This window comes from Brienomyrus brachyistius, chromosome 7, assembly GCF_023856365.1.
Source record: "Brienomyrus brachyistius isolate T26 chromosome 7, BBRACH_0.4, whole genome shotgun sequence".
NCBI lineage: Eukaryota > Metazoa > Chordata > Actinopteri > Osteoglossiformes > Mormyridae > Brienomyrus > Brienomyrus brachyistius.
This window is the reverse complement of record NC_064539.1, coordinates 828,412-900,500: the sequence shown is the minus strand read 5'-3', so window position 1 is coordinate 900,500 and position 72,089 is coordinate 828,412. Positions and strand designations below refer to the sequence as shown.

General features: G+C 41.3%; 3 protein-coding genes across 13 annotated transcripts in view; 1 reads left to right on the top strand and 2 right to left on the bottom strand.

Moving 5' to 3' along the window:
• The window catches only part of chd1 (chromodomain helicase DNA binding protein 1), a 26,767-nt gene extending 8,537 nt beyond the window's left edge, over positions 1-18,230 (bottom strand). The window contains exons 1-16 of one of the 2 annotated variants that reach the window (XM_049018793.1): positions 17,780-18,230; positions 15,498-16,307; positions 10,444-10,592; positions 8,443-8,647; positions 8,061-8,174; positions 7,628-7,692; positions 7,292-7,438; positions 6,520-6,782; positions 5,747-5,972; positions 4,269-4,369; positions 3,959-4,137; positions 3,560-3,684; positions 3,218-3,434; positions 2,835-2,924; positions 360-550; positions 1-131 (exon numbers count right to left, since the gene is read on the bottom strand). The exon at positions 1-131 is cut by the window's left edge and continues 58 nt beyond it. In XM_049018793.1, coding sequence (XP_048874750.1) covers positions 1-131; positions 360-550; positions 2,835-2,924; positions 3,218-3,434; positions 3,560-3,684; positions 3,959-4,137; positions 4,269-4,369; positions 5,747-5,972; positions 6,520-6,782; positions 7,292-7,438; positions 7,628-7,692; positions 8,061-8,174; positions 8,443-8,647; positions 10,444-10,496 — 2,107 coding nt within the window. In that variant the 5' untranslated portion in view covers positions 10,497-10,592; positions 15,498-16,307; positions 17,780-18,230. The remainder of the gene's footprint in view (positions 132-359; positions 551-2,834; positions 2,925-3,217; positions 3,435-3,559; positions 3,685-3,958; positions 4,138-4,268; positions 4,370-5,746; positions 5,973-6,519; positions 6,783-7,291; positions 7,439-7,627; positions 7,693-8,060; positions 8,175-8,442; positions 8,648-10,443; positions 10,593-15,497; positions 16,308-17,779) is intronic. The other variant, XM_049018792.1, reaches the window with a different exon arrangement.
• A 14,383-nt stretch (positions 18,231-32,613) lies between these two features.
• st8sia4 (ST8 alpha-N-acetyl-neuraminide alpha-2,8-sialyltransferase 4) lies at positions 32,614-50,848 on the bottom strand. 7 transcript variants are annotated; one of them, XM_049020047.1, is made up of 6 exons: positions 50,599-50,699; positions 46,456-46,631; positions 40,986-41,111; positions 39,603-39,860; positions 39,003-39,296; positions 32,614-34,419 (listed from the first exon to the last, which is right to left on the bottom strand). In XM_049020047.1, the coding sequence occupies exons 2-6, from the start codon at positions 46,476-46,478 to the stop codon at positions 34,137-34,139; spliced, it is 984 nt and encodes a 327-aa protein (XP_048876004.1). In that variant the 5' UTR covers positions 46,479-46,631; positions 50,599-50,699; the 3' UTR covers positions 32,614-34,136. The 7 variants fall into 7 exon arrangements, with proteins under 7 accessions (XP_048876004.1, XP_048876003.1, XP_048876002.1 ...); XM_049020046.1 differs by lacking the exon at positions 50,599-50,699 and adding an exon at positions 47,985-48,454; XM_049020045.1 differs by lacking the exon at positions 46,456-46,631 and having other exon boundaries at positions 50,599-50,848.
• A 19,313-nt stretch (positions 50,849-70,161) lies between these two features.
• Positions 70,162-72,089, top strand: part of pam (peptidylglycine alpha-amidating monooxygenase) — a 56,199-nt gene continuing 54,271 nt past the window's right edge. For 2 of the 4 annotated variants that reach the window (XM_049019374.1, XM_049019371.1), the window contains exon 1: positions 70,162-70,415. The gene's annotated coding sequence lies outside the window, so the exon portion shown is untranslated. Of the gene's footprint in view, positions 70,416-70,890; positions 70,931-72,089 lie in introns of all 4 variants that reach the window. The other 2 variants (XM_049019372.1, XM_049019375.1) reach the window with 2 other exon arrangements.

The window sequence follows — 72,089 nt, the reverse complement described above, 5'->3', positions numbered from 1 at the left end:
CTGGGAGGGACTTTTCCACATCCTTTTTGACCCTGCGCAACAGGAAGGGCTCCAGTTCCTTGTGGAGACTGGTGTAGCCAGAGTCTCTGCCTTTCCCATGGTCTTCTTCAAATAGCTCCCAAGAATGGAACCTAAGGAATGACATGAAAATCACCAAGCTGTTCCAGGTCATTTATTTGGTGGATTATTATATTGCCAGCAAAAAATTCTGGACGTTATGGAAGAAAGACCCTGTTCACTTGAAACTGGCATGCACTGATGGGTACGGCATTCAAGCTTCTTTCAAAAGAAAACCACGGAAAACCCACGATGGCGTGAGATTAAGCCAGCAGACGGACACGTGGGGAGGCGTGACCTACTTTTCCGGCATGATGAAGTGAAGCAGCGACCAGAGCTCTTTGAGCGAGTTTTGCAGGGGGGTCCCAGTGATCAGAAGCCTGTGGTTGGACTTGAATTCTATCATGGTCTTGTACAACAGTGAGTCGTCGTTCTTCAGCCGGTGAGCTTCGTCCACCCCGATGAAAGCCCAGCTCACGTTACCCAGAAACGACTGCGAGAATCGGGACACCCCATCAGCCAAACAGTAACAATCATGCTCCTTGCAGCCACCCTATTTCAATAAGCATCAATATACCTACAGCCGGTATGTTAGAAGGGTGATCATTACTGAACTGGCATGGGTGACAACACTAGCAGCAGCATGGCTTAAGTCTCTGTGCAAATGTGAACCATGAGCCCATAAGCAGCAGATGAGCTCCAGGGCCCAGAGGCCGTGCTGCTCCTCACAAAACTGCTTTAATGGCCCATCTGAATAGTGCGAACATGATACCTGGTTTTTCGGGTTTGTCGTGTGCTAATTTTAATTCATCCTGCAAAACACAATGTGCTCTTTTTGTGTACCTGCTAATGATGGTGACACTTTACATACTATCGGTATATGAATAGAAATTCTTAAGTTTCCCATGTGTCACCTTATCCTTCTATGTGACCCGCATGTGTGTGTGCGCCTAAGAGTGGAGCCTGGGGTCAGAGGGCAGGGTCAGTCACAGGATATGAACTGACAACAACATGGACACAGACTAAAGGCCGGGACGTACTTCTCTGCATGCAGCCTGCGTGTCTGTACATCCACACGCATTACTGACATGGAACTGCTTATATTTCTGTGGACAAGCCCCCACAATGTGCACATTTTAATCAGTAGTGGGAAAAAGTACCCAACTTTCACATTGAAGTAAAAGTTCAGGCACCATACCAAGATGTTACTCTAGTGTTTTACTGGATGACTTACTTACTAAAGTAAAAAATATTTGGTACTTGCACAATAAGGAACAGTCACATATTTTCTGTTTATTCAGAAAAAAAGTGGTGAAACCTGCCGAGCTTGCTGGTGCAGATTAGCAGAATGATGTTCTAATTCTGTGGAAAACGAAAGGTCGATCTACAGACCAGATTTAATAATAAATTATAAACATTTCACAGGCTGGTACCCTTAGACTTCTTATAAGTGGTGACCTAAGGGCAATTTTCCAACGCACAGGTACAACTGGTATGGTTGTCGAATGACATCACAACATGAGTCTGGGCATTTTGTATTGAATTCAAAAAATGGCTGTAGTATATAATTGGGTTGGACAATTCCTTACCTTCAGTTACATACGGACAATATAGTGCAGGAAGTTTAAGTTTCGCTAAAATGTTCTTACTGTTATAGGGAACAAAAACCGGGCAGACTTCGCAATTTTAATGATTATGCCTTTTCAAGATTATCCAGTGTTTAAAAATCTGTTCAAAGTTCACTTCCACTGCTTTTGCACGAGCACTGCATACATTCTCTGAGACAATCATTTTCATTCTTGCCATTTAACTCACTCCTAAAACGAGTGTGCGAGAAATCATATTGCGATATTTGGAAATTTTCCAATAATGTGCGGCCCTAGTACATTCTAATCATCTTGTATTTGTTCTTTCAACCAGATTGCAATTAAAGCCTTGGTCTCTTCATTTGTCCATGCATCCATTTTTTTTAAATCGTTTTCTGAGTTTGTAACTCTTTTCCCCCCCAAGACTTTGGCTGTATTATGCTTAAAGGCAGGCTATTTGCATAACCATTTGACAAGGAAAGCGCCACCAAGTCCCACCCAAAAATACCAAAAAAGTACCCAAGTTGGTTTGGTGCTGTACTTTAGTTACTGGAACTCGATTGGAAGTCAATGGAAAAGAGAAAGTACTGAAAGTATTGTATGAAAAGTACGGTGCCTGGGGTGATTAAAAAGCGCCATAAAACCCTCGTCTGGTACTATGGAAAATAGCCAATGACTCAATGCAATCATCAGCATTATTTCAGTAGCGGCTTTAGTGCTGCTTATTTTGAATGGTGTCAAAGTTTAAATATCGGATGGCAATATTAGCATGTTTGCCAATATATCTCTACATATTGTTTGTTCCATCTTCATAAAGACAATATGTAATGCAAAATAATGAAAAATATATTGCTGAAAGAATCGTGACAGCATGTGAACACGCACGAAACCTTGGCACTTGTAAGTGTTTGATCACAGATGCGTAAGTCCGCATGCAAAGTACGAACCGGCCTTAACTCTAGCACTACCACCATTTCTATTTGTTTGAACCTTTAACTTTGTGCAGAACTAAACATTTTACTCTCATACATACACACACACTTATTTAACATTCATAGACAAAGCACAGAATTTTGTAAATGTTCATAAGCGTATCTCTCCTGGATGAATCAGTAAATAAAATGGACAACGCCTATTAATCCAGTATGGGGAGACACTGCATAACAAACAAAAGCTGCATAGCACTCATACCTTATCTTTGAGCAAAATCTCATAAGTTGTCAATAAGATGTTGAGCTTCAGCCGCTTGTTCTGTGGGTGCATCCACTCGTGTGTCCGGATCTGTGGACGATCCAGTTGGACTCAGTTTAAAACCAGACACGCACACACTAGGATAACGGGTGACTCTGCATGACACTGGTGTGAATAGAGTGCACTGCAGTACATGTTACAGCAAACATCACGTCACTGCTTAAGAATAAGGCCTCCTGACGTCTGATATAAGCAGCATTCCAAGAACAGGAAGGGCATAATCTCAACTGTAAGCAGAACCATTGCCTAAATCGCCTGTCAGATGTGTCAGCAACACACATGGAAGACAAAGAAGTTCCAAACCGGTCTCAGGAGATACATACCATGCTCCTGCTGCTAATATCGCCCAGATAGACCACCACATTCATCTGGGGGGCCCACAACTGGATCTCCCGCTGCCAGGAGGTGAGAGTGGAGAGAGGCACCACCAGCAGGAATGGCCCGTAAAGCTGGTGGTCATTGAACAGGTAGTTCAGGAAGCAGATGGTCTGGATGGTTTTGCCAAGGCCCATCTCATCTGCAAGGATGCAGCTGTTTCCCCTGATTTAAAGGGAAGCACAGAACAGAGTAAGTGAGGCGCCGGCGTGAGAGATGCAAGATCGATTTAATGACTGAGAAAGCGTGAGAAGTTCTAATCGAGGTCATGTTAAAACCACACTACATACTTGCACCAAGAGTGAGCCATCCAATTCAAGCTGTCCAGCTGGTAGTCCCGAAGTTCCAGTCCATCCCCACCAATATAAGCTGGTTGCTTCTTCATGGGCTGAAACCTGGGTCTCACCTTTAAAACCTACAGGAAAAAGTAAGGATGAACTGAATGCCATCGATACAAGAATATCATCTGCCAGCCTACATGTGAAGAAGTTACTTCTGACTCTGACTTCCAACTTGGAATTAGACATGGCATTAAGGGCTCAGGTGCTAGACCAACAAAGTGCTTAAACAATTGTTCCAGTAAGACTTACATAGTTTCATGAATGGATAACTATTTGCTTTGGATAAAATCAGTTAAGCCACAAAAGTAGACACATAAAAGCAGAATTCTTGTAAGTAGAGTTAGCCACCTTGCAGTCCTTGAACGGAATAGTCTTGGACTGGTTCCGGCTCATGTAGTCGTCAATGCACTTCTGGAACTTTCTGGATATGAGTGCCCCATCTTCCCAGCTGCACTCGGAATAGGAGAGACCCTGCCACTTGCACAGGTAGTCGGGATACCCCGCCGCAGACTTCTGATTTGAGTGCGCTGACCAACCAAGACGCAAGAACACAAACAAACAAGACGGACAATTTGAGATTTTTTTTTAATATATATATATATATATATATATATATATCTGAAGGAAAAAAACACTACCACCAAGTTAAAATACAAACCTATTATCCTTTCCACAATTTGATACTGAGAGTGTAGATCGTCCATTAGTTCCTTTTGGCAGTTGTAGTACTCAACATCTTCAGGTGATGCCGTTTTTAACCTGAAAAATAAGCAGGTCAGATATGACTCAAACTGACCAGGGCAGATTGAAATGCATGAAATTTGATGATTTAACAATTGAGAAAGCAAATCACTGAGCTACCTGCAAACTTCAGTCATCAGATATCTGCACTTCATGTAATCAGATGTCCATGGTAGACTTTCATAATTCACACAATTTCTGGCTTAAGCTGTGGATATCACTGTGTCCCTCTGTCACATACACTGTACCTCATGAATACAACTCATATGCCCTGTGGACCTGCACTGTACCAAACTACAAATATCACTTGGCTACATGGGTCATTATGGCGTATGTATACAGGCCAATTTATAAAAACAATGAATGGCCGTATTAAAACTTTCCAGAAGTGTGACAGCTCATTAACCACATGCATTAATAAAAGTTCTACCTAGACCCCATTACATACAATACACTCTAAGTATGCTTTTAGGGGGTATTACACAAACTGCTGGAAAAGGAGCCAAAGGCGCACTTGCTCTTTTTAGCCTCATTTTCCAAAAATGAGTATTATACTTTTCTAGGATTTTCCAATGCTTTACTCAAAACAAGAAAAGCCTTCAAAAGGTTCCATTGGGCTGTACCAGCCAATCACATATCAACAAGTACAGTGCTGTTTATGTCCATGCAGTTACTTACTGGCTAACACTTCACCCCCCTCAGCTTTATAGTTCCTGGCGCACACAGACTGCCGTTTGGCAGCCAAAGACGATAAGGCTTTTTCTACAAGTTAAGGAGTTCCAAAACCATTCGACCACTGCCATCAGATGACTGTAGCACAACAGTTAAGGCAATTGACAACCATCAAGAAATTTGCAGTTCAATGATTAAACTTCAGAGAAAACTGGCCGGATACTTTGCCATTTACCAAACCGACAAGATGCCAGACCAGCTTAGTTCACAAGCCCCCGTGTCTCACAAACACAGACACAACTGAGAAACTGATTCACCTAAACCAAATATTTTTTCACTGAGAGAGAAGAACACAGTACCTGATAAAATCCAGCAGAACACAAGGTGCATATGTTAAGTGAAAACAAACAGCCAGGGCAGAAACTGAACAGACTTGTTCACCCCTGGAAATATGCGTTATGCTCTGGTTACACTGTGGCTTCATATCTGTCAGTGTACTGATGAATTCAACATTTTGATACACCAAATGTGGAATGATAATCTAATTATGACAAGCCTGAAGGTTACCATGGCCTGTATTATTTTCACACTGACACAGCACCTGTGCATTAACGCCTACATCGATGCAGCAGGTTGGTACGGAGTGCTTATGCTGGCCCTAACAATATTACCCAAACATACAATATGAATCAGATAAACCCCAGAAGGAGAAGCTACACTCACCATTTCTTCCTTTCCTGCTCCTTCTTTTTAAAGTTGTCCAGCTTCTTCATCCCCTTGACATTCTGCTGCTTGAGGGTCTCCTCTGTTTCCCAGGTGTTGTGTATGTGAGACCACCCTTTCCACTTGATCAGGTACTGCTGGTCACCCACTTCTTTGTTGGGCATGAAGTTAGCATTGGGATCCCCATCCATCTCCACAGCATACACTGTCGTGGTGCCCCCAGTTGCTTTTGAAGACATACCAGTGTCATGGGCAAATCTACCAGCAAAGGCTCTAACACGCAGTTCTAAGTATAAGACATCAAACGATCCAGTAGCGATATATGACAAAACAGATATTGTTACTATCCGATGAAAACTACCACTTCCTAACGATTGTAACTGTTTACTATACATGGTATACACCCAGTATCCTGTCTACTGACAGTGTTTCACATCGAATTGACCAATGGAAAGATGTTTTATGAAGTAATTTAACCAGGATTTATGTTTGTACTAATAACAGTCATTCGAATAGATTATTTAGCTCATTTAAAGCCTAGCTAAATAACACCATTAATTGTGAATATAATGCAAACTTAGTTTGTATCTTGTTGACACTGACATTTGCCTTGCTAACAACAATCCACGCAAGTCCATTTTAAGCATTAAGCCGTTCCCTGACCACCGTGCAAAAACAAGTCACTATTTGAGGTGCTAAGAGAGTTCCAGAATGTTTTACATTTATTTTGTGAAGTGGTTTCTGAGAAAAAGCTTTTAGATACACGGTCCTACCTCCTTTCCTGCCTATTCTCATGTCCATCACTTTTTCTAGAGTTTCAAACTCATCCTCTTCAGGCTGAGGAACATCTTCCCCATAGACCTCCACCAGGTCATCAGAGTCAGTCTTCATTTCCTCGTCTTCCTTGTAACTCACGTTAACCGTTGCTTGACGACGGGGTCCTGATGACTTTTTGTCATATTCATCCTCGTCTGAAGAGGAATCCGACTGCTTTTTCCTCTGTACTTTGCCTTTTTTGCCATTTCTGGCATTAGCCCTAAAGGAGAAGGAACACACGATGCAGGAGCTAAGTGGTTTCAAAGCACCTGAGACACCCAGCCATTGGCGGGCTCTCTAAAATTCCAAAACTCTAAAATAAAAGGTTAATTGTTCGACTGTTCGTATTGTTCTGCTACTGGCTTATTCTGTCTCCATCGTGTCAGGCAACATAATGGTCTTCGTTTAATCCATACTGAAGTGAACATTCTCAAAACATTGATAATTGTTTATTTCTCTGAACACAATTACAGAAGTGTAACCACAAAAACACAGCTGATCTTATAACTACACAAGCTTGTCCAAAGCCCGCAACTACACATTAGAATTCCATATGGTGAAAAAGAAACATTGCAGATGTTAGTCTTCCCACAAGTGAGTATTTTTAGCGTGCCAAATTGGATTTGATTTTTCATAACAGTTTCGCTACTTCTCCAAAGAACTTCCACTCAGCAAATTTACTACTGACTTCATGTAGATTCAATATCTAAATACTAATGAGAAATGTACCGGTTAGGAGGCTTCCTGCTCTTGACTTTGTGACTTGGCTCATAGTCTGAAACCGTCTCGTCTGTGTTCTCCGCATCCTCTGAAGAGTCAGAGTCGGAATCACTTCCAGAATCCGACCCAGATCCAGAATCAGATCCAGACCCCGATCTGAAAAGAGAAAACAGAGAAGCTTTCAACACTGATGACAAGTGTTGGAAGTAATGGCTCTCAAAGGGCTACAAATGCTTTTAGGATAAAATGCTGTGACCGTAAAATACACCAGGGCAACACACAGCACTGAAGATTATGTAAAACTGGTGTCGTCTTACGCACTACTGGTTCACAGAATAAACTCACTCTTTATGCTTTCGTTTCCTTTTAGTCTGACTTGATGAATCAGAATCATCGCTGCTCGACGAATCCTTCAAGCATAAGAATAAAAAAATGTAACCAGACAGGAAATTGACAGTCAATTTTCTAGATTAAAATCCATTAAAAAAAACTAGCAACTGTAACACCTATTATGTGTTGTACAGAAATATTCAATAAGTCACTAACACCACTCCAAAATAAATTAATAGGCTCATGTTATTGCTGATGTGATAATTCAGCCCAGAGTAATTAGGGTACTTAAAAGCTATTAAGCATTTGTTAATACCAGAATCACATCCAGGTGTATCAGCGACACATGACATCTTTGAATAATAGTTTTGCTGGTGTAAACCACTTCGTAAATAGCTATAAAGGATAACAACTGAAAAATGTTTGGAATAGGCTGGTCCACCAGTACCTCATCAGAGTCACTGTTCGATGAGCTTTGCTGCTGTGCTTGCTGCTGCTGGAGCTGTTTCCTGAGCATGGCTGATTGCTGCACAGCCAAAATACTTGGGTTCGACTTCCAGAACTTCAGCAGGTTGGAGGAAAGGACAACGACCCAAACATGGGTGAATTGTGATTATGGTTGGATTTGCAAGCAAGTTAATCCTAACAGAACACTTAAGAATTAATTCACCATCTTTCTGGAAACAAAAAACATGATATTGAAAATTGTTGTGACTGAGATGAGTTAGCTCAATATGGTATTGGTTAAGATTTAATTGCATAGAGATTGAACTGTTTATAAAAATACTTCTTCCTGAAGTTAGTTCAAGTGACATTATATCATTCCTTACCTCTGCCCCATCGATCTTGACAGTTTTGTTTTCCTGTTGGTTCTTCTCTTTCGACTTCTCAGAGTCTGAATCTGATTGGCTGCCAGAGTCAGAACCACTTCCTGAGTCGCTGCTCCCTGATTGGCTGCTGCTGTTGCTGCTGCTGCTACTGGAGCTCGAGTCTGACCCAGACCCCGATCCAGATCCAGACTCATCATCAGAATTACTGTAGGTACAAATCCCCCATAAATGTTTGTCAATTTGTTTTCCCCAAGCAAGTGCATTTCATGCAACAAAAAATCACATAGATCTATACCAATTTAAATACTTTGTTTTATGAAGCAGCAAACCCATTTTTAATAAAATATTTTCCTCTGAAGCAAAATCTTCAAGAACGGTTTGGCTTAAGACGACACATTAGCAGACATAGCACCATGTGTGTGGCTCATATCTGCTACTGTCGAAGCTGAACATAGATTTTGTAACTGAATACTACCAGAGACATCATAGATGCATTTATAAATAATTATAACGCTACATGCTACACATTTTAGGAAACTGTCCCCCACTGTCAACCTCATGTGCCCCCCAGGTTATGGCAGCTTCCTCCAACAGTAGGCAGACATGCGGGGAGGCTAGACTGTTATTAAATTGCCTACAGTGTGTGTGCTGTCCTATAAAGGACTGGTACCCATCTAAGATATCCCCTGTCTTAAGCCCTATGCTGCCTGAGACAGGCTGCAGGGCAGCCCATCACCCTGTCCATGATAAGCGACTGGAAGACGCTACATTTAAAGCTTGACGGCCATTCACAATGTGTCATACACTGCTTATGCAGTAGTATTGTTTTGTCAGATGCAGCAGTAACCAGTCAGGTTTGTTTAAAGGACAGTACTGAGCGTACCAGTGTTTGTGTCTGTTAGGCACTGTACCGTTAACAGTAATGTAACTGAGCTAACATGATCTACTGCTTTAATTAACAAAGCTCAACTAGTACACACTTCCTGCCTTATAGTGCTTATCAGAGCATATTCTACTTGAAAATACATTTTATAATATTAACACACAAAAACTACTGCTCAAACGCTTTTGTATGATTTAATTACAATCAAAAATGTAAACAAAGGTAATATTTTAATTGCTATATTAGGCGGGTATCAGATGAAAAATTATTAAAAAACATCCTGGCCATGCAAAAAAGCTAAATATAGGGGATTAGCATCTGAAAACTAACTTGCCATTGTTTAAATACAACCAACAAGCCTAATCACAAGTGGCAAATTTAAGACTAAGAATTATATCCTTTAATCGCTTTGATAGAAGACTTATCTAAAAACTACCATAGGGTCTTCTGGACAGCTTCCATGTCCAGCTCTCCATAGCACTGGGAACAGTGCTCTGCGGTCTGCGAGCTCTCCAGGGACCCGGGGGTTATAGTTATCCACCGTCAGTGGCGTTAATTAGCAGCTACACCGCTATAGACATTCTTGTTTCTCTTACCCTTGCTAGAAACAGTTACCATATTTTTCCTGCCATACAGCAAGTAATATTAACTGTGACAGAACTTATGTATGAATACAGTGCCTCCAAGGGTGAAAAATTCACAGAAGTCTTCTGTAATCCAGTCTTCATCTTGTAGTAACATGTATGTACATTCTCACACCAAAGAATTGAAAAATGTGTTTCTCACATGCAAAAGAATACACAATAAAACCACGCTATAAATTTTGAACAGTCACTTTGTAAAGACAAAGCAATAAAATAGCACAATAACTGAATCTGTTGGTATAAAGCGGTATAAGAAATAACCTCAATGGCTTTTGACAGTGGAATGGTTTCAATTAGATTCAACTATTCAAAATCAAAGACTGACATTGATGTTAGATGTTCTTTGTTCAGAAAACCATCAAATTAAACTAAACCATACCAGCACTAATAACAAACATTTCTACCACAGATTAAATTTAGAAACGGTTAACTCCCCAAGCATGGTCAACAGTTCAAAGGTATTTTTAAAATTACCTTGATTGTGCACTGCTGTTGCTCACACTTTCGTCTTCACTGTGTCCATCCATCTCAGTCTCTGAAACGAGGTCTCAGTATGATTGATCCAAGTCAGTTTACGTGCTCGTGATGCTGTGCACAAATGCCCTTTATTCAGTGTAGTTCACCTGCAAAACACAAACCATCTTGCTGAATTCAACACATTGGGCAACTGCATCTTAAGCCTGAGAAGACTGACATTTTTAAACTAAACTGGAAAAAAGATTCAAGTGTATTGTTTTGTAAACACATTTTCAATGAAATGTCATAACTGACAACTGATTCTTAATGAACTCTGGTCAGTAATTAAGGATTGCACATCACAAAACTGTTGATTAATCTTTTCAACCAGCAGAGAAATCAAAATCAACAGTTGAAGAGCTTCAGAGAAAAGACATTTATGCCAATTAAACACTACAGAACGCTTATGTTTGCACGTCTGAATCTGCAATCCACCATAAGGAAGCATGTTGACTCATTTCACTTCAATTTGCTTAATTTCTCTGCTGTATCTGTCACTGCAACCTGCCACAGTATAAATTACACCATTGAGATAGGGGGCCTACAGGAAAACAGTGTCAAACAAGTCAATAAAAATGCCTATCAAAGCTATTTAACTATTCATTCTATTATGTAACCCCTAACACCAATATGAGTAAAGTACAATATATTTAATAAATATTTTCTACATGAATGCTAACAGTGTAGGGCCTTTTTGAGAGGCAACCTTTGCCCCCACTCTCTAAAAAATGGAGGCATATAGAACATTTTGGGGGCACTTTTTAAAAATAGTAATTAATGCATAACGTTTGCTTTTAAATGTGAAATGAGCCCAGATTAAAAAGCATATAATTACCACCTTATGCCAACATGAGTAAATAAAAAGCATACTATTGCTGTTCCAAAGAGAAGTGTGCAGTCATCTGCATGTGTAGAGAATACCATCTGTACGAGAGAGAAAGCAGGGGGCAGTTCTAACTATTTAGGTCCTATGTATCTCTTAGAAGCCTTTCTATAATGTATTAGCTTATACATAAAGTGAAAACTTCATCACAGTCTTTTTTTAAGCATCCTTTTTAGAAATTGAGTGTCTATTAAAAATATTTGGGAAAATGAAAGGCCGTGTTTCACAACTGTAAATGCAAAATGGCGACTAACAAAATAAAACAAATACTGCAAATTACAACATTTAACCTGTGAGCCATTTTAAAACTAAATGAAACAAGTACTTTTTATTCTTCGCCTTCATGTAATACATCCGGTTTGATTTTGGCTGTGAATTCTGTGCAATGTCACGAGCGAAGCTCTCATGTTGTTTACAACCAGGAAGGAACAATATTGGTTTTAACGGACAATAAAAGGCATATCAATATAAAGAGCATTGTCATCCTGAACCTCATTTTGAAAATATATCGAAATACCATGAACATTCAATATACAGTCCAGCTCTAGGTGACTGGAAAAGTTGTTGACAGGTAGCTGGTAAAGCCATGGTAAGCAAACTATCCAAAGTCACACCCCTAGCAGAGATCGACTGCTTTTGGATAAACGTCTTTCTTAAAAAAATAAAATTGGCTTCTGCCAGATGATATAGCAGCATCATATTCTTTTTCCAAAATCATGGAGGCAATTTTAGCCCCTCAATCACAGTTTTTAGGGGTATTCTAAGATTAATGGGGGCAAAAATGCCCCAAAAAATGTTGGATGCTGAGTGCTAAGTGCTAAACCAAACTACAAGGTTCCCTAACTTTTAGCAGGCAAGTCAAAATGCTAAAATATGAGCATCCCCGCGTGTCATTTCATTTAGTGAAGTGTTGCCAAATCATACTTAGACAGTAGAAATGTCTCCCTTTATTGATGTTTTTAGACTCTACTGGACAACCAACACACCTGCTACGATCAGCCACGCCAGATATGACCATTTAAAAAAACCAGCCATGGCTCAATCCAGTCTACAGATGTTACGAGAGTGTTGCAAAAACAGAAAACAGCTAGATGTGTCTCATGGGTATGTCAATTATCTTTCAGGATTACTCAGATACTTTGACTCAACTTGAAATGTCTAACTAACTGGTAATTCACTGCGAGTGAAGTTTAGAAAGCTGTAATATGAGGAAAATAAATCCCGGTTACTATGCCCAGGGCAGCACCAAATAAACTTTTGGAGTCTCTGTGGTTCAACAGACACATTCGCTTCACATTCTGCATGTTCAGCATAGTAACTGAGAACTGCTTTGTGTTGTAATTCAGAGCAGGTGGGACCCCTGCAACCCCTAGCATATTAACACATTTTCATTAAAGAATCGTACAACAGGACCTGATTTCATTGATGCACATTTCAAGCTTCCTTCTAAGAGGGTGTAAAGAGGAAAAACACTGTAAAAACTGGGAAATATTATGCTCTCCCAGCAACAACAATACTCCAAAAATGTATAAAGTTTAAAATACCAAACAACTAGCTGGCTTTTGTTTTAACCAAAAGCTTCTTTTTTAAAAAATGCAACTTCCTATCTCATAACATATGAAAGCTGGATCTTTAAAAATGAGTTTATAAACTGCATCTGCAGATATTGCCTCGTTTGCTAATCAAATGAACATTACTGTGTCATGTTTCTGGAATTAGGCACTACAACCACCTGGCAGCTCCATCACACAAAATCATAAAAGCTGAAACGAGATCAGAGAACGCATTAAACAGGTATGAAAGGCAAACATATACGTAGAATAGTTTGTCGTGAGACACAAGAAAAGTTCTGGCAAAGAGGCTCTCCCTGTAGGGGTTACCATCCTTGTGATGCCCATTGACCACCGAGCAGGGGGGTGGGGGTTGAACAGTAGAATTAACTTTTGAGTTAAAGTTCTAAAATATCACAAAAATTGTCATTCATTTGAATCCCAGATACAAAATCTTTTACCGTAGAGGGGACAGGTGGCAACTCAATCCTCAGTGTTCCAGAACCTGGTGGAATACTGGCCAAGGACTGGGGGTTGGCAACTCCGAACTTAAAGAACTAGGTCCAGCATCAAGTGGAAAGTGTTCACAGAGGTTAGCTTAGAAAGTAATCTCTTTCAGTGTGGATATGTAGCAAAGTCAAACCTATCTGCTGCAATGGAGGGTCTGGAAAGTGCCCTGAGAAAAACAACAAACGTATAACGAAAATAATATAGGAACCTTCTAACTGCCACCAGTTATCCACCTACTGTGAACGCCTGTAGGTCAGCAAATTTCAAACAGGAAACACACCAACACTTAATGCCATTCCTATTATTGAGATAGGAAGTAAATTTCAAGCAAGACAGGCTTTGTTCTCTATTCACTAAATGGCATGTGGACTACAGCCAGTAGTTTTATACAATTCCCAGTGTGTGTTTCATCATTATCCACAAAATTTTTTAGCTTTACATAGCATAACAGACAGAGGATTAAAATCCGAAAAAGCTACTGAGACACTGCTGGATATTAGGTATAAGAAAGCCGCTTTAACAAGTGGCACAGATTGGCAGGAGATACCCAGGAAAGTGTCAGTTAGTGGTACTAAATTATATCACAAATTCTTCAGACCTCTAACAAATGGATTAAAACAAATTCCTCACTGGAATTCCACAGTAAAAACTCCTGAATTCTCATCAGAGAACATAATACAAAGCTCTTTTGGATCCAAACAAAACAATCAGAGGATATGATATTTGGATATTCTTTTTTTTAAAAAAATTGTACATGCATAAGGCAGGGCATAATGCTACATAATTTTAAACTTAATGTCCCACTTAAAATTCTCATCTGAGCTGGACTATCTTCATATGTCCCATCAAACTTCATGCATTCAAATCTGTGTGTCATCTTTCAGCAAAAACAAATTAACTGACAATGCCTAATTTACGTAGGTTGTGACTGCACAATTGCAACTGATCTAGCATTTAATGCAATGACAATATCTAGCCCCTGTTTTACACGAAACAGTTCACTGAAAGGCTTTTTGAAAATTCAGTTAAATCATCCTGGTGACAACGACAAAAAATTAAAGTAGGGGTGTTGACTCAAAGTTACCCAATATTTACTGTCCTAGTTGTCAAATTGTATTTGTTCAATTCCAGAGCACTGACCGAAACAGTTAATTACAAAAGTAGCTATTCAAAAGAATGGGAAAAAAATTGAACCAATATATTCACTGACAGCTCAGCACCCTGTGCCAACCATGAATGCATAATACCCACTACACAACAAAACAGTTAACCAGATTCTCAAGGACCAGTCAGATAAACAGGCATTGACAATGGTAAAATAAACGTAAATTGCTAAATGTAATTCATCTGAAAAGAAGAGAGTTAAAGTTTACAACTTCATGAGACTACATTAAAATATTCTCCAGGATGGATGCATTTTGGTCCCTTCCAATAAAAAAAATGGTACCGCTACATATGTACCATTCAAAGGAAGTAACATTTGATGTAACAAAGCTGATGTCCAGGGCAAAACTGCTCAAATATCAAAACCAGGGCATTTTAATGTGTGGTACCAAAGAGTGACTCCAAGCATATCTTTAATGCTGAACAGTGCTAGAAACAATTTTACATGAGGTTTATTGTCCAAGACAGGAAAATAAGAAGTGAGATATATACAATACTAATCTCACAAACTGTCAAATAAAAAGGGGCTGAAATAATACCTTTATGGTGTAGTTCAGAAAAAAACAATGCAAAAACCTATACACCCATCCATGTTAACAATTATAGGGTCACAGGGGGGCATGAAGCCCCCAAGGAGCACAGGGCACAAGGCTGGGGTACACTCTGGCTGGAATGGCAGACCATCGCAGGATGCACACACAGTAGCAGGCACACACTCACTCGCAGGCACACACTCACTCGCAGGCACACACTCACTCGCAGGCACACACTCACTCGCAGGCACACACTCACTCGCAGGCACACACTCACTCGCAGGCACACACAAAATAGACTAGAGTTCCCCAATTCCAGTCCTGGAGGGCCAGTACATAAGACACCTTGCAGATTTCTCTACTCAGACATACCTGCCAAACCTGGCAATTCATTAATCGGTAATTGATTAAGGTGCATTTCAGCAGGCAAATCTTCTAACTGTGTTGGATTCTGGCCCTCCAGGACCAAAATTGGGGAACCCTGCAATAGACAACTGAGAGATACCAGTTTACCCAACTGTAGCATTTAAGGTATTTGTACATTACATAACATTAAGATATGTAATATGCGTGTACTTGAAGATTTATTTTGCACAACTTGGAAGGCCCTGCTCAATTTAAATCTTCCAATGATTTTTCAGTCACTGAGTTAGAGGATGTTTTGGAAATGGCAGGAGAGCAATAAAACGAACAAAACAGGTCAACATTTTCATTGCATCAACCAGATTCCTGGAGTGCCATATTGATGAACAACAAGCTATAAGCAGATGTTTAAGAACATGTGAAAGAAATGGCAGTGGGACCTGGACCCAGTTTTTAACCACACACACACACACACACACACACACACTTAAGTTGGGGAACAGATTTAAATTATTCAGTTTCTTTTCCACCTAAATCTACTTCTATATATTGACAAAATCTACACTTCTGCCAAATCACATCACCCCTTTTCCACTTTCCCAGAAGAATCACCTTTTCTACATCCCTTTCTGACATTATTATAACAACTAATAAACCCTGAGTGGTGGAATGCAATTACAAGCAACTAGAAAGGCGTTTCATGTGGGTGAATAACACTTCCTTTTTTATTAAAAGAATGACGTGCACATAATTGTCAAAAACCGTCTTGTTAGAGCTCTGCTGTCTTCATTTGAAGAAATCTGCCTCATCCAGGTAATACTGAGGATAAAACAGCAAATCACATGTAAGACGGCAGATAATCTTGTATGATTCTTGTGTGTATACACACACAGAGAAAAAAAATCTCTAACAAGGAAACAAAAAAATTGATTTTGACGGTCCACTAAGGTACACTTTTAGTCGAATATCATGATTATGTCTCCGTTGTTAGATTGCTGTAAATTTATAGCACATGTTGAATTATTCATTTTCCCCAAAGGCACCAATCCGTCATTGCCCAAACGAAGTGTGCAGTTAGATAATTTAATTAGCGTTAACTCTCTCGATCCTTACAAAAATGTCCGTGTCATAAACAGACTGTTTAAAACCCGTAGTAGATTAATAACATTTCCCTTTGAATGTTCCCATCCACGGTGGCAGTGGGAGCTCACATTCAGTCCGGTGCGCCGGGCTGACAGATGCGTACTGAATTTACACTTCTCCGCATATTTGTTTTCCGGATGAGATTCCCGGGAACTTTCGGTCCGGCGAAGTGTTTTGTCAACAAGGCCAAATATCTTAGACATACTCGGATAATGCCAACGCTTCGAGCCAAAACTCCATTCTGCGTGGATGCTTTTTGGAATTAATGTCATACAAACTCAGTCTAACTCACATCCTGAAATACGTGCCAGTTACCGTCGCTACCTAGAGCGCCGCGACCCATTATGGACCGCAAAGGCCCGGTGCAGGGCCTGCGCGTCGTGCACGAGTTCCGGCCGAGCTTTCCTGGACAGCTATACCCAGCGGGAGCGCCTCCGCGGGGCACTCGGGCAACCCGCTCCATCCTTTTCATCCGAGCTACGCAGCGAGCAGGGCGCACGACCGCGGGGCTACCGCAAGCCTTTCCCAAATCACCACCGATTAACATAACAAAAGGTTCATTTTTCCAATGCGTACATGTAGTGTAGTCCCCGCAGCCGCACGAGTAGAGAGATGAGATATAACTCACTTTAATCTGGTTAACAATTTTGATTTAGCCGGCCAAACTGCCCCATTAGCTCCCAACACGGAATACGCTAGCTAGCTAACTAGCTAGCTACAACACGGCGAGCCCAACGTTCCCAATCTCTCTCTGTTTCCCGTCTGGAAACGTGCGGGTAGATGACCCAGTCGGATAGTTAGCTCGCCGGCTACACCAAGACCATCAAACCGGCCGGCGATCTATTTTTAACGCAAAAGTCGCGACTACGAATAATGGTCTCGCCAGCCTCTTCGGATCTCATTCTTCCCGTGACCTCAGAGACATCCACGCGCACCTCAGTTCCCGCACTCTCCGCGAGCGGCAGGCTAATTTAGCTTAGCGCGGGATCAAAACAGGCGGCGGGCTAGCAGCCACAGCGCACGGCGGCGACCGCCCGCTTCTAAAATCCAACAATCACCGAGAACGCACCAGATCCGTTAAACTCGACCCCAATGACTGGACTTTGGAAAATAAAATAAAGTAATCGGCAGCGTCCTTTTACTGATACCTGGCTCAAGTGAGGTTCCAGTCTGGCTCCCGTCTCCGTCTGACTTCTGAGGTCCTTTTTTGTAGCTAGCTAGCTTGCTAACAATTTTTTCTTTGCTAGCAGCTAGCTAGCTAGCTAGCTCCCGTGCTGAGCTACGCCAAACAATCCGACTTGGCTGCTGGGAAGGTTTCCTTGGGTTCTCCTTTCAAATTAATAAAATTATTTTTACTTCTCGTTTCTCCTTCTGTTTTTTTTATGGAGACACAGTGCTCGTTTTATTAAAATAATGCCGACTGTAGACAGTTCAGCTGCGAATCCTGCTACTGCCGGCCTCCGCCATGACGCCGTCGAGCTCTCACACTCCAGCGGTCTCGCGTGTGGAAACCCCGGGCAGTGACGTCACCGGGACGAGCGCTTTCTCACTCGAAATTACACAAACAGACTAGTAAGCGGAGAGGCGGGGGACGTAGGGGTGCTGGGGGCGTTTGGGAACGCGAAATGTCATTGCCTCATAACTACTGCCTCAGTAGTTACACCGACAAATGATGTTTGCAATGGAACTATATATATATAGTTTAAATCTGTTTCACATACAGATTTAAACCTGATTCATTACTTCCTATCATGAATACATATAAAATCGCTGTCAGTACAGAATTATCTAATCAAAGAAAAAAATCATAAAGTGAAGCCAACTGATTAAATATGCGTAAATATATAAGCCAGGCAACATTATGTAACATGAGGGTGTAAATCAGTAAATAAACAATCTATGTTCTTCCTTCACACGAAAGGAAATTACTAATTTTGTACAATTAGGAAGAGCAAAACCACAAATAGATGTAAACACGGAATGATGTTATTTGCTCATCCGAGTGGTTAATCTAGCGCCCATATTTCTGATTCTTTTCCCTTGGTGTTTTTTGGGGTTTCTAGAGTTCCTACAGAAGAATCGTCATACACATAATCAAACATGTTAACAAGAACTTACTTATTAGATGGTTCTTGATTTATCTTGACCCTATACTAATTTGAATAGTGTCATCCATCCATCCATTTATCTATCCATTTTCTGTAACTGCTAGTCTTGTTCTTAGTCGAGGGGGTCCGGAGCCTATCCCAGAGGCTACAGGCACCAGGCACTGTTGATCTATCAAAAACATATTTAGAAGGGGCCTCAAAGTGCCCATGTTATTATGTCATGAGACTGCAGAATTATTTTGGTTGGATACAAATGTGACATTCACTCACTAGGTTTTCTCGTTATCCATTTTTTCTTTGTTCTTTCCATTTTTAAAACTAACCCAATATCACTGGATTTTGTGTCCAGGTAGGAAGATCCCGTTCACTTCCTTCACTTCCTCAGATAACTCATCTTCATCATTACTTAGTACTATTATCTACTTCCTGTCACCTCCATTATAATGTTCACCCCATTAATTTTTTTTCATACGTCTGATCTGTTTTCTGACATTTTATAATAATAAACCTACACGCAGATATTGAAAAGCTATAAATTAGATGCATAATTAGAATCTGTGCCATCCTCTAAAAATTCATTTAACATCTATTTATATTTAAACAAAGATTACAAGAACAACAAACCATACTCTCTTGGGGCCTCACACCTTCATTGTTATTCACATAACAGGTCACATGATATGACCTAGATTTCCTAGACCCAAAGCCCCTGCAATTTGATCCCTTTTAATTATGTCTGAATGTTTTGTTGTCTTAGGAGAATGTTAAGAAAATTAAAAAAAAAGATGAATAGGTACATGTTACTAATGTGTGTATAATTATATAATATGTTTATATTTTTTAGTCACCATGTATGCGTGTAAAATTTTATACACATACACCACAGATAAATATAATGAATACATATATTGTGTCATTGCAATTATATTTGTGAATTTTATTTGTAGATCTGATCACTATGGTGGGCAAGCAACATATTGAAATATGCTGTGAAATTTGGAACAGTGTGCATATACAGTTGTGGCCAAAAGTTTTGAGAACAACACATGTATTGGTTTTCCCAAAGTTTGCTGCTTCGGTGTTTGTAGATTTTTTTGTCTGATATTTCTGTGGTATACTGAAGCATAATAGCAAGCATTTAAGTGTCAAAGGCTTTTATTGACAATTACATTAAGTTTATGCAAAGAGTCAATATTTGCACTGTAGGCCCTTCTTTTTCAAGACCTCTGCAATACGCCCTGGCATGTGGTCAATCAACTTCTGGGCCAAATCCTGACTGATGACAGCACATACTTGCATAATCAATGCTATCAATGCTTGGAGTTTGTCAGAATTTGTGGGTTTTGTTTGTCCACCCGCCTCTTAAGGATTGACCACAAGTTCTCACTGGGATTAAGATCTAGGGAGTTTTCTGATCATGGTCCCAAAATGTCGATGTTTTGTTCTCCGAGCCACTTAGTTACCACTTTGTCTTATGCCACGGTGCTCCATCATGCTGGAAAAGGCATTGTTCGTCATCAAAAACTGTTCTTGGATGGTTCAGATAAGTTGGTCTTGGAGGATGTTTTGGTACCATTCTTTATTCATAGCTGAAGCAACCCTATACATGAATGCTCTCAGGATGCTTTACTGCTATCATGACACAGGACTGAAGGTTGTGCTCACCTTTTCTTCCCTGGACAATCTTTTTTTCTAGATGCCCCAAACAATCCATCCATCCATCCATCCATCCATCCATCCATCCATCCATCCATCATCTTCCGCTTAATCCGGGGTCGGGTCGTGGGGGCAGCAGTCTCAGCAGGGAAGCCCAGACTTCCCTCTCCCCGGCCACTTCATCCAGCTCCTCTGGGGGGATCCCGAGGCGTTCCCAGGCCAGCCGGGAGACATAGTCTCTCCAGCGTGTCCTGGGTCTTCCGCCGGGTCTCCTCCCAGTGGGACATGCCCGGAACACCTCCCCAGGGAGGCGTCCCGGAGGCATCCTAATCAGATGCCCGAGCCACCTCATCTGGCTCCTCTCAATGCGGAGGAGCAGCGGCTCTACTCTGAGTCCCTCCCGAATGACTGAGCTCCTCACCCTATCTCTAAGGGAGAGCCCAGCCACCCTGCGGAGGAAACTCATTTCGGCCGCTTGCACCCGCGATCTCATTCTTTCGGTCACTACCCATAGCTCATGACCATAGGTGAGGGTAGGAACGTAGATCGACTGGTAAATCGAGAGCTTTGCCTTTTGGCTCAGCTGTCTCTTCACCGTGACAGACCGATGCAGCGCCCGCATGACTGCTGACGCCGCACCGATCTGCCTGTCGACCTCCCGTTCCATCGTTCCCCCACTCGTGAACAAGATCCTGAGATACTTAAACTCCTCCACTTGGGGGAGGACCCCACCCCCAACCCAGAGAGAGCATTCTACCCTTTTCCGGCTGAGAACCATGGTCTCGGATTTGGAGGTGCTGATTCTCATCCCACTTCACACTCGGCTGCAAACTGCTCCAGTGAGAGCTGAAGGTCCCGGTCCGATGAGGCCAACAGAACCACATCATCTGCAAAAAGCAGAGACCTAATCCTGAGGTCACCGAACCGGACACCCTCAACACCCTGGCTGCGTATAGAAATTCTGTCCATTAAAGCTATGAACAGAATCGGTGACAAAGGGCAGCCCTGACGGAGTCCAACCCTCACCGGAAACAAGTCCGACTTATTACCGCCCATGCAGACCAGGCTCTGGCACCGGTCATACAGGGACCGAACCACCCTTAAAAGGAAGCCCGGTACCCCATACTCCCGGAGCACTCCCCACAGGACTCCCCGAGGGACACGGTCGAATGCCTTCTCCAAGTCCACAAAACACATGTAGACTGGTCGGGCAAACTCCCATGAACCCTCCAAAACCCTGCTGAGAGTATAGAGCTGGTCCACTGTTCCACGGCGAGGGCGAAAACCACACTGCTCCTCCTGAATCCGAGGTTCGACAATCCGGCGGACCCTCCTCTCTAGGACCCCCGAATAGACCTTACCAGGGAGGCTGAGGAGTGTGATCCCCCTGTAGTTGGAGCACACCCTCCGGTCCCCCTTCTTAAAGAGGGGGACCACCACCCCAGTCTGCCAGTCCAGAGGCACTGCCCCCGATGTCCATGTGATGCCGCAGATGCGTGTCAGCCAGGACAGCCTCGCAGCATCCAGAGCCTTGAGGATCTCCGGGCGAATCTCATCCACCCCCGGGGCCCGGCCACTGAAGAGCTTTTTGACCATCTCAGTGACCTCCACCCCAGAAATAGGCGAGTCCACCCCCAGGTCCCCACACTCTGCTTCCATATCGGAAGGCGTGTCAGTGGGATTGAGGAGGTCTTCGAAGTATTCCTTCCACCGACCCAAAACGTCCCGAGTTGAGGTCAGCAGTGCACCATCCCCACCATAAATAGTGTTGATGCTGCATCACTTTCCCGCCCGGAGCCGCCAGATGGTGGACCAGAATCTCCTCGAAGCCGTCCGGAAGTCGTTCTCCATGGTCTCGCCAAACTTCTCCCACACCCAAGTTTTTGCCTCAGCAACCGCCAAAGCTGCATCCCGCTTGGCCTGCCGGTAGCTGTCAGCTGCGTCTGGAGTCCCACAGGCCAAAAAGGCCCGATAGGACTCCTTCTTCAGCTTGACGGCATCCCTTACCACCGGTGTCCACCAGCGGGTTCGGGGATTGACGCAGCGACAAGCACCGACCACCTTATGGCCGCAGCTTCGGTCAGCTGCCTCCACAATGGAGGCACGGAACATGGCTCATTCGGACTCAATGTCCCCTGCCTCCCCCGGGATATGGGAGAAGTTCTGCCGGAGGTAGGAGTTGAAACTCTCCCTGACAGGGGATTCCGCCAGACGTTCCCAGCAGACCCTCACTATACACTTGGGCCTGCCAGGCCTGGCTGGCTTCCTCCCCCACCAGCGGAGCCAACCCACCACCAGGTAGTGATCGGTTGACAGCTCCGCCCCTCTCTTCATCCGAGTGTCCAAGACATGCGGCCGCAAGTCCGACGACACGACTACAAAGTCGATCATTGAACTGCGGCCTAGGGTGTCCTGGTGCCAATCTGTGACGAGCACAGAAGTCCAACAACAAAACACCGCTCGGGTTCAGATCGGGGGGGGCCGTTCCTCCCAATCACGCCCCTCCAGGTCTCACTGTCATTGCCCACGTGAGCATTGAAGTCCCCCAGCAGAACAAGAGAGTCCCCAGGAGGAGCGCTCTCCAACACCCCTTCCAAGGACTCCAAAAAGGGTGGGTATTCTGAACTGCCGTTTGCCGCATAAGCGCAAACAACAGTCAGAACCCGTCCCCCCACCCGAAGGTGAAGGGAGGCTACCCTCTCGTCTACTGCGGTAAACCCCAATGTACAGGCACCCAGCCTGGGGGCAATAAGTATGCCCACTCCCGCTCGGCGCCTCTCCCCGTGGGCAACTCCAGAGTGGAAAAGGGTCCAACCCCCCTCAAGGAGACTGGTTCCAGAGCCCAAGCTGTGCGTCGAGGTGAGTCCGACTATATCTAGCCGGAACTTCACAACCTCGCACACCAGCTCAGGTTCCTTCCCCATCAGAGAGGTGACATTTCATGTCCCTAGAGCAAGCTTCTGTAGCCGAGGATTGGACCGCCAAGGTCCCTGCCTTTGGCCGCCGCCCAGATCACATCGCACCCGACCCCTATGGCCCCTCTCATGGGTGGTGAGCCCATTGGAGGGGGGACCCATGTGCCTTGTTCAGGTTGTGCCCGACCAGGCCCCATGGATGTAGGCCTGGCCACCAGGCGCTCGCCATCGAGCCCCACCCAATCAAACAATCAGAAAGGGAATTCATCAGAAAATGACTTTACCCCAGTCTTTAATGGTCCAATCCCTGTAGCTTTTGCAGAATATCAGTCTGTCCCTTATGTTTTTCATGGAGAGAAGTGGCTTCTTTGCTGCCCTTCTTGACACCAGGCCATCCTTCAAAAGCCATCACCTTACTATGTGTGTAGATGCACTCACACAAACATGCTTGCTGCCATTCCTGAGCAATCTGGGGGTGCCCCGATCCCGCAGCTAAATCAATTTTAGGAGAGAGTCCTGGCACTTGCTGGACTTTCTTGGGTGTGATGAAGCCTTCTTTATATCTCTCTTTGAAGTTCTTGATGATTCGATAAATAGTTGATTTAGGGACAATCTTACTAGCAGCAATATCTTTGCCTGTGAAGCTTTGATGATTGCACGTGTTTCCTTGCAGGTAACCATGGTTAACAGAGGAAGAACAATGATATCAAGCACCACCATCCTTTTAAGGCATCCAGTCTGCTATTCTAACTTAATCAGCATGACAGTGTGATCTCCAGCTTTGTCCTCATCAACAGTCTTACCTGTGTTTGAATTGTGCCCTCACTTTGTTTATCTCATGCCATTTCCATGGTGCATGGATTTCCGCCACAGTAGAAAAATATCCGGACCTCACTGTAGTGGATAAACAGTTAGAAGACGGCTTGATGGGAATACAACTAGTATATACACTCACCTGCCACTTTATTAGGTACACCTTGCTAGTACCAGGTTGGACCCCCTTTTGCCTTCAGAACTGCCTTAATCCTTCGTGGCATAGATTCAACAAGGTACTGGAAACATTCCTCAGAGATATTGGTCCATATTGACATGATAGCATCACGCAGTTACTGCAGATTTGTCGGCTGCACATCCATGATGCGAATCTCCCGTTCCACAACATGCTCTATTGGATTGAGATCTGGTGACTGTGGAGGCCATTTGAGTACAGTGAACTCATTGTCATGTTCAAGAAACCAGTCTGAGATGATTCGAGCTTTATGACAAGGTGCATTATCCTGCTGGAAGTAGCCATCAGAAGATGAGTACACTGTGGTTATAAAGGGATGGACATGGTCAGCAACAATACTCAGGTAGGCTGTAGTGTTGCAACAATGATCAATTAGTACTAAGGGGCCCAAAGTGTGCCAAGAAAATGTCCCCCACACCATTACACCACCACCACCAGCCTGAACCGTTGATACAAGGCAGGGTGGATCCATGCTTTCATGTTGCTGACGCCAAATTCTGACCCTACCATCCGAATGTCGCAGCAGAAATCGAGACTCATCAGACCAGGCAACATTTTTCCAATCTTCTATTGTCCAATTTCGGTGAGCCTGTGCGAATTGTAGCCTCAGTTTCCTGTTCTTTGCTGACAGGAGTGGCACCCGGTGTGGTCTTCTGCTGCTGTAGCCCATCTGCCTCAAGGTTCGACGTGTTGTGCGTTCGGAGATGCTCTTCTGCATACCTTGGTTGTAATGAGTGGTTATTTGAGTTACTGTTGCCTTTCTATCAGCTCGAACCACTCTGGCCATTCTCCTCTGACCTCTGGCATCAACAAGGCATTTTCGCCCACAGAACTGCCACTCACTGGATGTTTTCCCTTTTTCGGACCATTCTCTGTAAACCCTAGAGATGGTTGTGCGTGACAATCCCAGAAGATCAGCTGTTTCTGCATTACTCAGACCAGCCCGTCTGGCACCAACAACCATGCCATGTTTAAAGTCACTTAAATCACCTTTCTTCCCATTCTGAAGCTCGGTTTGAACTGCAGCGGTTTGTCTTGACCATGTCAACATGCCTAAATGCATTGAGTTGCCACCATGTGATTGGCTGATCAGTAATTTGCGTAAACGAGCAGTTGGACAGGTGTGCCTAATAAAGTGGCCGGTGAGTGTATATTTCCGTTATACTAGCATTATTAACTTTATTGCCCTCTGGTGGCCATTTACCAAAAATGTTGCTCCACACTTACAAAATACCCTAGATGGAAACACAAGCTCATATATTAGAATTTAATAAAATTTTTTGTTCGTTAACGTAAAATCTCTATATTACTTTTTAACAATTTTACCATATTATTCAGTAAATGTATCTCACATTTTCCATGGTTTGCATAAGCAGTACATGTGCCCTATATATTTTGCTTCATATGAACATGCATCCTAGATTTACGGCAATAGTACAGGTAAAGTATACAGGTAAACTATATTCATAGTATCAAAATGTACTCAGTGTTGTTTCATTACATTAGACATATTACATATTAATGCATAAAACAGCTACAGTGCTAATCAGATTTAAAAAGTACGTGAGTGTAAGGCAATGTAAGGTGGAAGGAAGGGGATATTTAATTTGTTTGGGTTTTTTTAGATTTGTTTGCATTTATATGTTACAGTATTTTGTGTGCTGTGTTTGTGGTTATTTTGTGGCATTTTTGAAAATGATGATTAATGACACGTGTGATTAATTAATTAATTTATTCGTTAAAGTATATTGGGAGACAGGTGAGACACGACGAGAGAGCCTGACGGAGTGATCGGGATCCATGAAAGACGATCGGTAGCGGGACCCGATGTGGTTTAATTGCACAGTGACGCTGTGTTTTAAAGGAATGCTCGTATTCTCTGTTGTGGGTATAAGTGGCGACCGGTCTGACATTTATTGTTTTATTTTCTTCGCGGGTTTTTTATTTTTATTTTTATTTTTTTGTGCCTGACGAGCGGCGTGCATCGAGTAATCGTGCAATTTAACGTTCTGTGGTTTGGAATCTTGGTACCTGCCTATAGTAAGGGGTATTTAGCTAGTCCCCTTACATCAGCATTAAGGAAAATGCTATGCCTAGTCTGTGATTTGCTCCTGTGCAGTATCTGCAGTCTGTGGGTGATCATTTAAACCATGCAAAAGGTGCCACATTTCCACTTGCAGCAGGACAGTGACCATAGCCAGTATCATATCATACAGTGTGACCCAAAGGGGCAAATCTCAGGATTGCTATGGGCCACTTTGCCTACAGAGCTCCCAGCAGGTATGTAGGTAGGAGAACGGCAACATCTGCCATTGTTAAAGGGGAGTAACGGTAATGATGGCAAATTTTGGACAGGAGGAGTCCATCTGTGGCATTTGACTGGGCTGCTACTGTTTGCAAATAGCCTGCTTCAGAATCCATCAGTATTGTCCCTGTAGTTGTGTAGTAAAGCCGCCCCCCCCCCCCCCCCAACCATGGAACCTTGCTGAGGGGTCATTCCACAGAAGTTTGATGGAGGGATTTAAGAGAACAGCATTAACTGGTATGTAATAGCCTTTGCTCATGAAGCACCACAGTTATGGAATAAACTTCCTATTAACGTTCAGAGCTCAAACAATCTCTGCTTTTAAGTCTTTTAAAGCTTAAGACTTGCATCTTTAGTCAGTCTTTTGGATACTAAAATCCCTCTTAAGGTAAATGTGAGATCTGGGGGTTCATGGTCATTGAGACTAAAGGTGGTGGTGGTGGTGGTGGGGGGTTGGTGCTGTTGTCCTGCCACTCTCGTTATCACTTAAGTTTGATGGTGGTTTGGCTTGATGCCGAGATCCCTGGAAACCCTCATGCCTGTGCTTCCTTCCAGGTCTCTCTCTTAGCCAGGCTGCCATAGTTATTTTAGCACTGCCGGCGGTTAGGTGTAGGGCATTAACTCTCTTCTTTCTTCTCTCTTCTGAACTGATCCCGAGATGACATTTGAACCCTCACCTAGACTCTATGGAGACCATCATCTGGAACCAGCTGGGACTTTTTCAGACTGTATGGACTTGAACTGAATTCCAGTTTAATACTGAACTATCCATTACCATCCGCTTATCTGGGGTTCAGGTCGTGAGGGCAGCAACTTCAGATGAGATACCCAGACCTCCCTTTCCCCAGCTACCTCTACCAGTTTTTCAGGAGGGATGCCCAAGCGTTCCCATGCCAATCGAGAGATGTAATCCCTCCAGCGTGTCCTGGGTCTGCCCTGGGTCCTCCTCCCCTGTAGGACATTCACGGAAAACCTCTCTGGGTAGCCGCCCAGGAATTTCCAGACCACCTCTACTGGTTCCTTTCAATGTGGAAAAGCAGCGGTTCTACTCTGAGACTCTCCTGGATATCCGAACTTCTCATCCTATCTCTAAGGGAGAGCCCAGACACCCTGCGGAGAAACCTCTTTTCGGCAGCCTGAATCCACGGTCTCATTAAGCAAGATGGCGCTGGAATGACGGCGGCCTTTCCAAGTAGCTCTGCAACACCGCACCTTTCATGTCGGCGATGTGCTTTTGGAAACCGAATTTCCCAGAGGAATCCACCCGAGGGATTAATAAAGTTTTATCTATCTATCTATCTCTATCTATATTCTTTCGGTCATTACCCATAGTTCATGACCATAGGTGAGGGTAGGAACGAAGATGGACCAATGAACTGAACTAACTTTAGCTAAATGTTGCTGAGTGGATTTTAGCATGCGGCCCCAGCAACGACTCCTTTGAACTAATTTAATATTTTCACTTCTTTAGTATGAGTAATCATTAATTTCTAATTTTAATGTTAATGTGTGTGTTTTCATGCACCCCGGTCACCCAGAGGAGGATGGGGTCCCCTTCCGAGTCTTGGGTCCTCGCAAGAATTCTTCCTGCTAGAGGGAGTTTTTGCCACTGTCGCCTCAGGCTTGCTTGGTGGGGGTTCGGGCTGGTTATATGTGAAGTGCTTTGTGACAATGACTGAATCCTTAATTGAATTGGTATGCAAGAAGTTTAACAAAAAAAAATGTTTTGATAAACATGATAAATGTTGCCTGTAAAATAGTGTTGTTCAAAATATACATATAGGTGAACACTTATAGTAACTGCACTGTCAGGAACTGTTTTGTTCTCCAAGGTACAAATAACATTAATGTACCCCCAATGGTACAAAAATGTTCCTCAGATTCCATTTCTGTACCTTAGAGTAAAAGCCACATTTACTTAGGGTACAACTGGTAGACCTCTGAGAGAACATCCAGTGACAAGTAATTACTTCCTCAAAGGTTGAAATCTGTGTTTTTTACTGGCAGTGTAACGAAGCCACTCATCCTGAAATCCAAAGTGCCTTTATCAGGGGCGCCGCTAAGGGGGGGAAAGTTGGGACAATTCTAAGGGCCCACGCCCTTTAGGGGCCCCCAGAGATCTGAATGGGTGTGGTAGGGGGGCCCAACCTCATATTTTGTCATAGGGCCCAAAATTGCTAGCGGCGCCCCTGGCCTTTATCCACAGTTGTATCTCCAATACTATGATAATGACAGTGCTCCAGTTTTTGGTAAGTATATTGTTTTACTATATAAACACTGTGACTCCGGATAAGATTATGTTGCATATTGCTTTCTTTTTGCTTTTTTTATTAAATCAGCTAAGGATTCATTATTCTTTTTTTATTGGCTAGAAGCCTTGCATTTTAACAGTCTGATTTATACAGTTACATGTGATTATTTATATAGCGGAGACCAACGACAAGGAAGCGGGGTTCAGTCCACGGAGCACTGGGGGCTGTGGACCTTGCTGTTTTACTCAGGGCCCGGAAAATGAAGCAACTCCACCAATCCTGAGATTTATACTGGGCACCTTCCAGTGACAGAGCCACAGAAACCAGTGAGCCACCGGGCCTGGACAGTGAAGCTACTCTAAATCATATATTATATTCTCTATACTATTGCGTGTTCTGGTACAGTGATGCTCTGGTTCCCATCCAGGATGTACCCTGCTCCTGGTCCCTGGCTTCATAACATTGGCCCGCATCACCCTGTATCAGTAAAGCTGTAATTGAAGATGACTGGGTGAATATTATATGTGTCACGAGATCACGAGCTTAACGCGACCGTCACCTTGACCGCTTAACCGGTAATGTTATATTGGCTCTAACTCCCCCTCCCCCCAGTGATGCATTCATTGGCTGGCTGCGCCCACATGGTTCATGCTTCGCTTTAACGTTAATGGACATCACCGGTGCCGGTTGAATAGCTAAGTTTGTGTTTGCACGTCTGCATTCTCTCTCCCCCCGCATTGCCTGTGTCAGCCCTCATATCTGTGCAATTGTTCAGCACCACAGGGTGTTCTGTTATTCAGCTGGCAGGCCGAACCAGTCAGTAAGCAATTTCTGAAAGTGTAACAGAATGTGTCTTTACTCGATGTACCTTTTGCATTCAGCCACAAAAGAGCTGATATATTCATACAATTATGTTTTGGAAGCATTTTAAGAACAAGAAATTTACAAAGGAGGGGAGGCCATTCGGCCCATCAAGCTCGTTTGGGGAGAACTTAACTAATAGCTCAGAGTTGTTAAAAGCTTATCTAGCTCTGATTTAAAGGAACCCAAGGTTTTAGCTTGCGCTACACTAGCAGGAAGATAATTCCATACTCTAACTACACGCTGTGTAAAGAAGTGCTTCCTCAAATTCATTTTAAAAAGAATTTCCACTTATGGCCATGAGTTCTAGTATTTAAACTAATATTGAAATAGCCATTTGGCTGAACAACCTCCAGACCTGTTAAAAGCAGTATTTTAAAGTAGTTTATCTCTGTGCATGCTTTCTACTCATTAATGACTGTAAATGTTAAGGGACGTATGTTTTATCTCAACATGGACAAAAATAATTTGCCAGAAAGATAATTGTTAGGTTTTTTTCCTGTGTTTCTAGACTAAGCAGTACCAGTTTAAAGGGGGTTAAGACTAAAATAAGTCAGTGCAACCGGAATGAAGGGCCATGTATTATAATAAGCTTACATGGCACATAGTTAATATTTGCTATGCCTTAACATTGTAAAATTAGAGGCTTTGCTACATGGCATTGCATGCAGCAGAGCATAATGAAAAACAGGTACGAGGAAAACCGCATACGCTGCAGGTCACATGGAAATCTAAGCGGCCCGGTCAACGTATACAAACACTTCGCGCATGAGTCGCCATATGAAAAGGGACCCTTCAGGTTATTGGTGTGGATGCCTGACCACTAGGTTCTTGTCAAGCTCCAATGAACTATGCAGTGGGTAAATTACAAATGTAGCAGAAATTATTTATATGTACAAATGTAGTTTGGAGAATAAAAACTGGACAGCTGGCTGCAATTAGACTTGTCTCCCATGTAAGATCAGTTCTGTTTAAGTGAATGAAATAGGATCGGTCTCCGCACTGACTTGTTCAGTTGGTTGACGAGAGAACTAGGGCTGTGTGTCCTCTGCTCTACGTTCGCTACACCCATGACTCTGTGGAAGAGGTAAAGAACCTGCCCCTCAGGGAACTTTGCTTCAGTGTCATTCACTGCTGACATTTATGTCTCACGTCTATTTACCTCACGTCTATTTACCTATTTACCTTCATTTCTGTATATTTTCACTGCCTTAGTTTGAGTACTTTCATATTTATCTTTAACTCAGCTTGTTAAACTTTATTGCAAAGTTTCAAGACTGAATCAAGGAACATTTCACTACATGTTATACTTGTATAACTGTGTATGTGACAAAGAATCTTGAACCTTGAATCTAGATCATGCAGTTCTGCACACTGTCCTTTTCGCCACCTAGTGGTTTAATGATGTGTATACATCTGATAAAGTCAGTGACAAATATAATTTAAGTATAAAATGTAGCCTATAAAATCAGATTGATAAATGAAAATATTGTATTTGATATATAATTCTACATAAGCTGCACAAATGAATAATAAATATTCAAATGAATATTGGAAGCGAATAAATCTATTTGATAATGTAGAACTAATCTTAGAATCAATTAACTTTAGCAGCTAGAACTGTTGGGCATTTCAGGTCCAAAAACTACAAATAAAGACCAAGATTTTGTTTCTACCAATCGGTTGAGCATAAAGAGTCACAGTCACAGAGCACTCAACTGGTTGCTAGAAACAAAATCTTGGTCTGGATTTGTAGCTTCTGAACCTGAAATGCCCAACACTGGCAACTACATACCAGAACCCCTTCCACAGAACATATTACTCCAGTCTGACAGCAACTTCATTGGCTACCTGACAGATACCGTATTCAAGATTCAAGACTCCACATAATCTTGCACCTCCACATCTCGCTGATCTCCTTCACATCTGCACACTTTCCCACACCCACAGGTCTTCTTCCTCCATAAATTTTCTATACCTGTGTTTCCCAACCCAGTCCACGTTTTTGTTCCCTCCCAGCTCCTAGCCGATCAGGGACACCGAATACCTAGTACAGGCGGGCTGGGAGCTGAGAGGAAGCAAAAATGTGGACTGGGTTGGGAAATATTTCTCCATACCTTCTGCCCATCTGACTACTGTGGGGTTCAGAGTATTCAGCCGTGCTGCTCCTCGCCTCCGGAACTCTCTCCCTCAGCACATCCGTACCATTCTGTCTGACCCTGCCATTCCACTTGGTTACACTCCACCTGTCTGAGATTTTGTAACTTATTAGTTTTTTAAGTTTATTGTTTCACATTTTTTCTTTGATTGATTTAATAATTACTACTATGTGTTTTGTCTTATGTGTCTTGATATATTGCTCATTGTTTGCTATTGTGTGTTGTTTGATTTCACTCTCTTTGTAAGGCATCCTTAAGTACCTTGAAAGGCACCTACAAAGATGTATTATTATTATTAATGATTATAATAACAAAATAATAATATAGTTACGATGTTGATCTCAGAGATGACCTATCTAGAACACTGACCGACTATCTTATTTAGAAAGTTAACCTAGACATTACCAATAATAAATCACAATTTAACTATGCGGATGACAATGAAAATTTGACATGAATGACATTTCATTATTGAAAATTTTGCATAGGCAGAGAACACTTGTGTGTGGCTCTGTGGGTTAGGACTGTGCTTGTGATTAGAAAGTTACCAGTTCAAATCTCATAGCTAGCAGACCACCGGGGTTTGAAAATGTGAGGATCAGCTGGGGTTAAGTCACTTTGGATAAAAGTGTTTTAAATAGGCAAATTTTGAACTTTAGTAGCCAATTAACAAGTGATGCCAGCTAAATCAGATAATCAAACTCCAGAAAACTGCAATGTTGTAAACGACACCGTTTAATTTAGATGCTAAAATGCATTTCACATACATAGGAAAGACATTTTACAAAAATGTGAAACCAAATTTAAAGCTGTAAATATTGCAAAACAACTGGTATCAAAATTTCCAAAAAGGATTCAAAATCTACCACATTCAAGCACCTTAGTTTGTATCCAAATACAAGTATTATTTACAGAACATCAAAACTATCCTCCAAATTACAGATGAATGAATACAAAAGGGAAAGCACACAAACTCCTAGAGTTATAGCAATGTTAAAACAGCTATATACATTTTTTCATTCATAACGTCTGAATGGGTATAAAAAAATTCTACAGCAGTACTTTGTAGAAGTTGTTTTTTAACACAAGTAATTTAAACTGAATAAAACAGTTCAAGCCATGGTCTCAAGAGTATTTGTTCCATTTCATTCCTGGATGTTTTTAGTGTAAGTGATTGCGATTATTTTTTTATTGTTAACCATATAATAACAGACTGACCTCCTGAATCATGTATTACAATAGGTAACTTCTTGACAGTTACATTATCCATATATAATGTACATATGTATATCTACACACAAACCCATGTGTACAATAATTGCCTAATAAAGTTTTATCCATTGTATGGTTTTTCATTTTAAAGTTATGCTGAGCCTGAATGATTTTTTTTAATCAGCCTCAGAGAGTTTGGAAAGGTCAGTTAACCAGTTATGCATTCAGAGCAAGATAAGAAGAGTATCTGAAATTTGACTAAATCATCATTTCTTCTGCTTTTTCTGTTGCTTCACAAGGAAGTTTACTCCAGTGGTAGTAGATGCATTACATTCTGCAAGCTTTTACATCCAGGATAAAAAAAAAAACACCAACTAAAAATGTCTAATGAAATCCAAGAAATACAATAAATTATAGCTGCAAACTGCACAATTGGGACTCACCAGTTACCTCCCATTTAGACATACAAAAATAAATTTGCCCTGAGGCCTCTAATTACCAAAAGAATACAGCCTGAAAATTACACATTACAAACTCCTAGAGAAATTAAAGGTAGTATCTTTGGAATCAATATTTAAGACAGTAACTCCTCAATTACGTAAATCTAATACTTTTCCAAAAATGTATTAACAATTGATCATATCTTAAGTGCCTTCATTCTTTTAACATCGCACACAAAGCCCCGGGTCGAGTTCCTTCTTTCAGTAGGCAATGTGAAATTTTGCAACTATCCCTAAACAATTAACAGATATATTTATTTACAACTCCCTAAAAAGAAACATTCGAAAGATTTTCCACAATTTTGTTTCTTAAAATAACACATTCTTTGCGTTTTGCCTGTTCGAACAAGGCACACTCAAAAAACAAAAAGCTACATTTGTAAATACAGTAATCGAATTGACGAACTATGCTGTAAAAGCAGGCTCCTTTTGTTTATACTCCATCTTTGCAGACTAAACAACACTGAGCAGAAGTCATCGAGTTCCCTTAAGTGTCTGATGGCATCACTACCCAGAGCAGTTCAGAGTTCAAGGCTGTGTGCATTTTGACGTTGTCAGTTTCAGGGCACCTTTGTCGTGCAAAAATTTCAATGTCTTAAACTCCAGTGGCATCCGGTGTGGACCTGCATTGGAGAAGTATCGATACTTTAGCTTGTCGTAGTAATGGTACTTCACTGGATTTCCACTGGAGTCTTTAGGAAAAGGCCAGAATCCATAAAGGTGAATTTCATTGCAGAACCGCGTTGCCAAGGTGTACATCAACAATCCAGTGCTGGGACGTTTGATATTCACTTTGTTTGTCAGCCAGTAGCTGGAAAACATAAGAGGTGAGATTTAGTTACAGTTTTCAATGAATGAAATGATACAGATGCATAAGAATTCTTTAGTTCTCATATATCCCATCATGCTCTCCTTTGAGACAGTGACAAAGAGGTTTAGGGTCAGAGTGCAGGGTCAAACATTTATCTGGCACCCCTGGAGTGTTTGTCGGGGTTAAGAGTCTTGTTAAAAGGCCCAGTGGAGATGTAACCATTCTACTGACCATGGGATTTGAACTGGTGACCTTCCTGTCACAGGTTCAGTGACCAAACTCTATACAGCCACATAGAGCACATGCTGAATTAAAAAAGAAGCCCATGATGAATACAAAAAAAAAACAATGTTGTATTAAACAATCTACTATCTCCATCCATCCATCCATCCATCCATCCATCCACTTTTTAGCAAGTACATGCAGGGCTAAGGTTGACCGTGCGGCACACTGGACATTTTCCTGGTGGGTCAATGTAGGGGATATGTGGGGGACCCCAAACAATGTGCTAACACCCCCCCCCACCTTGCTTGAGGTTTAGGTTAAAGCAATCGATCATATCTGCACATTAGAGCTAAATGTCTCGGGTTCTTACTTTTAAAGCTGAAAGCTGAAACACATGTACATTTGATTAAAGAAATTGAATGGCTGGCTGCTATGGCAACACATGAAAACATCAGAAAATAAGTCATCTGAGGGGTAAAAATAAACCCACTAATAATCTAGAGTACAGACATATTTTACTTGGACTATTTTTAGAGAGAGTCTGTTTTTGTAATTCATTTTCCGAAAAACAGGAAAGTAATAAAATCTTGCAGGAAGAAGTCAGAGAGTGTACCTTGACTTTGCGCAAATGGCATTTTACTAATTATCAGTACAGACAGTGGATATTTTAAAAAATAAGTCTGAGCCTGAAAAAGGGCACAGATGCTTTAATGACAAACCTGTTCAGCAGAAGTCCAAAGAACAGCTTACAGTCCTCTAGAGGGCAGAAATGAGGCAAAAGCGCATCACTGGCCACGGCAGCCAAAGTAACGGGCAACGGGCCGCATGTAATAAAATCGCTCCACACGTTTTCCCTCAGTACAAATGGTCCAAAATTGTATTTTTGTTCCTGCCTTCTATCCCATAACAGATGACCTACAATTTGTCAGTAGTCTAACGCTTCCCTTTAAAGTGTATTTATATTACACTTAATTGGTAGATTCTTTATTCCAATGAAATGTGCAGTTGAGAAAGCAGACAATCGCTAGAGCAACTGGGGTTAAGCACCTTGCTCAGGGGCCTGACAGTGACATCACTCTGCCGACCACAGGATTTTAACTGACCAATGACTCTCAAATCATGGGTACAGTATCCTAACACACTAAGACACAACACTCCCCATATTTTATACAAAACTGTGGTTTTAAGGTTTTTTTCTATGACAATACAAGACAAATTTGTTTGGAGATGCATCTATTGAGTTGAATACTATTACAGACAATACTTACTGTTAACAACAAGTGCAGTGTCTGTTTGCAGCCAGCCGAGAGCTTACCACAGGAAGCACAGGGCACTGGGCAGGTCACACACTGCACGGGATGCCAACCTACAGATTTCCACTGCGGGTAATATGCTAAGGGTAATTTTAGAAACACCAATTCACCACTGTGCCGGCTTAAATATAGAGACTATATAAATAATTTAAGAAAATGAACACAGCTTCTGCCATAATTCTGCAACAAACGCAGCATTGCATCATAAATAAAAACCATCTGTATAAAAAACGATACTTCTTAAAGCCATTTAGCCATAAATCATAGCAATGTCACACTGCTAACCCTGAGTCTATAGCAGTGTAGAAACCCGCATCAGACAGAAGCCTGGAAAAACATCCTTTTGCCGCATTATTTCCTGCGATAGATAAAGATTTTTTAAGAGTATGGAGGCCATTTATTGAGCATTAAGGAAATAATTAAAATGAATATTTAATAACACAGTTGCCCCTCTAGATTTCAGTTATTCATCAGTTGGTTGTGAAAAATTAAATAAGGATATTTTTGGATGATGCGCAAGACAAAAATATGTAAACAACTGGCCCACTGAAAATGATCTGGATATTACATATAATCAGATAACATATAGATATTAGTCTTATTCAATACTTGTTATTGTAGGCCGAAGTGCATACTATATCTTCATAATCAAGTTATTTTTGATATTAAAAAAAACCTACGCATCTTGGCTTAGGACCATCTTCGGCACCCAGCCTCACTAATGTGTTAGCTGTCTTTGCGACCGTAGAATCTCGCATTTCTCTCGTTATCTTTTCAGTTGCCATTTATTTTTAATAATGGACCCAAGTATTATTTGCAAATCTTCACATTTGCAAGGATATTCTGTCCCTAACCCTCTCGAAAGTGAAGGGATGGCCATTATATGGTGTAGATATCTACAGTGTTTGTATATTTCATCAGAATTAGAGAGCAATGTTTGAGAATCTTTATTGAACTCCTATAGGTTGCAGAAAGTTTTCAGCCACATATATACATTGTTTCTTGTTCAGCGTATATGAAGCCTCATAGTCTGTAAGCAGCTGAATCCCCTTCAGTGACGGTTTGGACTGATTGACCTTTATGCCGCTGCACCTTCTATGAGGCTGAAATGGGCCAATCCTGACTGCAATGTGTCCCTAATTATTAATTCCTTACAGACACGTTTATGTGACGAGAAAAGGAACTTAAACCAGACTACATGTAGCTACTTCCGATATCATTGCATTAGAGAGGTGCATCTTGGGAGTCACAGAAAAAAAAGTGATTAATGCTGACCAACCAAAATCAGGAAAAAAAAATGTGCACAGCCCCTGATTGTCAACCCTGAATTATTTTATCTTCATTGATCTAATCAGATCTGTACAATACACCCTGGCTAACTTTTGGTTTCACTTTGACCTGGACAGGTTCCTCAAACCCTGCGATGGGCTGGCCCCCCATCCTGGGTTGTTCCCTGCCTCGTGCCCATTGCTTCTGGGATAGGCTCCGGACCCCCCGCAACCCAGTAGGATAAGCGGTTTGGAAAATGGATGGATGGATGGAGGTTCCTCAAACCCACGCTGCTGCAGGTGCAGGGTGCTGCACTGAGCAGCAAGTCAGACACCCCGCCATGCTAAAAATACGCTGTTTTGCTGCAGAAGAATCTCATCTATAGTGTGTCTGTCGTTTGCCTTGATGTGGCTGGATGTTTACACATGTAGAGGCAGGATAACACACACCACATTGCTAAATCTGAAGCACAGCCGGAAGAAGCCCACATAAAGAGATTTGCCGTTAGCATTCAACCTACACATGGATCGTAAACAAAGAGCAAAAAGGCCCTTCTGAGCAGCATCCATTAAGTTTTGTACGTTTATGTCCTCAGTTTCTCTACTGTAGTGTACTTCTGATTGTCACTCAAAACCTGTACAATGCTCAGGTGAATAAATGCTAAATATTTTATTATTATGAAGGATTATTTTTCTTTTTACTGCCTCATACAAAATGCCAGGATTGCACTTTCTAAATAAAGAATAAAGCATGAATAAAGAAAATGGACAGTATTAGATAACACTGCAGCATGCTAGGCTAACAATAAGTATATGTTCATTTGCTAGGCATCACGGCAAACCCTCATTAACAGCTACAGCCAAGCAGAGGGTGACCTTGAAATGAACGGTGATGCCAAGTTGGACTGCTGAACTTTTTTAGAATTCATGCAGCTGTCTAGTTGCTCCTCTTCCTTCGGCGCGACGGCCGTCTGGCCGCCATACGCCACGTCGTGGTTCGTGCACAATTTTCAGGTCCTGTGCGGTTAAGGGACGACCCCGTCATGAAGGAGCACAGCATGAGGTCTCCAAAAAACAATCACAATGGCCCCCATCCCCTGTGACCTCAGCTGCTCATCTCTAGGAAAGACAAAATCCACCTTTTGGAGTATTTATCAAAAGAGTCACGAAAATCACAGACATCCTCAGGGTATCATCTGCGTCCCTGGACCCTGAGAATGGACAGCACGCCTCCACTTGGCATTTCATGCATTTTTATAACTTTCCCTGTCCTTTATAAAGCAAAGACGTTTACCAAATTATCTCGCCTTCTAAGCACACAAGGCAGGCTAAGTATGTGATATTTGCTTCAACTTAATGTTTTCTCTGGCTAAATCTAAGGCTAAATGGTAGAGTGTGTAGTAATGCCAGTATAATTATCCTGAAGTATGGTGCAAACATAAATGTGGCGTTCACTTTTCCCAAAGCTACTTTTTCTTTGATCAGTACTCATGTTTAAATAGATGTTTGATTTATTTCTCTCTTTTGGTGCCCAAAAGCCACCTCTAAGCATTTATTTGCACCAGTATCTTCTGAATTTCCTTATACTATTGCGTGCTATTCCAGTAAATTCATTCTTTTCACACACCCTTTCAGAGGCAGGTTTTAATGATACTTCAGAGCCCTCAAATAAAGGTACCAAGCATCATATCGTGCCAGTTATTACCAAAACCGAGAGGGTACTTACTAATCTCTGTCAAGCCACACATAAATGCATGACTGTTACGCAAATACTGACCCTCTCACGGCATGGATGAGTCTCAGCGATGGATAGGCCGTCCTCAGCAGGAGTTTCCGATTCAAGATGAGCTCATTGACACCCTCGACGTGCTTCTCGCCCCCCTTCACCATGAAAGCCGGGATCCAGAGAATGCTATCGTTGAGCATGATCAGCCGTTGCACGAACCTCTCCCGGTCGCTCTCGTTGCGGAGGCCGCCAAACGCCCTCTGGATGACCGAGGGGTTCATGGTGGTGAAGTCGGACCTCAGCCCCACGTCTTCTGAGAAGTTTGCAAGTGGCGCCAAGTTGCACCTGAGTGAACATGAACGGTGGAGATGAGTTAAATCGTACCTTAGCGAGGGCTCTTCTCCCTCTCTCTCATAACAATGATACTCATTAAAAAGCACAGAGGGTTATATTCTCGTAATTAAATATCACCATGGCAACGCCACAGTAATTAGGACATCAGAATTGGCCGCTTTTATGTATTTCTTTGCAGAAAAAAAACATTTATGCGCCGTGAAGATCTAAACTAGCATGATAAAGTCAAGAGCTAAAAGAGAAGTGGCCAATTGCTCTCTTTTCATGCTCAAAAGCTACGCCTGCTGAATATATCACCTTATAACAAAATCATTGCTGTCGATTTCCTTTCCGCATCCACTGTTGAGCAAAATACCAGAGTTTCCAACTACAGCACATGTTTTGAAGCGCCTGTTCTTCATCGGCGATGTGTCAGGGAGTAAGCTGTGCAGCGTCTGAGAGATGTTGAGGGTCCTGCGTCGGTCCAGCACGTAGTGGATGATGTCGCCGGGCTTGAAATTGCTCTTCACCACGGAAACGTCTCGCTCGGCATCCAGAAAGTGAAGTATCTCTTTCCTTGTGGGAAGAAATTTGATTAGCAGCTCACTAGAATGACTCGCATTCATGACCTTGTTGACTTAAAGCATTTCGGCGGAAAAGGAAGAAATTCGGTAAATCCAAAAAGAACAGAACCAATAAAACCCAAATGCTAAATATTGACCGGGAATATTAACTAAAATACACGTAAAGTACCACCTGGGAAAAAAATGTAAAGACGCTATTCATCTGTACAAAAAAAGACAGTTTCATTTTTTCAGACACAAAGAAATCACATATCCTGTGCGGACAAGAAATGCTTGTGGTTTTTCAGTGAAACCCCGGAAAAAAGCCCAGGGTGTCTACGACGTTAATTAAACAACAGGTTGCGAAAGATTCTTCCAAGAAGGAGAATTTGGCACTTTAACTGTCTCCTGACCTTATTCTCACCATTAATTCATTTTTTATGACATTAGTAATTTATCTATAGTTAATTTCTTCTTGGTTATGACTAAACCAGGCGAGGAACTTTATATATGCATACATAAATCCTCACACATACCTGATATGCACAGGGTGCTTTGAACCTAAGGTAGTAAGCTTTAGTCATGTCAACCAAAATGTATATGTGGTTTTGTAGGACAACGTGGTGCTTGTAAATTTGCATAGTTAACATGCTCCTGGATTATACTATTCTGATGCAGAATCCGTGAATCCAAATGCAGTCGTGATTCACAATGACATGCAGCAAAACCTCAACGTCGTTCCCCCCCCCCCCCCCCCCATTTAATTGTGACAGGCTAAGCCTCACCTACTTCGAAAGATGGATCGAGGCAGTGTTCCGCCCACACGTTTTCAGTTCTGAGCAGTTTTCATGCACCATGAGCTCCTCAGTTAATAACACAACGTGTTGGCATTTTTAAAAAAACCATTAGAGAAGAGCATCGATAACTTCAGAACACGGTGTCGTTTTACTTTTCTGCTCAAAAGTAATTCAGGTACGTCTCAGAAAGTCTCACACTTAAAAAAATCACGTTCGTACTGCTCACTGAAAATGTGGCGATGCTGAAATCATTAACACTTAATTATATCACTCAATTGACTCATAGATAATTAGCTATTTTTCCGTCAACAAAAAGGAACAAAGACGCACTGTCCGCTTACCTAATAGTCATCACCAGCGCGGAATTCAGCCTCCACCCAGTTACTGAATGCTGAAAATACGGGGCCTTAGCAAACGTCCCCTCGGAAGCGTTGCGCATCAGTCTTGAAGTGCTTAAAAAAATATCTCTGAGGAGGCAAAAAGACGCAAATATACACTCAAAAAAATGAAGCATTGGATATATAGACATGATTATTTTGCCATATGAAGTTGTTGCGGCCATATGGATCTAGAACACACAAAAAAAAAAATCATTCAATCATTCGCCTCTTTAATAGTTAGTGTCTTTACTGACATCTAGTCAAGTTTCAAAAAGTAGTCAGCGATATTCTCAGAGACGCACCAATCCGATATTCGGATCGTTATCACCACTGATCCAGACATATTTAACGGATTAGGTATCAGCCATATGTGACCGATCCACGTCCGACACTCACTTTAGTTTTTGAAAGTCTCTAAAAAGATTGCTCCTGTTTCGTTTGATTTGTAGAATCAATTGCACGATAGCTCTTAGCCATTTTAGATAAGTCCCGGTCATGCAATACGTCGAATGGTAAGAGATGGCGCCCACAGCTGAAGGAACAAACAGGTATAGCTGCAAATATCTGCATTGTGAGAAAAACAGGAGAACTTCTTCCTGCTTGCGAAACACGAATGCATCCCACAGTTTAAAGTACCCACAGGGGGTCATGAAAATGCAACTGGTTTCCCCACTAGGACCGGGTACGGTCTGTGGTTCCTCATCTACAGATCGACACTCCACAGGGTTACAGAAGTAAAGCACAGACACATATTTTGTATCACTAAAATGATCATGGACAGAGCGCATGGGTAGAAATAGGCTGAAAAATGCTCAGCATACGATTCCCCGGGTTAATCCGCAACATCACCACCCAAATTGCTCACCTATCGATATCAATATTAATATCAATATCAGGTAGCACCCTCGGTACAACAGCTCATCTATTTATGCTGTTTCATGTCCATACAGGGTTAATGGTGTTATGTTGTGCTTTATGTCCAACACTGTTCATATGCAAATTTTTTCTTCTACGCTGCACTCTAATTATACCTCAGTTTATATTTTTAATTATTTGTTATATGTGAATGCACTGTTGGGACTGCTGCAAAAAAAATTCTGTTCTCTGTACAATGACAATAAAGGAATGTAATCTAAAGGAATCTAATCTGATCCACATTCCGTCCCATTAAACCAATGGGCTTCTCATAGAGCAGGAGTGGCCAATTTTATCCACAAAGGGCAGGTGTGTTTGCGGGTTTTTGGGGTAACCTGTATGTCAGCTGTACCCACCCAGGTGTGAGGACTCTTCAGCCAATCAGTCCTCTAATTAATAATCTAATTAGGGAGTCGGAGCGAAAACCTGCACACACAGCTGCCCTTTCTGGGTAAGATTGGCCACCCCTCTCATAGACCATTGTGACGTATTTGGAAATCACTGCAATGTTTTATTATGAAAACTTCATAGTCGCACAGCTAAGGCAGCTGTCAGCCCAGTGCACAGGACTGCAGTACAAAGAAATTTAATTTACCACAGAATGATACACAACCCTACCAAGAGAAAGAAACAACATAATTTTGTAGAACAGCAAGCACAAAGCATGTATGCTGCAAGAGAGGGTTCAAGTATATACGATGCAAAACAGGGCTCTGCTGTCCTACAACAGCAATGCAACAAAAAAAATGTATTATCAACACAGTACAGGAGTCCAAGGAAACGAGTTAATTGTTAAGTTCTGAAGTACCTAAATGCTCTGCTTGTGAACATAATACCCTCGGAATGGATTCCTAAGGTCCCGCGACCCTGTCCAGGATAAGTGGCTAGAAGATGGATGGATGGCTTCTTAAGGCTGACAAAAGGTGAACTTCATTTATAGTGTAGAGATTAGGTAGAAAATGCAGAGAGGAGAGCCACTCTAGATAACAGACGAAAATGGGGTGGAATCTTAAATACTTAGCATTAGCGTTCTAGGATATAGACATTATTACCATAACTTAACAACAATACAAACATACTCACTGTAACAAAACGCAATTATAGTATCCCTTTACTTATCATTTATGTATCGACATAAGAGCTTCCTTATATTCTTATGGATTCTGCTTAAATTTCTTATTTTTATTTTTTTTTTATTCTTAATTTATTTTTCATGCCATTTCTTTATGAGACATTTTCTCTTCTGAGCACACCCCATCAAGATGGCAGAAACGGCATCACAGAACACATGTACACCGTGTGACAAATAAAACTTATCTGTATATGTACCGTCCTCGTAAGAGTATTACAATGGAGTACTGATCTTTCTTCGAGGACCCTGCAGTGAAATCAAGAGGTCTTGATTTTCCTTTAAAGAGGGCAGGGTCATTCCTTTATATTCCTTTTCAAGACTCTCATATACCATTCACTTTTTGAATTTGCTTGTACTGTGTTTACTCGTCTGCACTATGTGTACTGTCTTTGCACTATATGGTGGTTTGTGCACATTTTATATACCTTGCTGCTATATATACACACATAAAAATGTGTGAATGTTTATACACACATTTTTATATAATATATATATATATATATATATATATATAAAAATACAATTCCACACAGGTGGACAGCGATGGACCAATTTCCCCTTGTGGGAGAGTTGGAGAAAGGGAGCCGACACACTATTAAGACATGGGCTGACTGCAGCTTGTGCTCGTTAAAGCTGCCCTGGACCACCAAGTGTCGTATCTACAGATGGATCTCTCTTACTCTCCCAGAAGTGGATTTCTTGCAAAGAAGTACCCACTGGCCACTTGCCGACAACTGACACCTAAAGAGACATTACACCCAAGGGCATCAAAAGTCCAGAAGAGACGACAGATGCTTGGCCTTCCAGAAAGACCTCCAAAACCAGCAGTTTTAATAGGGAAAAGCCCTCCCTGGGTGTAAACGTCCTGTGAGTACATGAGGCTTCACATGGCATTTTACTACACATGTCTATGAGGAATCGACAAACAAAGTTGCAATCCCTCTCTGAGAATCAGTACAGATACTAAATTTTCCTCCAGGCTCTCCAGATTCCTCCAGCAGTCCAAAGACATGCAGTTAGGTAAACTGTCATCACTAAAGCAACATTTCTACACCTGGTCCGCAGAAACCCCCAAATGGTCCATGTTTTTGCTCCCCCCCAGCTCTCTGCCAGACCGTCCTTATTTTTGCTACCGGGAACAAAAACACGGACGATTTGGGGGTCCTTGAGGCGCAGGATGCAAAACATTTCTAAGTGAGACACACTGAAGTGTCTTGTACCCCATGCTGCCTGAGGTAGGCTGCAGTCCACCACATGGTGTAATCATTTGGAAGATGGATATAAGATATGATAAACGTGTAAACATACGTCACACAGTTGACCCTTCTACACTGTGGGGGTTAGGAGCTCAGGCTCCCCGCGATCTGTGGAAAAACCACATAAAATGTTTTGTTTTCCTTGGTGAGCAGAGAAAAGTGAAGCGAAAAGATACGAGAAACACGAGACACAAATATAACTGTGGGATATAGAGATCACTACAAAATCACATTGAGAGGCTGCGTTAAACACGCTCAGCGTCTTCCAAAAGAGCACCGTCCATATATTTCATGCATTTATGAATTAGTAAACATTTAGCGTGTCGTATGCTGGCCTTTGTGCATCATCTGCTTCTTTCGCAAAACTAAATACTCCCAAAAAAACTCCCATTTAATTTCTTATCCTGACCCAGCGATATATCAAAAGTGCGACTCGAAAGTCACGATGCAGAAAGGTTGACTGTATACATGAGTAAACCAAGCTGCGGGAAATCCAGAAAATGAAGATTAAATTACCTTGCATGCATCTTGTACAATGTAAGACGTAGAGAAACACTGCACCTAGTGCTCAATATTATTTGGAAAACATAAGTCATTTTTTTAAATGCAGTTTGGTTTCCTGAATCTATTTTCGATTATAAAGTAATACAACTTGACAATATTGTCCTAATTAGGATGCTTGGTTTGGAGAAGCCTTACGTAAACCAGCAGTTTGCGAAAATGTTCAAATGAAAGTAAAGCTCAAAATAATAAAATATGAAAATATGGGCAGTTTTAAGGCCTCACCTTGGGGAGCTTCAGACACATACAGCACAAAACAATGACATTTTAGACATGAGCTTGCATGAAAATAGGATAGATCCTCCTCACAATCAACGTTTCGATCTGAAGGTCGCAGAAGTAGCCTGGCCCCTCAATCAACTTTGAAGTAGATCTTGGTATAGCAATTGCTGTCTTGCTGTTAGCACTTATAATACGTCGCTCCATGGCTAAGTGTCTCTTCACTCTAGCCATTTTGTTTTATGCTAAAATGGTTGCCTACTTTTTGTACATTTTTATTAGCTAAAATCATAGCCTTTTTCAGTGTCAACCTTTACTTCAATCCATCAGATACATATGGTGACATTTCTATCCTTACTGTTTCAGGGTCTGGTTGATGTGCATTCATTATAGACTTTCTCCTACTGCAATTAAAAGATCGAGGTGACATTTGAGATACATCTGGCATGTAATATCACACATTAATGACTGCAAGATGTTAAATGGATTCCCAATACCAACTATCAAAAAAAGAAGGTAATTACAGAATATTTTATTTATCATTCGGTTTTAATGCTTTAAAGGCATTCAGTTTACATCTGAAATGGAAAGCAAACTTTGGAAAGGGTTTGTGCTATTAAAGGCAACTGCCGTAAATGAGGCTTAAATGTATCCATTTTGCGTCAAACGGTTCGACGGTTAGGCTAATCTGTCTGTATATGTTGAGGACTATCATTAACTGTCAATTTGGCGTCACTCATCTGCTCTACATCCTGGAACAAAAAACAGTCATCAGGGAAAAACACTGAAATTTTGTTGCAAATTAATGGCCTTAAACATACTAAAACTGGTACATTAATCAGCTACAGTAAGTAGGTGTGACCAGCCCAATTTGGCAACAGTAGAATGGCATATTTTGAAAAACATGTGATTGTTCTTCAATTGATGATAATTTATAACTACTGGAAGTCTTACATTTTGCGTCGATAAAATGTGTTCATAAAACAGATATTCACAGCCAAGCTAGGCAAGGAACAACCCAGGACAGGGCGCCAACCCATCGCAGTGTTTGGTAGAGATTAACTTACTTCATTCAAGTTCTATTTTATCTCTGGGTCATAGACATGTGATTTCAAAAAGCAGGTCTTTTAGATGGACAGAGCCAACAAGATATTGATGAAAAAAACAGAGCCAGGCACCAAGTGACCGATGGAACTAAATTCAGACAGCTCAAAATTTTTAAATCTTCTTGGTGGAACAATGAATGACACAAAAATGACCCCTCTGACCCAACGTGAACTTATGATCAAAGTAGAATCAGATCCAGCATCAAATCAGTAATTTCTGGCTAGAAGCTGTTTCTACTCACCTACCAATCTTCTGCAGCACCATTTTTACTCATGTAGCCTTGGCGCTAACAGCATATTTGAAGTTTTCACCCCTTCTCAAGGTCAAAATTTTTTTGTGGAGACATGCAGTTTTTTTCCATGCCGGAGAGTGCTTGCTGATAAGTGTTGACTTTCAAGCACTTACCATAAACGGCACCTTGCACAGAATTAAGAGGACAACATTAGTAACTGATGATTGCTGCACAAGCCTAAAATCATTAGACATTAGTATTACCTAGCGGTGTCCACCTCTGTGTTAAGGATCTATGTGTGTGTGTTTGTCCAGAAGGTTGCTGGATTGAATCTCGTGGCCAGCAGAGAATTCCCATCACTGCTGGGCATCTGAATAAGGAACGTGACCCCAAAAAACTGCAGCGGGGGCACTGGAAAAATGGCTGACCCTGCACTCTAACCCTAACCTTCACACTCATGTCTATGTGTGCATCTCTTAGGAGAGCAGAATACGACATTAAAAAAAAAAGTATTCCTGTGTACTTGGGTTTGTACAAACTTGTGCATGAAGTATCATTAAAGAAAAAGCCTGTAAATCACTAGAAACCTAATACCCCCATGGGCTGGCCTTACTGGTAATGCAAATACGGCTGCAACATTACAGCCTATTGGTAGTAAAAACCAATAAAACTACATCCAGTACATGTATATAGCCTCTCATCCATCTTCCAGGTACTTATTCAGTACAGGTTTGTGGGGGGGGAGCAAAGGGCCCAGGGCTAGGGCTCACCAATGAACGGGGTTCACCTTCACAGCCCAGTCAGACGAAGAAGGAGCTCACTGCATCGCTACATCATAATATTTATTAAAGATTTCCTCCAAGAGATTTAACCAGCTAACACAATTACCCTAAACTGTGAAAGAATACGAACAATGAGTGTCAGTCTCCGTCATTGGTGTGGAAAAACCTGACAAACATCCCAGGCTTTAGCCAAATTACAAGATGTCTGTCCGTTGGTGTTCAGTCAATTAATATATGACAAAACGACCAATAACGATTGAGATTTCTATGTCACGGCTCGGAAAAAAATCATTTAATGACAGGAATAGATCATAATCTGAATCCCACCCACAATTTCAGAAATATTCTTTACATACAATTACAATTGTGAGCATAAGGAACACAAATATAATTACAAATTTCCAGACATACTTCCAGTCAGACTGGCACATTCTCACTTTGGTTCAGTTAAATATGGGGTTCTGTAATTATGTCAAATCTGCTGCCTGTTGCCTTATTTTCCCCAATGCTAATTCCGCTCTGTTCAAATAGGTCAAGTCCATTTATGCAAATTTCACCAAGGGGTCTGCTGTATTCAGCCATCACCATCAGGTGAAAAAACCTCAAAAAATTCCATGGTTACTTAGCATTACTGGCCTGGTTTCTCCGACTTACGTATTTACGAAAAAAATAAATGCTGTAATAGCCTTTCACTTCTTCATGAACCAAGTTGGAAATGTTACATTCTGGATAAAAGACAAAACAGCTTACGCTGACCTTACAAGCCGGAAAGGTCATTGGTCGAAACCTTGGAGGAAGGACGGAACGAGAAACGTGGTTCAGCCCGCGGTTCCTGGCATTTAATGATCATGGCTCTGCTCACTGGGACCCCAGTTGTTACGTGACCCAGTTACACATAGTGGTGAGCCTGGTGTTCCAGCAGCACCGGCGTGTTGATGGTAGGTGGGAGGGGGCTGTTCTCCTCGATACGAGAAGCGTCACGACTCACAGCGATTGTGGCATGCAGAGAAGCAGCAGCAACAAGAAACTTACATCCACCAGAGGGGAAAAAAACATGCAAGAATAAGAAAAAAAAAATTCTCAAGACAGATTCATTATGAAACCATGTAAACTGCCCTCAATTTGTACTTTGAACAGTTTGTACTGCATAATAACAGGGCAACGAAATGTACTAACTAATTAACATTTACTTACATTCAAAATTTAACACAGAGAAGTAAAAAAATAAAATAAATAAATACATAAATAGTTAATCCCTAAGCAAATGCCATATTGTCATAACTTGTCCCTAGAACGTGTCTCAGCGGCCTGGCTATGGTGGACATACAGTATGTGACCCAGCTGTGATCTTGCGTCAGACTGGTCCCAGTTGTCAGTTGAAAGGGAAGACTGCAGCAAGGACCCATGGGCTTTTACATGAAGCAAGTTATGGTTCCTCATTCAGCACACCACAAGAAATTCAGAACAGTGGGCGTGTAACACTGTTCACAAGCTGAGACAATTCACCACACACACACACACACCAAGGTTTAGCAAATAAATTATGACATGCACCAATCCAATTCATTCCTGCTCATTATAAGACACACAAAACCTAAACTTCTGAATAAGGAAATGTTATATGACCATGGCTGGATTCTTTACATAGAAAAGCCAGGGCAAAATGGACGGAGACACCCATAACATGACAAAAGAGAACTAATCCATCAACAAACTATTTTTCTTGCAAGAATCTTGGTGTAGAGTATAAATGACAACACAGCAAGTGAAACATATACCACTGACTTCAGATCCATTATGTTTTAAAAGGCCAGTCAATGCTAATGTAAGGGACAAGCAAAATTCTGCTTTACTCTCCCAGCCTGACGACAAAATTCCCTGAAGATACTTACAATGCATTTGAAAACCCAGTGCGTGAGAACACTGTGACTTAAATGATCTGTCTCAATGAGTAACCTATTACAAGTAATCTCTGAAAAGCCCGAAAACGTCACGGTACAGGCCTTACATGTTAAACCTTTATTGTGGGTATATACATAACAGGCTTTTTAATCTAAGTATTCTAACCACATAATCAGTTCCATTCTTAAATGTATCAAGATTTCGATTAAAATTGACATGGTAAACAGATATGGGAACTGGCACCAAAACGATCTTGTCAGTTAAACAGGAAACCATGTCCTGCCCGACAAGTTAACGTGTGCTTAGAGTCTGAAGTGATGGGGGAGGGAAAAAACTCAAAACCACAGGTCTATAGCAAAATCTTTCTGTTGCGTTAAGGTCTGTCTCCCTCCAGACACTGCTATGCTAATCAAGCTTGACATATTCTCCTTTCAGTCTTTACAAAGTGAACATAATTTTATGGTGTCAAAACAGAGACCAAGAAAACTTTTTAGGAACTGCTGTGGGCGAGAGGGAGTGAACATACAGATATATGATTTAAGAAGCAGTTCCGATATGCTTGACACTTCCGGTGCAAGTTAAAAAATGTTCAGAAGAGTAATTCCAAACTAGACATGTTCACACAGGACACAAATTACATTCCTTCCTTGAAAAAGCATCCCATGAGCTTGCAGTGCACACCCACAAATCCTTACCTTCCTGAATAGTGAATAATGACAAATATCTGAAGCACCCCTACACTGACTACATTCGTCTGTCAACAGCCCTCTGGTTGGTTAAAAGCACTTAAGGATACCGTATCTGTTGCAAAACTTTGATTTCTAAAAAATCCTTATAGGGATGCTGCAAAAAAAAATATTCAGCTCCATGAGCAATAGTTAAAAAAAAACACACACACACACACTGAAAAGCTTACATCATTCTTACACCAAACATTTTAAATGCAATTTGGAAGGTGGAAACAAATAAGGCTTCTTTAATAAAATAATGGTTAAATTGTGATTACGGCACTGACGCTTCACCTTGCAGCTACCTAAAAACCTGTCTGCTTCATTTGAACTGCATCCTTTTACTAAAAACATGATCACAAACCGTCAATAAATTATTTATGACCGACAGAAAACTGGGATATGGCATTAAATTTGCTTTCCCCCGGGTGATTCGGAAGGGCCAATTGTCGGGGTGATAACTGATTTTAAATTCAGGGCAAACAAAGGAAAATAAGCATCCATCCCAATACAATTGCCATGGGCTGGACCACTTGCAGGGTCCAATTGCAAGACTCTACACTGAAATAGGCTACACCTATCTATATAACTTCAGTTTTCACAAAGAAAACGTAGATTGGAGAAGAAGCACCGGTCACAAATAAAATTACAGACGGCAACAGTGATGTTGTATATGCATATCAATAGTGTCGGCATCATCTGTTCTCTGCATTACCAGAAGCTAAAGAAGGTAACGTTACCCTGCGAGTTGGGTTTCCTGATGTTCCTCACTTCTTGTTATCTCTTTTGTCTTATAGAAAATCAAGAGAATACTTATAGTGCAAATAGTCCACCGTTTCCGTGAAAGGCGCATGTCTCGGGCGGCGTTTAATTAAATCCTTTGGCTGAGATTAGTCAATTTTGAGCCTTTATCAGCCAGATTTCTCCCTCCACCGTGGCACGCTCCTTTCTGTTGCTCGCATTACCATGACTTACTCAGCAGCTGCACTCGAAGCCCAGCCTGACACCCCGCTCCTGATTGACGTGTCATCTGTCCAATCACGTCCGTAAGCAGCACGCATGCAAATTAGGATGGTATCTTGGCCAATGACATTAAGCGACGGTCCGCACTTTGTGTTTGAAGTTATGTTAGCGATAGTTGCATCGGTGGCACATTAAGCGTGTCTAGACTGAAAATGAAATGGGAATTGGGATATTCGCGGACAATTCCTTAAGCCAGTTTCGTTCAGTGTATGTATTAGTTAACTTCAGCTTAACTAGTGATTTACCGGGTAAATGCATGGGTTAAACTACATCAATAAATTGCATACAATAGATATTGGCAAAATCGCGAAGAGGCGTTCCTTTGTTTTGGATTGCATATCTGATGAATTACAAATTTTTAACCAAAACATTTTGTAACAATGCTTAAATTGAATATTATAAATATTGATCGGATTTTAAAATGAATTGTTGTAACGGCGGATTGCGTTTTAAAATGCATGCTATCTGAGAGCAATAATTTAATATGTATGATCCTAACAGACAATGGAAAGCTTTAAACTGAAGATCATGACCGGGGTGCAATGCAGTCTTTCATGGCAGACCGGCCCACCGCACGTATATACCTACGATTTCATTCAGTGAGGGGATCTCTGTTATACATCTTGCGGCCGGGAGTTCTCCATTATTCCTGCCCCCCCCCCCCCCCCCCCCCCCCGCGACCCTGAACAGGACAAGCGGTTATAGAAAATGAATGGATGCTTCCTCATTATAAATTTGTCTGTCCACGAACCCATCAGCTGATTGGGAAAATGTCCGGTATGCCAGATAGCCAGTCCAGGCTTCATGGCAGGGATAGACGGACGGACGAGTTAAGATAAAGCTGTATACGAATTTGCCGTAGAAAAGTCTGGTAGTTTGGTTGAGTATCTTTAGAAGGTTATTTTTAGTGGGCCATTATTGTTCTGTTTGTGCAGCCTCTTCAGCTGTTCTGTGCATTTGACTGTGCATAGATTTTAAGTATCCAATCTACATCTCTGTCTGATTTTCTGTGAAAGAAGGTGTGCTAATAAAGAAATGAGGGCTGTTTTTTTTTTTTTTTTTTTTAACTTGAAGACCATCCACATCAGACTCGTTCTCTGCTTTCGAGTTTGTTATATCTATATGGATGGGAAGATTTTTAAGTCTATGGGGGTGCAGAGGGGGATGAGTTGTGCATGTCTCTGCTATACACTATACTTCTGCCTTTCATTTGGCAGAACTGGCCTCACTGATGCCGTTCTCCATGTTTACACCAAGGTTGGTCAACTTAACAACTACTACCAAAACTTGCCTCAAACAACAATCACTGAATTTTATGATTATAATATACAGAAAATGCAGATCTTTTTCAAAAGTTTCACATCTTTTTTAAATCAAATTTTAAATGATAATATTGAATGGTTTTGATGATTGAATAAATGTTTTTTTTTAAGGGCTATCCCTTTTAAGCCATTAGAATTTAAGAAGCCAGTTCAGCTTTAACTGGTTATTTCATATCAGGATAATGTATAACAAAGACGGGCTCATGCAGAGAAAAAAGATAGAGGATTAGCCTTCTAGTACATGCTGATCATGGTGCTGGATGAAATGACAGGTGGAACAAATAGAGGAGAAGCACGGCTTAACTCAGTGGTAAGCCGTAACAAGGTCTGGTGGAAAAAAAAACGGGAAGACAACTGGAATGCGGCAAGGTGAACTGCACAGCAGACAAGCTTAAGAGAATGAAGTATGGGGGGGAAAGAGAAGCATCATCATTATCATATGTTTGGATCAGGTGAACGAAAATACTTTACGATTATTAAACAGGAAACCATGGGACATAGTATTTTTAAAACAAAACAGAATGTGTGGGTTGAAGGGCTGGGAAGATTGTCAATTAGCACTTTCATTTAGTCAGGAAATAGTAATACTGTAGTATACTTAGACCGTTTTTGGGGTGAGGTCAAGTGGTTCAGTGCTCAGCATGAAACTAAAAGATGTTCTGTGAACAAAACATGCAAGAAAAAAAACACCGAGACCTAGAAACCACAGAAAACACCCTAAATGCCATGGCAACTATCCCCCTTCCCCCTATGTGTTCAACCAGCTGACTTTCTAATCTCAGTCAGAGTCCGCTCACTGCAACTCCAGCCAACTGGGAAACTCTGTTTACAGTGCTGGACAAGCTAGTTTTAAATTTTCCTGTGCAATGATGCTTCATCCTCTTAACTTACAATATTCTACAAGCACTGAAAGGCAGATGTTTGTAGCTAGTGATAGACATTGATTATATGTTTGGTGTATTACTTTGAGTTCTAAAGATTTTTTTGAGTCTCTTTTACAATTTTTTGCTATTAGAAATGATGGATCCATATTTGGTTTGACTTTTTAAATAAAGTAATGTGTTGCTTTACCGCCCCAAAAATCTTATCTGTTCTTATGGCAGTCTTTCATCCCTTTGTGCTTTTGTGTAGTGCTGTAATTGTACGTCTATGATACTGCATCTAGAGAGGGAAGTGTAATTTGCTTTAACCATGTGTGTTCTGTAGTAAGGATACAGCATGGAAAAAGCCTATTAGCTTCACCGATTTCATGTTGGGAGCTGTGATGAATAGATGTGACACACAGTTAGCTGTGTGTTTTCAGGAAATTTCCATGTTCTCTATTTTACCACCAAACACCCAGTCACTGGGGAAAAAAAAAGAATCTAAAATGCCACAAGAGTGAGTCATAAAATCAATTAACCTGTAAATTTAAGGATGTCCCACAAATATAATGAAGGATTAATGAAGAGGCAGATGGACTTGAGCAGAATTGTCCTTTTCTGATGCTTCACAGCCAGTCTGACAAGAGGAAAAACCCAAGGGGGTGCCATAAATAGAGCAGGAAGACCTGCAGGCGGGAAGGAGATTGCAGATAGCCACTCGGCCCTCGCCGTGATGGATTGCCACTGATTGGCTCCGCTAGTCTGTTACTGTGAACGTTCAGTAATTGACGCCACGGCTTAAATTTATCTCGCACATGCTATGATGAGCACACCTGAGGGACATTAGATTAATTACAGAAACATAAACAGTTTGTTCTAAGAAAGCTAATGATAGCACCTGTCTACAGAAGAATCATTTGGTTATTATATTCTCTTCCCATACTAAAATAGTAACAGTCATTAGTCTGTTTGCTTAATTAAAGGTCTAGTAATGTGTATAACCTTAACGAACACTAAATTATATGCCAGTAACTGGTCTGACTGCTTAATCCTCCTTGATAAAAGGTATCGCTCATGAACCATAACATTGTACTTCACTGCAGGCGGTAAAGCATCGATTATAATTACACTTGCTTTAGAATTTACTGTCTTGCGCATCCATCTGTCTGTATTTCACAACCACTTATCTGGTACAGCGTCATTGTTCACCTAGAGCTGGTCCTGGGGTTTGAGCCTTCTGATCATAGCTGCAGCACACTCCCCCCCCCCCCCCCCCCCCCCAAAAAAAAAAAAAAAAAACATACTGAAGAATAATGACATCAACATCAGAAACCATAACAGCTATATAGCCGGGTAACAATACTAGTCATTAAAGCTCCTCATTTTGCACCAGTTTTCCTCCATATCTCCAGTAATTGCAGACGCTTTCGATGCATCTTTCCTTAGAAATGTTTAACATCCTTCCTCCTGCTTTCCACCACGGATAGTTGAATAGTTAGAATATAAAACGCTTTGTTGTAATTCATAGTACACATCCTCTGGATAGCCTTTGCCCTCCGTTCTGAACTTTACAAATGCTCCCAGCTCTGCCATGTTCAGTTTAAATGTCCCGACTTTTTAAGTGCTGTTTAAATTTCACTGAGTCACTGTGTCCCTCTGGGTCACCCAGAGTCTGTCCCTCTTGAGGAGACGTCACCTCTTCCCCAAGGACTCCCAGCACTGTACGATTTGATACTTGCTACCTATAGTCTTAGCTTGTGGTCCCGGTTGAAAGCGGTGTTCGGCACTGTGCTGGGGATTGTCCGGGTCAAGCGTTTCATCTGAGAGGTTCCCAACCGACTGGTGACAATAAATGATGGGAACCGCTCTCCAGGAAGGCAATTATCCTGCAACCCTCACTTTTCTGTGCTGACATTTGTATCTGTTTAAATCTGAACCTGGTAACCCGGCATGACTCCAAAACTGATGCTATACCAAGAGAGATAATTACTGTCTTCTTAGTTAGCAAATAAAGTACTGTTATTTTCTCTTAAAACACTGGTGCCTAAAAGACCCTGTGTAATAGTACAAAGCCTACTGACTTTTTACTGAGTCACTATTTGGAGGCTTGCAATCAATTTTAGCTGAAGAAACTGAAACACGATCTGGTTGGATGTCGCTTTTTTGGTTGTAAATAAAGAAAAATCCCTCTGTGACGGCACTTGCTCCCTGTAAGTTTAGAATGCTAAGGAGAGCTTAATAAATAACCATCATGTTTTGGTCACTTTTATCTTAAACAAGGTAGAATCGAGAAAGCAAGGTCAACCGGTCCCTGGAGTAACTTGGCATAAAGACCATGCTAAAGCACCCCCCCCCCCCCCCCAGTGAATTCACGCTGCCAGCCATGAGATTTAAACTGGTGACTTTCCAATCACAACTGTATCTTCCAGGATAGGCTCCAGACCCCCACGACCCTGCACAGAAGAAGCAGGTATAGAAAATGGATGGACAGACGGATTTTCCAACCACTGAGCCACATACCAGCATAGCATGTCCATTACCAGAAATTAATTTTGGTTGGGGGGGGGCGGGAGTGGACAGATTTCGAGGGAGAGTTCCATCTCATTATTTTACTACTTGGCTGCATGTCTGGTCATGGGGAAACAAATGTTTTTTTTCTTTTTTTTTGGGGGGGGGGGGGGGGGGCGGATTTAGATCCATATTTTCACTGTGTGCCCACGTATGTAATTTGACGAGCATCCATTTGGCCCCTTTAATTTCACTCATCCGGCTGTTCAGATATGCTCATGTGCATCCAACCATAGCATTCTGTTAGCACAATAGATTACAGGTCATTGCTCCCAAAAATAATTTTGCAATGAATTTGTCTTATCTAATATCTTATCAATGCAACTAATCTTGCTTTCCTTATAATTCTATGTTAATAAAAGATGGTCCTTTATTTAGATGTTCCAGTTCATTTAGATATTTGGACTAGGCAAAAGGGCTGGCTCAGTGGGCAGCCGCGTAACGTTCAGGGTTGGTGATTCAAATCCCACCTCTCTGGCTTTCCTGCCACTATCCAAAGTCACAAAAACTGATATTTCTAAATTGTAAATGTTTGTGCGCCCTGTGATAGACTGGCATTCAATCTGGGGGCTCCCCCTGCCCTACGCGCTTTGCTCCAAGTGACCCTTAACTGGATAAACATTCGGAAAATAGATGGAGTATGGAAAAAAAACACTATAGCAGGGCTAATTTGTCATTTTATTTTATTACAAATTTAATTGGATAATCAAAGCAATCCTTGTTATAGGAAATATGTTTTTTTTACTTAAGTGAAAGAGAGCATTGAAGAAACAGTGAACAGCTTCGCCAGGCGTAACCATGACAATGTGGTGAAATATTGAAATAAACTACTCAAGTATGTTGGTCCTCGATTGCTTTGATTTCCAGTGTTTAAGTAGTTTCTGATCAATTCTGGTCTGCAGTACATTTGTACACTTGGACATTTGTAAATAAATAATATTCTTAAAAGTCAGCAAACTTGCAAAACCCTTAGTAATTAAAGCTGCTGAGGTGGAAAGAATGTCTGGTAATTGACTTCTCAGTAGTTCGCTGGGAAGTACGGTAATTTGTGTGCTTTGAATACGGGGAAGTTCACCAATTGACCAGTTTACAAGGAACATCATTCCTTTTTGGCTCACCCTCATTTGGGACAAACAATGGAGGGAAATCACAGTGAAAACAGTATCAAAAATTCCCAGAAATGAAACAAAGGCAATGGTATAAATGAATGAAATGGAAGAAAATGGGAATAGCCCAGTTGTATCCACACAAAACAAGAGAATTTTTCAAAGCATGTGTAACCTTTGAATAAAGGTCTTCCTGAATCTTCACAAAGACCAATTAAAGGCTTTTGATTAAATTGCGTCAGTGCTATCCTTTGTAAAAAGCACCTTAGCACGGAGCGGAGAATTAAAAAGAAAGAAATATAAGGCCAATTATAAAAAGACTTAAGTCCATACCAAACCAATGTATTTTGCAGCGAAGGTCTTCTTTAATATCGTATTTCAGTGGAATACAGGGAATTCAATGAATCGGGTCTAATATTTACACAACACATTCTATAGAAAACGATACCTCTCACTAGGGTGGATAGATAAAAAAAAAACACCAAATGCCTTTCACTGAAAAGTGAGCTTGACAAATGTGGTATGATATGCTAGAAAAATAATTCTCTTATGTAAGACTGTTTCTGTATCACAGATGGCAGGGACATTTAAACAATATGTAGTTTTAAAAAATGAAAGGATGCCGAAAAGAATGAGCTTTTTATTCTTTTGAAACAGTAACATTTGCGTTACATTAGTGACATTACGTTAATTAGAAACACAGAAGCAATTATTCGTAATAACATTGATGCATTTTGTCTAACATTTTCAACGCATCACACACAAAAAAAAATAAAAAATAGGAACAATGTCAACATATTCCTGCTAAGCAATGTGTGAGGCTTTCCTCAGACAGGACGCTGAACAGAATCTTGCGGCGTAGGGACCCAAGCGAGGACCTGAGACTTTATTTGAGGATATGAGTGGCGGTGGAAAGAAAAACCAATGGGGAGGAACCAAAACAAAGGATGATTGATTTGGCATCAAAACAAAATGGGTGTGAGCTTCCATGTGGGACAGCGATGGGGTGCAGCCTCAGGCATCAGGGTCTGGGGGAAGTAAATGATCGTGACCTAATTTGGCCCCACTCTTGGATATTCACCTACCCACCCCAACATGATTTTTTTAAACAAACTAGTTAATCCGTAGTGTTACCTGTGTTTGTTGTTTCAGTTCCCAGTTCGGATTAGTTTCACTTGGTTACGTGTTTACACTTACAAGCTACAATTGAGAAAGCAGAGTGAGAGTCTATGAAGCAAATGGAGGTTAAGGCCTTTGCACAAGGGTCCAGTGGTGAAATTCACTCTGCTGACCCTATGATTTGGGCCGGCAACTTTCCAGTCCAAGGCACAACATTCTAACTTGCTGAGCCACACATCACCCCCATAAAATAGTTCTGTCACATTCTGCAAGCCATATGTGATAATTATTTGCATTTTTTTGAAGACTCTTTTTATGCAAAACAGCATCATTTGGCAGAACTGGGGACCTTCTGATCACAGACACAGCATCCTAACGCATCCTAACGCAACCCCCAAACGTGAGTCCTTCATTTAGATGGTCTGCTTGCACTCCCATGTGAAACTACATACCAAAACCACTATACGTAACACTTGATCTTTCAATACTACAAATAAGTAAAAGTAGCATTTCAATAACAAATATTATCAGCCCTCACACCTCTGGGACCCAGGTTGGAGTCTCCGCCTGGGTCACATGTGTGTGGAGTTTGCATGTTCTCCCCATGTCATTGGGGGTTTCCTCCGGGTACTCTGGTTCCCCCCACAGTCCAAAGACATGCTGAGGCTAACTGGAGTTGCTAAATTGCCCATAGGTGTGCATGTGTGAGTGAATGGTGTGTGAGTGTGCCCTGCGATGGGCTGGCCCCCCATCCTCGATTTTTCCCTGCCTCATGCCCATTGCTTCCGGGACAGGCTCCGGACCCCCCGCAACCCAGTAGGATAAGCGGTTTGGGAAATGGATGAATGGATAGATGGATATTATCAGCATTACTACTATGTTTAGGTTTGCACAGGAAACTGCTGTTTTGGACTTTAACATTTTCTATAGTCAAATGGTAGAATCAATGATTAACATGAGTTGTTGTTTACAAAAATTTAAGGTTTCTCACCAAGTCCGTCATACATTAACCTCAAATAACATCATATAACGCAGTTTCTGTGGATTGGTGACTAATCACTTTCAAAAACTTCCAGCTCTGTCAGCTGGATGACGCTCTTTCTGAGGTCATATACGCTTCTGTTCCTCTTCTGACTTCCCCAAAGAACCATGAACACAATCAACACTTTTGACTTCATCTACATTTTTTTCCATCAGCAGTTTCTGGTTATGTAAGTATTTCTGGATGAATGTTATAGTTTGGCTTTGACTGCATCACTTGCTAGAACATGTGCAAATGTGAACCTTTCCACATCCCAGTTTGATGCTAGTCAAAAGCCTTGTCCAACACTATGGTAAGGAAGGACTGAATTATGGGTAAATGGAAAAAGTTCTATTAGTAGATTTTAATGTTAATAAGTGAATTCCAGGTTTTGTTGGAGTTTCCTCTGTTTTTGCTTTGTCATTGGATATACTACCTTAGAAATTTCTGTTTTCATACTTTCTTTATAGGGTGGTTCAGTGGGTCACACTCATACCTGCAGGGTTTGGGGTTTGAATGTGTCTGCATGGGGGTTGCCTAAGGTGTTTTCCCACCAATGCTCGAGAACCTGGTTCTGAGTTTCTGGGCCATCTTGACTGGTCACTTTTGTAGCACCTGGCCACTTTCATGTGTTGCTTTCACACCACACAACTGTAACCTTTATGCAAATTTAGCATGACAAACACAAAAAACTTGTACGTTTCATTTCATACATAACTTCATAAGAAAATACACCAAAACCCCAAAAAGAATGAACAAGTTGTTTTGTTAGTTATTGGGGTGATCAATCACATGGTCTGAAAATATGGGACAAATCACATCTCGTTTTGATTCAAAACAGCACACACCATTTTATTTATATTTTATTCATACAGTCCGCAACATGTTTATAATTCATTATTAAATCTGGCCAGCAGATTGAGATGTAATGTTATTCTGCTAATAAGCTCAATTTTCTAATGCCGAAATACGGAGATGCCAGCAAAAAAGATATTCATTAATGTATTTAATGCAAATGAGATGCAAAAACAATTCCACACTCTCAATTTCTATGCTCCATTACTTAAATCTCTTTTCTCTGCACTTCTGTATCACTTCCAAGTTTGTGCCAATGGTAATGGGCAACCAATCAGCAAACTTTATTGCTATAAGCCCCACCCAGTATTTCTTGGTTGAGTAAGAAGGACCTGCTCTGGAATATGGACTAAAAAAAAGTTTCAGGAACTATTTCAGAGGAACTACAATCAGGTGGGAATTCCAGGTTCCTGAAAAGGTTTCTGGCAGTGATAAAGCACCTATATTCTTCCTGTGTTGTATGGGATTCCTCCTGCAGTATCTGCCAGTAGAGTGTATGTGCCTGATATTTGACTAGTATACCCCAGCTATACTGCCTGAGATGAGCTCCTCTGTGATACTGTGATAAATGGTTAAAAGATGGATGAATTCTTCACTTATAACCTTATTAAAACCCTAGTGAACCACAGTGTCCCAAGCAATGATAGCATGTGGTCAACTTTAACTGGACAAGGGATAAGACAGTGAGGGACAGTTGGCATCACTTTCCTATAATCCACAATGTTTTGAGGTGGTAACTAATTAACACAGTTCAGTTCCTGTTCAACACGGAGACACTTCATGCACAAACAATGAAGAGTGACTAAATATTTTTTTTTTAAGTTTTTTTTTCCTTGTTTTACTTTTAACTCTCTTATTTAGGGGTAAATCTTGCTATTTAGTCTTTAAACTTCCTTGTTCCACTTTTCTCTTTGTTCCTGTTCCATGTTTTTTTCACTGACCATGCCAACAACCAGCAAAGGTCATATATTAAAAATATCTGGAGGAACTTTCCCTTAAATCTTACTTGATGAATAAACTACAACCATACCTTAATTATGCTTTTAGATTCAGAAACTTTTGGCAATAGATTATTATCACAACAGACTCTTAGAAAACAAGCTGCAGATCACAAGTCACCAAAACATAGCAATACATTTGAACTAGGTTTTAATATAAGCAAATAAATATGAATCCCAGTGGTACAGCTTAGTATAATGTCTTATTTCAATGTACAATGGTTTTGTTTTTTCCCCAGATCTAGCAGTAAACTAAGCTGTGCCAGAAAGATGATTCAGTAAGAGCGTTGGATCAAAGATCCATTGTTATAGCTGTAGTATATGTGAGTGGAAAGCTATCTCAGGATAAGTTCTGGATCTCTGCAAGTTTGGCTGAACATTTTACATTAAGTATACATTACTTTACAAAATATATTTTTGGATTTAGGCTCACACGTGTGTCACCTGAACGTTTATTGTCTGGAAGGTCATGGTTTCAAGTTTATGTTTATCTATATTGCTTGGAGTCTCTTTTCCTTTGTTTCCAGTGAGCTGTAGTAAGTTAGCAGCAGAATTCAAAAATTTTGACTTGACTCATCACAACTGAAAATTATTGACCAGTCTGTCCCCTTTCATTCATGTTGAAATGTCCTGAACATGCTATCCTCAGTCAAACCTCTGACTTGTTCATGCAGTGCAATCTCCTGGACCTTCCCCGGTCTGGCTTCAGAGCTGGACACTCATCTGAGACTTTCCATCCTGGCTGTTGTAGATGAGAGCTGAAAGAGCTGCATTGGGTGTTTCTTTTCTTATGCTGCTGGACCTCTCTGTAGTTGTCAACACAATAAAGCATCAAATCGTTCTGGCTGCCCTCTATAAACTTGGCATCACAAGGACTGCTCTGAGTTGGTTTTACTTATATGAATCAGGCAAATCATTCCAAATCTCCTGAGGTGCAAAGGTAACATCAGGTAACAACTAATGTACCCCAAGGCTATGGTCTTGGTCCCCATCTTTTTCTTTACATTCCTTCTCTAGGGCTGATCATCCAGTCACGTCAACCACTACCACACCAATGACATCCAACTATACCCAATCTTCCCTCCCGATGACATCCCCGCCTGGACGAGGGATCGTCACCTCCAGCTCTATGAAACCAAGCTTCTTGTCTCTCCTGCCAGTGCTACCATCCACCGTGACATTGCTGTCACAATGTTGTCTCCATCAAGGTCTCCTAGAAATGTAGGAGTAATAACAGATAACTAGCTATATTTTGTTGAACACAATGATCAGATGCACCCTACATAATATCAGAATGATAAGGAAGTTCAGCTTCCAGTCCAGGTACTTAGCTCATGACTAGACTGCTGCAGCTCTCTGCTGTATGGTTAACCAACTTGTGGTGGCAAGTCACTGCAAATAATTTGCAATCTGGAAGCACGCCTGGTATTCAATCAGCCTAAATGCTTTCATATTACACACTGCCTTGTCTCTCTCCATTTACTCTCTATATGTACTAAACCAAGTTCTAGTCCTTAGTGCTGGCTTTGCAAGCCATTAATGGACAGGCACCCATCTCCATCAAGGGGTCCCTTAAGACCTACGCTGCCAATCAAACGTTTTTGCACACACTGAGATTTTCTATATTTGTTACTCACTTAACATTTACTAAAATTACACTGCATATTCTTTGCTAATAAATCGGTTTACAGCATGTTCACAGTTTGAGTACCTTTATTAGCAAGAAAATGTCATATCTTTGATTCATCAAAGTAAGCTCCTCTAACAGTTATAACAGCAAAGAAAATTTAAGGCATTCTTTCTACCAGGGACATTAAATACTGCTCTGTTTCATGGGATGAAACAGTTAATTAGTGCATTTAAAGTTAAAGGACAGCCTAGAATATGACTGCCACTACCACACAACCAGTTAATAGGATGTCAGACCTACACTGTTACATACTCTTTCCATGTTATAAAGGAACCTTGTTTTATTTGACTTATATTTTCATTTATAACTTTTAACCCAACTTCCCAATGCTTGACAATAACAAAAATATGCAGTTTATGAAATAAATGGAAAAGTGGTTAAAACCTGTGTTGTGCCAAAATTTTTGACTGGTTGTGTACGTCCAACCTAGTCCTCTTTGATCAGAAAACTAGCACTGCTTGGAGATCCTTCCACCACATGAGAAGTCTCACTCCAAGCATTTCACACATGTGGTTCCTCAGTGGTGAAACGAACTCCCAGACCACATCCGGTCAGCAGAGTCCCTCTCTACCTGAAGAAATACCCCAAGAGCTGTCTGATACTGGAACACCTCTACTAGCCTGATACCACTTCATGTTCCATGAATGCTCTTAATGTCGCAATTCCTGCTGATTTGCATAATAGTCTTTTTTCTTTGTTTGGAAGATTGCCAGGGTCAGTGCCTGTTCAACCCTACCATTCATGTCTCTACCCTGTTTGCCCAGCAGGTGTCGCTGGTCATTCCGGCTCTTCACTCCCTGTCTCACCCTTGTGTGTTCCTCTGTTGCTTTGGTCTGCTGTATGGCTCAGGGGGTTGAGTGTGTGGCACATACCCTGTAATCTTACAGGCATGGGTCAAAGCCAATTTTGTTTAATTGTTGATTCTTGTTGTTCTTTGTAGTTATTTTGCTTCTCTGTATGGTTTTCCGTTTGTATCTTGTGTGATTTTGATTTTTGTCAAGCGTATTCAGCCCTCTGTGTTATGACTCCTAGTTTCTAGTTTTGGTTTGTTGAAGTTCCTCAGTTTCATGCTCGTTTAATTGTAAGCTACCTGTTCCTTGTCCTGAGTCCTTTTTGATTTGTTAATCTGATTATACTTTGCACCTGTTCTTTGTTTGCCCTGGTGTTCCTCTGTATTTATGTGCCTGCTTGTGTTCAGTTCCTTAGTAAATCACTGAGTTGGTCCCTTGCCTGGTCCCTTGCCGCCTTTCCCCCTGAATTTATTTCCATTTAGTACTGTATCTTGTAGTATAGTCCTGGTTTGTTCTGTTTCCCTGATTGTGTTATTTTAGTCTCTTAAATATCTTAGTTAGTTCTCCCTGTTTCTTAGTCTCTTAGTTGTCCCTGTTTGTTTGGACCCCTCATAGTCCTGCTGTTTTGTAGTTTTATCCAGCCTATTCAATTTTCTTTAACCCCTTTTTAGTCGCCAGTGGATCATCACCCTCATGTCTGCCTGCATCATGCCCCAAGTCCATGACAGGATGCTGTGTAAGTTTCTCCTGTCAGTCTAACTGCACTTATGCCAAGTGTTCTGCTAAATGAAATAAACATAAATACAGTACAGTACAGAACAGTAATAACATCCTAATTGAGCTCTTGAACAAAGCCGTTAATGGCAATTGCATCCAATGACTCTATGGCTGACCCTATGCTTTTATCCAAAAAAGTTGTTCTCACCTGTATATATGTGTGTGTCTGTGTCTCTCATGAAGATCAAGATTAAAAAACTTAAAATTTTGCATACAAAAAAATTATTCAGATTGAGACTATCACTTGACTCTATCATGCATCCCACCTTGTAAGTATATAAGCTGCCTCAGTGGTTTTATGGATGTTTCAGTGCACTGGGACACAATCATGGGGGCCTTTGAGATTTAAGGGAGAGTTTTAAGACTATTATACAGTATTATAACCTTTTCACTGTGTTTTATGTTCATTTTTTCTAAAGGCATCCCTTATTTTGTCTTAATAAAATTATTGCCTTTGAATACTACTGTCCTCTTAAATGTAAGTCCCTTAATACCAACTTGCAATTCTATTTTCCTTCTACTTTTGACCTAAATTTACTGGTTGTTGAAAATTGAATCCTATTCACTGCTGGAATGAAGGTTCCATATACCTTTACATTTCAATAATTTCATGTTTTTTTTTTTGTTTCACTCCACAAAGACGCTGACCCTCACTCCACAAATGCCCCTGATTGAGTGTAGAATGCTCTGCTTTGTAAGGCTAAATAAGCTAAGTGGTTCTACAGATGTGATTGGAAATTGCCTTGGTGTGTTCCTGTAGATGACTTTATTGGTTGCTATGGATCCTGCCCTGGTAGTGTTACCATTGTAACAATGTTTTATTACATTGCCATAATACAGATTTAGTTACGGTTCTTTTAAAATTCATTAACTTTTACCCACCCCATTACAGGTAAAATGCATTTTCCACTTTAAACCGCGCATTCTGGGATTAAAGGAAATCGTAATGAAACCATCCTACATTTTTGTTTTTCGAAGCATTCGTTCTATTCGTAGCTTTAAGGAGACATGGAACAATATTTAATCATTCACAAGATGGCGCCATTGTTGCTTTCAAAACTACGTGGGTAGCGTTGTTTTACCTTTTTTATGAACAACGGCAGTGTGGATTTGAAATGTTACCTAGTAGTATCGTGGCATAACATTTGATTTCTTGAACTGATTACTATAGAAAAATTCGGCCATTTACACTATAAAATTTAATATTCAAATGAAAAAAAAATCTCCCAGACTTTGTTCTGCTGTGTTTGTACTTGACTCTATCCAGTTCTGTAACTACCACTTTTAAACCCTGCAAGAATGTAGAAAGGAAGTGTAGCTTATTTTCAGAAAGCACCAAAGTCTTCAGAGAAAAAAACGTGTCCAGTACAGGCAATAATTGTTAGCATGAAAAAACCATTGGGTAATAAGAAAATTACTTTCATCAGGTCAGAGAAGTCCTGTAGAAAATGCACATTCTCCTTAACTCCAGACAAAGCACTGAATTAATGAGGGGCCTTTTCACTAACATGACTGTCACATGACTTTCCAACTGTAATGGCAGTATAGGTCGCCATGTACTGTTTGCATTGTCTGTGTCAGCAGATTCTCTTTCATAGCACTGCTTTGAGGCATGAAGCCAATGAATCAAACTGACTGATCCACAATTCAAAAAGGATCTCAAAAGAAATCATACCCATGTGTTCCGCATTTATTATGTCTTAGATCTGAGGATGAGACTAGTCACAAAATATAAAATGCACTACTCACAGCAGTAATGTGTGTAAACTAAACCTTTGTATTGTACTCTATTTACAAAGAAAGAGTTAAGCTGTAGGTTTATAGCACCCATCCGTCTGGTAAAATGCGTCCACTGAAGCAGCACTCATTGCATGCTGAGAACAGAGATTGCGTCCTGCATCCTGTTGCTTTCCTGGGTGCATGCCATCTACTAAACCAAGCCAAAAAAAAAAAACTCAAAAACTCTGCGCCCATTCAAACACTCTGACCTATAGCATCCCACAGGAAATCCTCTTAATGAATAACACCAGGGGAAACTTAACAAGAACCTACTTCAGTTATTTTCAGATCATTGAAGAAATTTCATTAAAAACTGTGCTCTCCATTAATTACTGACTAATGTGTTGTTTTGGGAGCACAGATAAGAGTGCTCATATTATTTTGTTTCTATTTACATGTCTGCATCTACCAGTAATACAAACCATGCACAAACGGATTACCGGCACTTTAGCTTAGTTACGTATTGTGACATTTCGTTATTTTTGAGAGTACTAAACTACAAATGTAATGCCTGATGCGATCTACCTGCGGATTTTAAGATTAAGATAAGATTAAGATTAACTTTATTGATCCCAGGGGGAAATTCTAGTGCATACAGCACAGACGAACATTCGAATATTATATGCTTCTTCTTATCATTTAATAGTTGTTATTAATGTATGTTAACGCTCTTAAGGTATGTAATATGTATATTTACGTGCTTTCTGTGAATGCGTTATGAATGCATTATGACGGTGCAGGTAATGGAAAGCGTTTCTGAATATTTTGTACATATTTGGTAGTACTTATACTTTCATCATAACTTGATGAGTATGTAGTATTGTGGGGATGGTATGTGACTTTGAGGGATTAGTACCAGTTTGGTTAGTGATCTGATAGTCACTGGTTCAAATCCCATTAACAGTATAGTGGTTTCACCTTTGGGCCCTCAAGCAAGATTCAGTTCTTTAATGTAATTTTACGCAACAACACAACGAGATTGGGATAGCAACTCACCGAAATGGTAGAAACAGGTCAATATATAACACAAGACAGGTAATATATTAAAAAACGTACAAAATATTAAACAAATATATGCAAAGTACAGTATAAATGGATAAAATGGAGCATTTCTGCTCCCTGCCAGACAGCCCACATTTTTGCTCGGGGGCTAGGAGGGAGCAAAAACATGGACTGTCTGTGGGTCCCAGAGGACTGGTTTAGGAAAGACCGTGTTAGAGTCCTTTAGTTCCCTGTTCAGTCTTATTACCACACTGGGGTAAAAACTGTCCTTAATTCTGTATGTGGTCTTTGACTGCCCTGTACCTTCTGTCTGCTAGATGACAGAAGTGCAAACAAATGGTGTCCAGGGTGTAATGCATCATCTAGGATGTTCATGGCCCTGTGAAGACAAGGAGAATTATAGATGTCCTGCAGGGAAGCCAGAAGAGTGCCAGCGATCTTCTCTGCATTCCTAATGATTTGCTGCAAAGCAGTTTTGTTTGGCGCAGAAACCCTTAACCCCAACTGCTCCACTTTCTGGCTGATCCTGCTTTCTCAATTGTGCATCTCTTCAAATGAAAGAAGCAGCTCAGTAAATAGATGCAACATTTTGTCTGCAATAGAAAGAATCTGCAAGGCTAACGACTGGGCGCAAGTCAACTGGTTTTATGGTATGATGTCAAGAACTTGGAGTTGAACACACAGAAAACTTTGGAAATTATTATTGATTTCCGTAAAATGTCCCCACTTCCTCCTCTGGTCATATAGGACACTATAGTCAGCAGAGCCAAGATCTTCGTGTTTCACCGTCCAACAAGACCTCAAATGGAACACTAACATCACCTGCATAAATAAGATGTTCCAACGGCACCTGTGCATCTTGCATCAGCTGAAGAAATTTAAGCTGTCAGATAAGTGGCAGGGGTGGCCTAATGCTTAGCGAAGTATGCTTGTGATTAGAAGGTTGCTTGTTTGAATCCCTGACCTGCCAGGTACCCTGTGCAAAGTACTGGTCCCATGCACTATTCTGCAGGTGCTAAATAATGGCTGATCATTACTAGGTCGCATATGGATTAAATGCAGAAGACATATTTTGCTGTTGTGGTGTGTCAACAATTAATCGCTTTCACTTTAAGTTGATGACTAAGTCGTACCCGGCCATAATGGAATCATTTTTTACGTCCTCTATCTCTGTCTGGTTCGGATGTGCAACGTCGCACTCTAAGAGGAGACTACAGCGAATTGCACGGGCGTGAGGAGAATATCATTGGCTGTCACCTGCTTGAAGATCTGTTCTCATCAAAGATGAGAAGCAGAGTATGAAAAACAAAGTCTGACGCCTTACACTCTGGTCACTTCCACTTTCAACATCTCCCTTCTGGGAGAAAGCAGAGAGTATGGGCTCTGAGCAGAAGGACTAACCTGAACAGCATCTTTCCTCAGGCCATTGTCCTCCTAAATAAAGACCCATGAGAAACGCACTGCTTCTTATCCAGTCACCCCCTGTATGAGTTTTTCACTCTTATTGTCTTCATAAGGTCATTGGCACAGGCCGTTTGCTCCATACGTTTTGTTGTTGCACTATATTTATTACTTATTTTCTATTTCACTACCTCCGGTACATCCAAACCAGACTACCTTTATTCCATTTATTGCTTTTTTTCTCGATTATATGTTTGAATTGTATGTTAATTGGCACATCATGCCACAGTCTGCACCCAAAGAAATTCCTTGTACTTTTTGTACTTGGTGAATAGAGATAACCCAATATTTCTGTGACTAATTACTGGCTGAAATGTTCAGCTCCTTTAATTGTCGGCTCTCCTGTCCAGAGATATGTGACTCAGTGTGGAAAAGAAGATAAAATATCAGGGATGTGACTCAGAAACATGAATCAACTGCCAGTTGCCCAGGGGGTTGGCCTGCTACAGGAATAGATGCCCCATTCTGACGTGGATAAAGTATGCTAAATTAAAACATACAACATATCCATCCATCCATTTTCCAAACTGCTTATCCTACTGGGTCGCAAGGAGTCCAGAGCCTATCCCAGAAGCAATGGGCATGAGGCAGGGAATAACCCAGGATGGAGGGGCCAGCCCATCACAGGGCACACACACCATGCACTCACACGGGCAATTTAGAAGGTCCAATCAGCCTCAGCATGTTTTTGGACTGTGGGGGGGGGGGGGAAACCGGAGTACCTAGAGGAAACCCCATGACGACATGGGGAGAACACTCCACACACATGTGACCCAAGCAGAGACTCGAACCTGGGTCCCAGAGGTGTGAGGCAACAGTATTAACCACTGCACCACCATGCCGCCCCACATACAGCATATCAAAATACATGAATGGGATACATGAATATGCTGTATGTGGGGCGGCATGGTGGTGCATATGGTGGATATAATGAATCCCTTACGTGAAAAGAGGCAGACATTACTCTGTCATCATGACACAAAAATTCAATAATGATCATTGATTGTTTCTGACCATTCTGCTTTAATATGTGAAAGTTAACTCTTTTTCCAAGATGTTTCATCAGAAATGTTGCAAAAAGAAGAGAAGGATTTGCCTTCAAGTTACAGAAAAGGTAATATCTGCATTTCTGTTTAGCAAAAATGGCACTGCAACGGTAATATGAATGGGACACCTTCTGCACTGCAGCAGACCCTAAATGCCAGAACTAGAAAAGATGATTGTATTACATCTCCTGCACTCCTACATTCTCAAATCTCTTCATGACTTCTTGTTCAGCTTGAGGCAGACTGCTAAATCATTGGCATTCCAAAGTCTGGTTCCTGATTTTGTAACTAAGCCTGTACATCTTGCAAAACAACAATATGCTTTAAGATGCAGATCTCCTTCTACCACCAAGAATGATTGAAAGTAGAATTAATAATAAAAGCTGTTGGCAGTAAAGCCTTCATCTATATGGTCTATGGAACCATCTGCTAGCTAATGTAATGAATTCTGCAATCGTTTTTTTGTATTTAAATCTAGGCTGAAGACCAGCTGTTACACTCCATTTTAGCTTAGCCTATTTCTAGTGTGTCCTGATTAATTCTGCTAATGGTCTTGTAAAACTGCCATATATGTGTTTTTATGAAATGCCTTGCATATCTCAATATCAGCAGTGACTATCTGTATGAGTTTATCCTCTGCCACATATCTGCCCCCCTCTGTGTTGAATATCAGCTGAGCTTGAGGTGCAAATGCCTAGAAACTTGACCCACACCATAGCTGCAGCTCTGCCACAGTCTGACCTGTCGGACATCACCGGTGGCCCTAACTGAGCCCAAGCCGACCACACCGCGCCCCTTTTCATAAAGACCGCCCCGAAGCATTTTCCTTTACTCTTTCAGAGTCCACATGGAGGATGATTTGGGTACCTTTCGCGTAGTCGCCCCCTAGCGGACGGTAGCTAAACGCATGGAACAAGGAGAGTCTAGGGCACGAATATTATCAGCCGCTTCCGTGGAAAAACTCCACAGGACGAACGAAGCTTGAAAAAGGGGAGGGGGTGGATGTCTTTCAACAGCCGACTTTTACTTGGTTTTCCTCAAAATCTGCTCCATGTGGTATTGCCGTTCGGAGGAGCTTAGGGTTACCTCAGGTCGAGTTATCGTGCCAAGAAGGAGAGTCGAAGCAAAAAGTAAAAGTAAGTCGCTGTTTGGGCTCATTTTTACCGGGCTTGTTGCGAAACGGGGCAGAAAGGGAAACGCGGATGTGCTCGGAGAACTGCCTGCTGGTTTTTTTTTTTTTAACTATATGGCTTAGGAACTTGGCTACTTATTGGGAATGCCACCCCTCAGGAATCACAGCCTTAGCTAGTTAGCTAGCAGCCGGGTTTAAAGGACTTGGGGTTTGGGGAGAGCACAACCCCGCTGTGAAGCTAAGCTAACCCGGCTGCTCGCTACCTAGCAATCCGACGGCGGTGGCGGTCTCCGCGCTGGGTTACGGTCACTTTACGGCCGGGTCATTTGCAGACCGACGTGTACTGCTATCCTGGTACCGAAGGGCGGGCTCCGGGGGGTGTGCGGGGGGGTACTGTCTGCGGCGGATTTGCCAAGTTGTTGCGCTGTTTAGCCTGCACTTGCAGCCTGAAAGTGAAACTGCTGTGTTTCTTATTGTAGGTCGACACACCTTGTCTGGGAGCTGTGATAATCCTTAGAGGTAAAATAACTATTCGCTCAATTATGAATGACACAAATTCAGCTAGACTACGCAAGTTAGTTTCTCAGCCGTCTTTTGCTTTTGTCCTGCTGACATTTTCTTGCTGCACTTCTGTTGTTTAAATTTGCGCAGACTTCTAACGACTTTGTAGAGCTAGAAGTGTTTTTGGTAATTTAATTTAATTATTTCGTCAAAGTGTAACCAGCTGCCTTTGTCGTTGTTATGCTGATTTTGACATGTAGACGCTGGTAACGTGTCAGTGTGTGTGTCTAATAAAAGAGGCGTTTCGCAATATTCCAGCTGTCTGGGGACCTTGTAGTGATTATGAAGGAATATAGCGGTTATTGTTCCTTGAAGAACATCTGGAGGTGTTAAAATAGGAGCGTAGTTACTGCGGAGAAGCGCCGTGTAACTCGGGCTACGTTCACTCTCTCACGTAGGTAGGGCACGTTGCTCCCTTAGTCATCAGCCGACGCCTTTAGGGATATCTAACAAAATCCATAATAATAATAAAAAATAACACGCCGATAAAGGTTTTAAGCAATTTATATTACCTTAGAGTTTGATAGATTTTTATTTAAATATTAGTGTTACCTACCAATTAAGTTGCCATTCTCGATTACAATTAAGTTATTACGGTATATCTTTGTTGTATTATTGAAGTTTTTCTTTTTCATTTATAATGATTATTATTGGAATTAGAAGTAATAGTAATGCTTCCCATAATAATCATTCTCCATTCTTCCAGGAAGACCCCATCACCCACTTTTCTGCCATCACATCCATTATACTGGATGATGAAGGTCTTGGCTGTTGGGCTTGGGTTGAGTGCTTTTATTGGCATTGACACTCCAGATCCTCCAAATTTAATTACTGAGAGCTGATGCAGTCACATCTGCAGGATCGGTTGGTGGGATCCAGAAATAGGTAATATATCATGGCCGGCTGCGAGGAGTATTTATTTCTATTAAAAAGAAGCTCAATCGATGTGGGTACAGAAAACGAACAGACTTAGTTGTTATGTGCGTCCTCATGTGGCGTAAGTCTAGTGAAATTGAAATGTTCCTTTTTTTCAGAGACTTTTTTTCCCTGTGGCATGGATCTTGCCTCTGTTTTTCACTAAGCGCCATTAGAGTTAGTGACAAAACAATAATAGATT

What these genes read in the sequence shown, in the direction of transcription:
- st8sia4 (XM_049020042.1), bottom strand. Translation starts at nt 41,812, where the DNA reads ATGCGCTCTGTCCATGATCATTTTAGTGATACAAAATATGTGTCTGTG. An exon ending in GCGCTGGTGATGACTATTAG is followed by an intron (nt 39,861 to 40,985) that starts GTAAGCGGACAG and finishes TCTTCCCACAAG; the next exon opens with GAAAGAGATACTTCACTTTC. An exon ending in AGCAATGATTTTGTTATAAG is followed by an intron (nt 39,297 to 39,602) that starts GTGATATATTCA and finishes ATGTTCACTCAG; the next exon opens with GTGCAACTTGGCGCCACTTG.